The sequence below is a fragment of the Helianthus annuus genome, chromosome 11, assembly GCF_002127325.2.
Source record: "Helianthus annuus cultivar XRQ/B chromosome 11, HanXRQr2.0-SUNRISE, whole genome shotgun sequence".
Classification (NCBI taxonomy): Eukaryota; Viridiplantae; Streptophyta; class Magnoliopsida; order Asterales; family Asteraceae; genus Helianthus; species Helianthus annuus.
The window spans coordinates 34,520,521-34,581,523 of record NC_035443.2 but is presented as its reverse complement, the minus strand read 5'-3'; the positions used below and the strand labels follow the sequence as shown (position 1 = coordinate 34,581,523).

The 61,003-nt window shown below is 35.6% G+C and overlaps 11 protein-coding genes across 16 annotated transcripts; 4 read left to right on the top strand and 7 right to left on the bottom strand.

Annotated features, from left to right (window-relative positions):
• Positions 1-1,948: 1,948 nt before the first annotated feature.
• Positions 1,949-3,799, top strand: LOC110944166 (glutathione S-transferase T3-like). The gene is made up of 2 exons (XM_022185880.2): positions 1,949-2,645; positions 3,030-3,799. Exons 1-2 carry the CDS (start codon positions 2,159-2,161, stop codon positions 3,764-3,766), a joined length of 1,224 nt encoding a protein of 407 aa, XP_022041572.1. The 5' UTR covers positions 1,949-2,158; the 3' UTR covers positions 3,767-3,799.
• Positions 3,800-5,829: 2,030 nt separating this feature from the next.
• Positions 5,830-6,348, bottom strand: LOC110944165. The gene has a single exon (XM_022185879.1). It carries the CDS (start codon positions 6,346-6,348, stop codon positions 5,830-5,832), a length of 519 nt encoding a protein of 172 aa, XP_022041571.1.
• A 2,806-nt stretch (positions 6,349-9,154) lies between these two features.
• On the bottom strand, positions 9,155-14,557 carry LOC110942278 (meiotic recombination protein SPO11-1). 4 transcript variants are annotated; one of them, XR_002594715.2, is made up of 18 exons: positions 14,038-14,201; positions 13,713-13,818; positions 13,501-13,600; positions 13,315-13,388; positions 13,068-13,169; positions 12,909-12,982; positions 12,754-12,770; positions 12,183-12,252; positions 12,070-12,106; positions 11,942-11,989; positions 11,804-11,862; positions 11,710-11,741; positions 11,077-11,182; positions 10,851-10,971; positions 10,692-10,755; positions 10,453-10,581; positions 9,836-9,911; positions 9,155-9,740 (listed from the first exon to the last, which is right to left on the bottom strand). XR_002594715.2 is itself a non-coding variant. In XM_022184016.2 (18 exons), the coding sequence occupies exons 2-17, from the start codon at positions 13,765-13,767 to the stop codon at positions 9,856-9,858; spliced, it is 1,125 nt and encodes a 374-aa protein (XP_022039708.1). In that variant the 5' UTR covers positions 13,768-13,818; positions 14,466-14,557; the 3' UTR covers positions 9,155-9,740; positions 9,836-9,855. The 4 variants fall into 4 exon arrangements, 3 of the variants coding, with proteins under 3 accessions (XP_022039708.1, XP_035835599.1, XP_022039707.1); XM_022184016.2 differs by lacking the exon at positions 14,038-14,201 and adding an exon at positions 14,466-14,557 and having other exon boundaries at positions 10,472-10,581; XM_035979706.1 differs by having other exon boundaries at positions 10,472-10,581; positions 13,713-13,777; positions 14,038-14,199.
• LOC110944164 lies at positions 9,280-9,747 on the bottom strand. Its single transcript, XM_022185878.1, has one exon. The coding sequence runs from the start codon at positions 9,745-9,747 to the stop codon at positions 9,280-9,282; it is 468 nt and encodes a 155-aa protein (XP_022041570.1).
• A 2,688-nt stretch (positions 14,558-17,245) lies between the features above and the next one.
• Positions 17,246-19,179, top strand: LOC110944163 (glutathione S-transferase T3-like). The gene is made up of 2 exons (XM_022185877.2): positions 17,246-18,027; positions 18,410-19,179. Exons 1-2 carry the CDS (start codon positions 17,541-17,543, stop codon positions 19,144-19,146), a joined length of 1,224 nt encoding a protein of 407 aa, XP_022041569.1. The 5' UTR covers positions 17,246-17,540; the 3' UTR covers positions 19,147-19,179.
• A 2,029-nt stretch (positions 19,180-21,208) lies between these two features.
• Positions 21,209-21,727, bottom strand: LOC110944162. The gene has a single exon (XM_022185876.1). It carries the CDS (start codon positions 21,725-21,727, stop codon positions 21,209-21,211), a length of 519 nt encoding a protein of 172 aa, XP_022041568.1.
• A 2,806-nt stretch (positions 21,728-24,533) lies between these two features.
• LOC110942276 (meiotic recombination protein SPO11-1) lies at positions 24,534-29,828 on the bottom strand. 3 transcript variants are annotated; one of them, XR_002594714.2, is made up of 18 exons: positions 29,624-29,700; positions 29,126-29,231; positions 28,915-29,014; positions 28,760-28,833; positions 28,512-28,613; positions 28,353-28,426; positions 28,154-28,170; positions 27,593-27,662; positions 27,480-27,516; positions 27,347-27,394; positions 27,209-27,267; positions 27,115-27,146; positions 26,475-26,580; positions 26,249-26,369; positions 26,091-26,154; positions 25,861-25,989; positions 25,215-25,290; positions 24,534-25,119 (listed from the first exon to the last, which is right to left on the bottom strand). XR_002594714.2 is itself a non-coding variant. In XM_022184014.2 (18 exons), the coding sequence occupies exons 2-17, from the start codon at positions 29,178-29,180 to the stop codon at positions 25,235-25,237; spliced, it is 1,125 nt and encodes a 374-aa protein (XP_022039706.1). In that variant the 5' UTR covers positions 29,181-29,231; positions 29,692-29,828; the 3' UTR covers positions 24,534-25,119; positions 25,215-25,234. The 3 variants fall into 3 exon arrangements, 2 of the variants coding, with proteins under 2 accessions (XP_022039706.1, XP_022039705.1); XM_022184014.2 differs by having other exon boundaries at positions 25,880-25,989; positions 29,692-29,828; XM_022184013.2 differs by having other exon boundaries at positions 25,880-25,989.
• Positions 24,659-25,126, bottom strand: LOC110944161. Its single transcript, XM_022185875.1, has one exon. The coding sequence runs from the start codon at positions 25,124-25,126 to the stop codon at positions 24,659-24,661; it is 468 nt and encodes a 155-aa protein (XP_022041567.1).
• A 6,077-nt stretch (positions 29,829-35,905) lies between the features above and the next one.
• LOC110939486 (two-pore potassium channel 1) lies at positions 35,906-36,935 on the top strand. The gene has a single exon (XM_022181068.2). It carries the CDS (start codon positions 35,906-35,908, stop codon positions 36,812-36,814), a length of 909 nt encoding a protein of 302 aa, XP_022036760.1. The 3' UTR covers positions 36,815-36,935.
• Positions 36,936-39,484: 2,549 nt separating this feature from the next.
• Positions 39,485-41,269, top strand: LOC110942275 (two-pore potassium channel 1). The gene is made up of 3 exons (XM_022184012.2): positions 39,485-39,748; positions 39,961-40,895; positions 41,001-41,269. Exons 2-3 carry the CDS (start codon positions 39,982-39,984, stop codon positions 41,149-41,151), a joined length of 1,065 nt encoding a protein of 354 aa, XP_022039704.1. The 5' UTR covers positions 39,485-39,748; positions 39,961-39,981; the 3' UTR covers positions 41,152-41,269.
• A 7,646-nt stretch (positions 41,270-48,915) lies between these two features.
• LOC110942274 (nuclear transcription factor Y subunit B-3) lies at positions 48,916-49,664 on the bottom strand. Its single transcript, XM_022184011.2, has one exon. The coding sequence runs from the start codon at positions 49,628-49,630 to the stop codon at positions 49,136-49,138; it is 495 nt and encodes a 164-aa protein (XP_022039703.1). The 5' UTR covers positions 49,631-49,664; the 3' UTR covers positions 48,916-49,135.
• Between the last annotated feature and the right edge of the window lie 11,339 nt (positions 49,665-61,003).

The window sequence follows — 61,003 nt, the reverse complement described above, 5'->3', positions numbered from 1 at the left end:
CACTCTCCTTCTTTCCCCTTGGAGTCGACGGCAGCCCTCCCCCACGATTGGAGCTTTCTTCTCATCTCTAACACCCTTCTTATCGATCCATAATCAGGTTAGTACACATACTTATTTTTCCCGTTTGAAATGCCTGTCGTAGCACGTCTATTTTCCCCATTTGATAAGTCTGTCACAACGCGCGGGTCAGAGATCAACATAGTTATTCTTTTCTATGTTTTACACATTGGTTCGCGATAATGTAAGAAACATTTGACTTTCATCTAATATAATATATAACTAAAGAATCCCCGCCGTATTACGGCGGGTGATGATTCTAGTTAAAAAAATTAGTTAAATGTCATTTTAGTCTCTGCTTGGGTCATTTAACTAGTCTATGAAAACAAACATCATCAGAACCATATGCGTAAAAGTTTGAGATTTGGGACCAAATTTGCAATTTAATCCAAACAATAAGGACTATCAGTACAGTTTACTCTTATTAAAAAAAAAAACTAGTTAAATGTCATTTTAGTCCCTATGGTTTGGGTCATTTTTACAGTTTAGTCCAAAGGTTTTATTTTTCGTCTGTGGGTCCAAAAATGTTTCACCATTACCATTTTAGTCTACTGGGTTAACTTGATCCATTTTTTCTGTTAACTAGAAAGGAAATTCGGTCATTATATATGGCTGAATTGCCCTTCTAGTTAACAAAATTACATATAAAATGACCGAATTGTCCTTCACGTTAACAGAAAAAATGGTTGAAGTTAACCCAATGGACTAAATGGCAACAGTGAAACCTTTTTGGGCCCACATGCGAAAAATAAAACCTTTGGACTAAACTGGCAAAATGACCCAAACCACAGGGACTAAAATGACATTTAACTAAAAAAACAAATTCACAAAAAATATAGAACCCAACGCTAACCCCAACGAATTCACAGGGGCGTTGAGGTGGTCGTCGAGGCGAATGGTGGTAGAGATGTGTGGTGGCTTGGTTTCTTTTGTGAGCTAATTGTGTAACCTTAACTCTTGGGTGTGATAACTATTTTGAATTCAACTCAAAACCCCAACACTTATGTATTGTATCCTAATACATTTTTTTGAAACACAAATTTGGATCACTGATGGATTACTAGAGTATTATTGTACCATCAGCGGAACCATCCGACCATATCCACCTCCACTAGGCTATAATACCTATACACAAATTTAGGAGGAAACTCACTATGAGAAAAACCCTATCGTAAGAATCCACCAGGACCTCATGATCTCTAAGAGCATTCACATCCATTTCATCAAATTTTAACCCTATATTACACTAAAAAACACTACATTTTCTCTCTCCTTTTCAATTAAATAATATTTTTTATACCTATATCATTACCTTTTTCTCTCTCCTCCACTCACAACCACTTTTAAAATATATTAAAATATTATAGGGGGTGAACAGTGTCCCCCCAAATATACAGATAAACAGTAACATTTTCTCTCTCCTCTACTCACAACCAGTTTTTATATTTTTTATATTATAACAATCTCACTCACACAATATGATGGATTGAATGTGAATGCTCTAAGTCTTATCCCACAAATACCTCCTTATATTTATCTCATAAATATATTATATTATCTTTTTTATCTTACAAAAAATAGAATTATCTTCTCCACTATTGTTTATCTCATGAATAAAATATTAATATTATTTATCTAATAAATAATGTTCTTTAACCTTTTATTTATTAATTACTCATTTATAAAATAATTAATTTACTAAACGTTTGAACCAAACGCGCACTTGTGAACAAACTATAAGATTTATCTCATAAATATTATTCCTGATTCGTTGTCCAAGGTGTAACTCTCTGGATTGTACCTCCTTAGGTTAAACGTAGTGGGGCGCGAGCATGGGCCATAGCGCCGCTATGGCGCCGCCCACACCGCCCCCTGGGCGCCATGACCAAAAAAAAAATAAAGGCGTGAAAATTATCGCGGCGCGAGGAGGAGAACTTTTTAAATTATGACCGTTACAAACGGTCAAATTCAATAAAAAAAAATTTCAATTTCTTTTTCAACTTTCCTTTAAAATCATTCTCATCTCTTTATTTTTTTACCATACACATTCAAACATTCTCATCTCTCCCAAATTTTTTTACAATTCTTAATATTTTATATAATGAATCCATTCAACCGGGGCTTCATTCCTCCCCGATCTAGTGCGGACCCAAACCAAAGTGGCAATCCTACTCGTCCCGTGGCACCGGTTCCCACTAGACCCAACCCTTTCGGCTCCGGTTTTCTCGATTACAATCAACAAAGTCCCGGGTTCATGAATCTTTTGAACCAACCGCTATCATGGGACCCTAATCTCTACGGGTGGAACCCAAGTCAAAACACGGATGGGATGGGGTCGTCTCAAGCGTTTGGGTCGGCTCAAGCTTTCGGCTCCCCACTACACGAACCCGATGTTGTTCCGGAGACGCAACCCGAGGTACCGGATACGCAACCGGAGACGCAAAAAGGAAAAGGAAAAGCAAAACGGGCACATAAAAAGAAAGTGGAAACCAACACCCGAGCGAAAAAAAATGTGATAACGTGGGAGCCCGAAGAGGAGTATGCGTTAACCCGCGCTTTCATCGATGTTTCGGAGGACCCGGTCATAGGTATGTTTATTTTTTTCTGTTTTTAAATTTTTTTTCTGTTTTTTTTTTTATTTTCGGTTTTTTATTTTCGGTTTTTTATTTTCTGTTTTTTATTTATTTTGTGTTTTTTTTATTTTCAGTTTTTTGTTTTTTATTTTCTGTTTTATATTTTCTTTTCTGTTTTTTATTATTTTCTGTTTTTTTATTATTTTCAGTTTTTTGTTTTTTATTTTCAGGTTTTTGTTTTTAATTTTCTGTTTTTTAGTTTCTGTTATTTATTTTCTGTTTTTTTATTATTTTCTGTTTTTTAATTATTTTCTGTTTTTTATTTTTTTCTGTTTTTTATTATTTTCGGTTTTTATTTTTTAAATTTTGAACTAACATTTTATATTGTTTTGTTTGTAGCAAACAATCAAAGTAAAACCGTATTTTGGAACCGAATAAGAGAACTCTTTTTCGAGCTCATGGGTAGAGGAGAGGAATACCGCCTACCGGACTCTATATCGGGGAAGTGGACCGATATAAACAAGAAGTGCACAAACTTTCAAACCGTGTACCAACGCTTGTATTCCGGATGGAAAAGTGGAAGTAGCGATGAAGACATTACGCAAGAGGCATTGGTCGAGTATACGAACGCTAATGGCCATTTCCCGTACATGAAGTGTTGGCAAATCCTTCGCCATAGCCCCAAATGGGCCGTCGTATCTACTCCAAGTGGTCGTTCGGGAAATACACGACCATCAAAGAGGTCCAAAACAAACGAGTCGGGTGAACCCGAAACGCCAACCTCCGACGCTCGAAACATCGGCTTGAACGAGGAAATTCCGGATGACGAGCCGGTGGAGGAGCTACCACGACCGCCCGAAAGAAAAAGCCGGGCGAAAAAACCCGAGTCGTCGTCGATGTCTATGGGAACGGATATGAGTCACGCATTTTCGGAGATAAACAAGCGGCTTCAAGACATACACGAACTCGGTAACAAACGTTTGGAGGAGAACGAAAAAGTCACGGAGATTATGCGGGATCGACAATGGGCTCACGACTTTGACTTCTACTCCAAACCGCATGACCACTTAACGGGAAAAGCTTTGAAAATGGCGTTGGCACAAAAGGAGCGGATTGAAAAAAAATATAATCTTTGATTGTGTAATTTTTTTTTATGCTAGTTTAATGTTTTTTTTCTAGTTTAATGTTTTTTTTTTAATTTTATTGTACTTTTTTTATTTAATTAAATGAATTTTATTTTTAAAAAAGTTACAAATGAATTAAAAAAATAAAAATTAAAAAATGAGTAATGATTACACAGGGGCTTTATGACTACGGCCTCAAATTGCATAACGTCCCATAAAGCCCCGGGGTGACGTGGCATGCCACATGTCACATAACGCCCCTAAAAGGGCTTTATGACTACACATGCCCTTAGTAACATAAAAATAATTGTGAGTCGGACATCTAAGGCCTTTGGGTATACTTTAACCTAACTTAACTCCACCTAAGTGACACATCAACTTTTTTTCCTCATTTCACTTTGTCTCACTCTAAGGAAATGGTTTAACATGTTAACATATAACTCATTTAATGCACTTTAACATTGGGTTTTGTCTAAAAAAGAAAATAATAATCAATTTAATCTTTTAACATTAGGTTAACATGTTAACACATAACTCATTTAATGCACTTTATCACAAGGAGGGAGTGGTTTGCAATGTTAGTTAACATGCCATGTCATTGTTAAAACTCTAGATGTTAGAGTACATCACATGGCCTAATATCCAACATATTAATCATTGTATGTATTCAGAGGGTAGGAGTTGGCTACAAAGCCAATTTTTCCTACAAAGTGTAGGAAGCCACATCCTAATGACATGTGGCAATTACTTATTTTAATGAAAATGGCAAGACTGTAATTTGATATTTATTTTATTTTTGGGATTTATTATATTCTAAATTAACATATGAAAAATTTAAGTAAACCAAATATCTCATTGATTTCGAACTAATGGTTATATTACGACTGATACCATGTTTATCATTCCATTTGCAATTCATCATCTTCTGTTAAAGCACATTCAATTCGTATTCCATCAGGTTCGTCACATTGTGTTTTATCACTAAAACACACTACTATGAACACATCCAATATCCAACTTCAAGTGTCGTAAAACACAATACTATGATCAAACTAAAAAAAAAACACATTGTCTTCAACAAAGCATACGGAATACATGTATATGTAGGATCTAATAACAATGTAGCTTTAACACATCAATTCTTAAAACAATATCAATGTAAAAAACAACACATTTATCAAGATAGTCACTTTGTTCGTCACATTGTGTTTTATCACTAAAACACACTACTATGAACACATCTAGTATCCAACATCAAGTGTAGTAAAACACAGTACTATGATCAAACTTTAAAAAACAACACTGTCTTCAACAAAACATATTGGATACATGTATATGCATGATTTAATCACAATGTACCTTTAACACATCAATCCTTAAAACAATATCAATGTAAATAACACTGTCTTGACGCTGTGTTTTATCAGTTTCTTCACATTGTGTTTTATTATAGTATTGTGTTTTACTACACTTGAAGTTGGATACTGGATGTGTTTCATAGTAGCGTGTTTTAGCGATAAAACACAATGTGACAACCCAGATGAAATATGAATTGAATGTGCTTTAGAAGAAGATGACGAATTGCGAATGGAATGATAAACATGGCCTCAATCGTGCTTATATTTCAATCCGAATTTGTTATCTTGATCCATGATTCTAGCTATTTTTTTGTATGAAAGAGGGTTTTCTATAATTGGTTTTAGAGAGAGAGGGAAAATCGCGAGATTGTAGGGGTTTATGTTATTATGATAGTTATTTGATTGATACAAAACATGTAAAATGACCAGACTACCCTAACATATTATGACAATTAATTATTGACACAAAAATATTACAAAAATGTCACTTACTTAATCTCAACCATTAAACACACCCATCGGATGGCCTATATCGCTTCCTACACTTTGTAGGAAAAACACAATTTGCACAGGAACCCTACTCTGTATGCATATATGCATGTATTTATGCATACAAATGTATGTATGTGTGTATGTAATATGTTAGAGCAAGAGCAAGATGTAGAGTTAAAAATATGAAGAGGCACATACATATGAGATACATATGACAACTAGATATCAATTATAACTAAGCATTGGAAGTTGTTCACCATTGCTCCTAATTTCTTCCTTCCTCTTCCTTATAAACTCATCAAATTTCTTGTTTAATTCTTCTATGGTCTCTCCATCATTCTCTATTACAAATTTTACATCTTCTTCAATTCCATCCACCCTAATCACCAATTCTTCATCCTCCACCAGATCGTCCTCATATTGTGTTTCTAACGCGTCATGGATGTTCTTGATGTAGATGTGTTCCTTAAGGTCAAAGCTTGATTGAGAGATTAAGGAACCGGACGTTTTGACTAACACCACTAATATCCCGTTGCATATAAGAAACACGTACGTCTTGTCCACACGTTGTGTCAAAAGTAACTCAATAGGATACACCATATCAACATAACTTGACAAGACAGAACAATAGTAATCGTAATAGTAGTAGTAGGCAAACAAGCATGAAAACAAGGAAACCGATAACACCAAAGGTAATTGTGTGACACCCTTTCTTGTTATTCTTTTCTTCTGAATTTGCTCCATCGTTTCATTGGTATGATTCTTTGCTCCAAAAACACACACCTTTTATTAATTAGAAAATGAGTGATGAAATATGAAAGAAGGGATAGAATGTTATGTATAGAATGAAGGGATGTTGGTGTTTATTATATAGGGGTCTCAAAAGTTTTGAGCTTTGGGTGTGACATGATAAGACAATTACAAAAGAACCCTTTGTTGAGTTAAAATTAAAAGTTTGGCGTGATATTGTTTGATATATATTTATATTATTATTAAATGAATTAAGTTCAAAATAATGACAAGATATTTATCACCATAAAGGAATGGAAAAGGGTACAAATACCAAGTAAAGCTTTCGGAATCTATGAAGGTATCGGATGCAACCCACAAAAGGAGAATAAATAAAGATAGGGAATCTTGACCCAAATTCGATACTCATGTTTAGATAACGGCACAATTATCATATAAACCAATAAACATGAGGATCAAATTCAGGCTCGGGTTTAATTTGATGGGTATGTGTATAGTTGGTAAAATACATCATGGTGTGTTAAATAAGCTGCGTTTGACATAACCCCACATGTTTATGTGACTCTTAAACCCAAATACATGTTTATGACATGACATGTTTAACACAATCCAAACACTTGATAGAGACACTTGCTTTTTAAAGGGGATGTCCAGTGGCGGATCTAGAAAATCCGCATAGGGGTAACGTTTCAATAAAAAGGGGTAACGAAATCGAAAAAACGTCAGATTTTTCCAAAATTTACACTAGTGTCGGAGTGTCAAGGGGCAACGGAGGTTACCCCTTCTATCACTCTAGATCCGCCCCAGGGGATGTCACAGGTTCAAACCTAGCCAAATTTTTAAAGAATAACATATTTAAGAATTATTAGTATGTAATATTTACCGTTCAAAATTTTTTTAAAGAATAACATCCTTAAAAAAAGATTCTTATATAACAAATACATAATTCAAATTATAAAGCCACGTTGTTTTGAAAACCGATGTGTTGACATGCATTAAATGTGTGGTGATATGTACGAACTGAACGACCATGAACAAGGCCTTGTTCATGTTCGTTCGTTAAGAAAATAATGTGTTCACGAACTGGTCATGAACACTTAGCAAACAAGATTTTTGGTTCGTGTTCGTTCATTAAGGAAATGAGTGTGTTCATGAACGTTTCACGAACACAAATAAAATCGGTGAAGACGATAAAGGATAAAAAAGGATAGCCAAGGGAGCAATGCTAGAACTTGAACTCCTTATAGTGGAACGGATGTCGATATATTCATCGATGTAAATAGGGCTGCAAACGAACCAAACGAACACGAACAAGACCTTGTTTGTGTTCGTTTGTTAAGAAATATATGTGTTCGCGAACCGTTCACGAACACTTATCGAACGAGATTTTATGTTCGTGTTCGTTTGTTAAGGAAATGAACTTTTTCGTGTTCGTTTGTGTTTGTTTGTTAATTTTAGGTAACGAACATTGACGAACACAAATGAGAACAAACTAATCTTCATGAACACAAATGGAAACAAACAAACACAAACAATCGTTCATGAACAGAATATGTAATACACCGACACTTATTAGATATTTATTAGATATTTATTAGATATTTAATTTGTTGGAATTTTGAAGTATTTAATTAAATATAAAAACTAAAAACACTAGTGAAGTATCGAACACAAACGAACACGTTAACGAACGTTCACGAACATACACAAACGAACACGACCTCTGTTCATGTTTGTTCATTTAACTAAACGAACGAAATTTCTTGTTCGTGTTCGTTTGTTTAGTAAACGAACGAACACAAACGAACTTACCGCCGAACGGTTCACGAACGGTTCGCCGAACGTTTGGTTCGTTTGCAGCCCTAGATGTAAATAATGAGGAAGGAAAGAGGAACGGTACAGAACAGAGTGGGAATGAGGTTTCCTATTTAATTATTAGGGTAATAGATTAAAAAATATGAAATGTTTAGATATGATAAATAAATGTACAAAAATCTTTATGCACAATATAAACAAACGAATATGAACAAATGTTCATGAACACATTATCGAACGTTCACAAACACAATGGGCCTCTGTTCGTGTTCGTTCATTTAACCAATCGAACAAAATTTCTTGTTCATGTTTATTCATTTATTAAACAAACGAACGTAAATGAACTTCCCGCCGAACGGTTCACAAACTGTTCGCTGAACGTTCAGTTCGTTTACAACCCTAAACATCAATAAGCTTATTTAAAACACCTAACATAGTATAATCAAATTACAATATGTTTATGACCTAACTTGCTTAACTTCATTTAATTTGTGAACCGGAAACTAAACCTTGATTAACCCCATCACAATACATTTTTGTTACCACGAGATGTAGTGGTAGCCGTATAATTGTTTGATTTTAATATAATTTGAAATGGGTACACTTGACGATATTAATCATTTGCAAAATAAATGTATTCGTTATATAGCAGATCTTTTACAAGAGCAATCAGGATTTGTCATGACGCTCCGACGATAGTGTTAAAAAAAGATAAAATTTAACGTTTTTTTGATTTTGCTACCTCTATAGATATCTTTTTTGAAACGTTGCCTCTATAATTATTTTCTAGATCCGTTACTGCATGTCAGGTTAAGATTTAAAGCAACACATTTAATGGAAAAGAGTAATATGTGGCTCTAAATCTGATAGCCATCACTTACACTTCTCTAAAGCAGATTCTTCCCACCCATTATTGGGTTGTGGCATCTCATTCTCATTCTTTTTTTTTTCCTATAACCAATCAGACTTAATATTCCACCAAAAATCAACAAACGTCATCATCAATCCATTTACAATCAACTCAAGTTTTAGAAACCCCTAAAAACCAAACTACAAACAAAACAAGAAACCAACTCATGTTGAAGTTTCATTACACCGAAAACAAACATGTCACACGATAGTGCAAGGGCTGATGCTATCAAAATTATCATACTGGTCATATTCTTGCGGTGGGTATGACGGCACATAGGTGGCCCGTGGCGGTGGATATTGGTAGTCACTGGTGGTGGTGTAATAGTTATTGTAAGAAGACGGGTAGTCAATTAGGGGCGGGTCACGTGGCAGGCTATAAGGGTAGTAATTATGACCATTAGTTTCATAATAAGGATAGTTAGCCAGTGACCTATTGCTATAACCGGCATCTCTATAATAAGGCAGATGATAACCGTTTGTTGGACCGTATGAACCATAATTGTAGGTTCTTTGTCTTAGTTGTGGGTGCTTCATTTTAACCGTAACAAGCTCAGCATGCTCGCCTGTACTCAATACCGCCTTTAATAGTATGTTTGGATTAACTTCTCCGGATATTTTAAACAAGTTTTTCTCAGCGTCCAATTCGACCGAATAAACTCCTACCATTTGAATCAATTCATTAACCAATAATATATATGTATGTGTATGTATTATCATCAGAGATAAACAAATGCGATATAAAAGAAAAGCTTACCGCAGATCGAACGCAAGATGTCATACGTCTTCATCACACAGCACCCGCAATTGGAGTGGACTCTCAAGGAGCATTCCTTTAAATACAAAATTAAAAGAATTAGACTTCTTCATATGGTGTATAATATATATATATATATACACACACACACAAACATACACAGATAAATCAAAAGGTTTTACCATGTCTGCACAAGGATCCATGGAGAAAAAACTGATGGTCCAGACAGATGAAACAAAGAAAATAAAAGAGAAGCCGCAGGATAAATATGCAGACAATATCTTTTAATTTTGGAAATCTGTTATTGTAGTTTTCTGTTAATATTCGAAAATCTTGATGATCATGTTACTGAAGTAGCAGAAACTGTTCATTTCTTTTTGTTCTTAGGAAAGGATTTAAGTAAATCATTTTCGAAATTAAATAAGATCACATTTTTATAACCAACAAGGAAAGTGTTATCAACTCCCAGAATAGAAACTAAATAATATCATGAAATCCAACTTCAAAATTGTAAAAAAAAAACTCCTTCTAACTGTGTGTAACAATATTTTTCTAAAAAAATGATGTTTCCAATATTCTAAATTTTATTTGATATATTTAAACAGTTATACTAGTACCTATGGAGTTGTATTTCACCTTGAATCTTAGACGGTAGATATTGTTTAGACAAAAAGTCAAGCGAGTGCACCGACAATGCTTCAGTCTCAAACTTCACTCCACTTTGCAGCAGTAACTGTAGTTCCAACCTTATCGCAAAAAGATTAAATTTAAAAAGGAAAATTATCAGTAAATAAAGAGTAATAACAAAAATTTAAAACTGAAAAGAGAAGCATTATTAGATTTAAAAAATTTAAACCTCCACTGTGGTACTTCTCTCTGTAAATAGCATCGATTTAAAATCGCCTCCGTTTTGATCTTATCTAATAAAAAAACCAATGAAATTAAACAAATAACACAAAAAGAGAGCTCGGTTTATCAATTTAGACGGAAGTTTTTTGGGAATGCGTAATCTCACCTTCGGTTGTCATAGGAAGGAGACACTGTTGTGGAACGTTAAATGTTTCAGCATCTGAAGGTAATACTCCAAGCCATTTTATCTCCGGAAGCTTCATTATTTTTGCATCATATGCCATTTGCTTTAAAAGAGAAATATTTAATTATATATAATTGTTACCATGCTTGAAACTGCAATTAGCTTAATAACGTGTTAATTTTACGGGCATAACCAAAGAATGAATTACCATTGAGCCGAATCGGTATGTGGTCAAAATGTCAAAGCCATATGGATCACAGTCAACCAAACAGTAGGTTGGCAAGTGCAGTCGTTCGATTAGTAACCGTAAGAATCTGTTTAAAAAATTAACAAACGTACACACAACATCAAAGATTGAAGTTGCTTAATTTTTTTATTTTTTTTTTGAGTAAAATGCCATTTTTGTCCCTGAGGTTTGGCCAGTTTTGCGACTTTCGTCCAAAGGTTTGTTTTTCCGCATTTGGATCCAAAAGGTTTGAAATCTTGCCATTTTCATCCAGCTAGTTAACTCCATCCATTTTTCTCCGTTAAGTCAGGGGTATTTCCATCTTTTTTGTTAAAGGGCAATTTGGTCTCTTTCAATTTATGTACAAGCATTTAGCATAATGTACAAGTACTCAAGAGAATGAATTGCCCTCTAGGTTAACAAAAAAGACAAAAATACCCCTGACTTAATTGAGAAAAATGGATGGAGTTGACGAGCTGGATGAAAATGGCAAGATTCAAACCTTTTGGATCCAGATGCGGAAAAACAAACCTTTGGACGAAAGTCGCAAAACTGGCCAAAACTTAGGGAAGAAAATGGCCTTGTACTCTTTTTAAAGAAAGGGAAACTGAATACCGCCTTGTTGGAATATCTGGATAACCTCTGCCCTGTAATTAGATATAGTTAATAACCGATTTTTGCAAATATTTTTAACTGAATTCACGCTTACTGTGATGACAATGCAACGATTATTCTTGCAATAACAATCATTTGCTAGTCGTTGAAATACTGCATAACGTAACAGTTTTATCAGTTACAAATAGCAAGGAAGGCTGGGCCCACAAGTCTTGTTAAAAAAAGGCCTCACCTGATTCCTTCTCCACAACTAGTATGTAGTCTGCAACACTGATAATATCTGTTCACATAATCATCTCATAAGAGCATATAACATATATCCATGTTGATATATAGAAATATTGTTACGTATTTGAGCACCTTTCACTTCTTCTACAAATACTGGAATAGAGTGCGCCTGACAGAAAACCAGATATCAACTGTCGATTTCGGTTAGACTAATAACTCATAAAAGATGACATTTTCGTTCTTACGGTATCAGGGTGGTTTATGCAGTTGAATATCGTGTCAGCTTCTGAGAATCTCAACCATCCCATCACTAATCTGAAATAACAATACCAAAAATAATAAACTAAATGATTAATAAGTTAGAGTAAAATGCCATTTTCGTCCCTGAGGTTTGGTCAGTTTTGCGATTTTCGTCCAAAGGTTTGTTTTTGTGTATCTGGATCCAAAAGGTTTGAAATTTTGCCATTTTCATCCGGCTCGTTAACTCCATCCATTTTTCTTCGTTAAGTCAGGGGTATTTCCGTCTTTTTTGCTTACTTAAAGGGCAATTTGGTCTTTTTCACTTTATGTAAAAAGACCGAATACCCCTGAAAAAGACTGAATTGCCCTTTAAGTTAACAAAAAAGACGAAAATACCCCTTACTTAACGAAGAAAAATGGATGGAGTTAACGAGCCAGATGAAAATGGCAAGATTTCAAACCTTTTGGATCCAGATGTGGAAAAACAAGCCTTTGGACGAAAGTTGCAAGACTGGCCAAACCTCAGGTACGAAAATGGCATTTTACTCAATAAGTTATAATGTAAATTCAACCTACCCTTTTGAGACAGACACCTGCAAAGGACGGAACATATCATGAAATTAAAAGTATGAAGAAATAAAAAAGAAAAACGTCATTGATGGAGACTTTTACATATATATACTGTACAAATGATAGAAATACAGAAACAAAAAGATGATGGCGTTACATACAACATTTAGGTTGTGACGACTGCACTGAAGAAGTATGCAGATGTCATTGATGGCGCGGTCTACAACCGATTGTTCTGTTATAAGATACAAACAAAAAGAACTAGATTAAGAAATGGATAAACGGTGACATAATGTGAAGTAAAGTAGCTTTGTATTCACCTTGAAACACTGAAGGATGCATGTAATAAATGTCTCTCTTTGACCCGTGCCTATTCTCTTGTAAAAGTTGTTGAACTATAAGTAGTACTCGCAATAAAATGTCTGAAAATAAAAATAAATATAAACGATGTCAACGAATGAGATAAAAACGAAAGCTATTCCATAGGATCAACACTCCATAATCTTCTCTAGTCATTCTACTGCACAATTTGTTCAATTAATGGAGATTTAATGAAAGCATACTCACCCAACCTACGCGCATGGCATTCCCGTTGCAGTGTGAGAATCTCCACTCCCTTAACAGAATCACGGCTGCAATAGCTGTTTAAGCAACAGCAACGTGAAAATTTAGAATTTAAAGCATGCTGCTATCTTTAGATCTAATCTTCTGAACCATTTGAATCTTCTGTTATTTCATAAGATCATAACTAACCAGTTTTCAGAAATATCAGTGCAGTAATTGCGGAAACGATTGATGTAAATCACCAAAGCACGACCGTGGGAGAGATCTTCGACAATTGAACGCGTGAAACCTGCAAATGCATGTCATATTACATCTTGCGTGTACAGGTTACAAAAACAGGAATCAAAATCATCATAAAATTACAAAATGTAAAACGATTGATCAGTTTGGATGTATATTACCTCTTATCTTCTGTAGCAAGTGGTTGGACCGTGAATTTGAATGTTTTCTCTCCATTTTACTCTTGCTGAATATGGTGTAATCGGTATATGTAGCAGCGAAGTCAATCTAAAAACAATCAGAAACAACAATAATAATAATGCAACTGAAGTGAAGAGGAATTTGGCTTCATTGGCATTTCATCGAACACTTGGTGGACACACAAACACGATGTTCATTTACAGATTATATAAATAATAAATCATGAGCATAAGAAGACAGGTTTGAAGATAAAATTCTGGTAAATTCCAACAGACAGACAGCTATGAGAAGATAAAAATATATGACCTGATTTTGTGACCTAGAACGATGACAGTAGCAGCAACGACGGTGGCAAAGGAGGGAACCGATTATGGCTGTTCAATACTTATATTTAAAGTTACTCTAAAATTTAGAAAGAGGGTGTTTCGGTTAAGCTTATTTTAGAGTAGCTTAAAAGATAATAAGATGTTTTTTTAAAGTGTTTGGGTTAGCTTATTTCGAAAGGTTAGAAGATATTTTTGTGAAGTCAGAATTTCTAACTTTTCACTTATAACTTATATAAGTTAATAAGTTATTTTGAGAAGTAATCCCAAACACCCACAAAATTGGATAGCATCAAATATAATTTTTTTTACAATAATACAATCATAAAAAATTATTCTAACCAAATTTTGCACCATTCCTCTTGCATGCAAAGGAGTGGGAATAAAACAAGCTCAGGGGAAGAATCTTACCAATCACTTATACTCCTGGCTTATAAGCCACTTTTACGTAAATCACCTACTGAAGGTAAGGAGGGGGCGTCAAGCGGGTAGGCTGTGGAGGTTGGGATCATAAACTGGTAAATCGCCACTCCCTCAGGTAGCCTAGGCGGTAGAGGTGCACAAAATAACCGGTCTGTTAACTGTAACCGGTTATTAACTGAAACCGTAACCGATTAATAACCGTCTGAGGAATAACCGGTTAGTGGATATTTTTAACTGTAGGTTAGTAACCGATTATAAATATTTAGTATAGTAACTGGTTATTAACCGTTTTTTTAACCGGTTAACCGAAAAAAAACACGAAAATTTAATAAAAAGGGGAAAAACCCAGTTATAAACCGAAAATAACCGGTTAAAGTAATTAAACAAACCAGTTAAAAAATAACTGGTTAAAGCATTAATCGATTAAAGTCAAAAAGTCAAATTAATCAATATAACCGGTTAACTGAACCGATTATTGAAATTAACCGGTTTGTGCACCTCTACTAGGCGGGCTATGTTTGAGGGTTGAGGAAGTCGCGTGGTTTGAACCTTTTTTGACTGTTTATATGACAACCCGGACCTTCAAGATTTGCATTAGTCGGTTCCCTGACCTCTAGCTTGTATAACTACATCTCATGTTTCACTACATGTTATAATCATATAGGAATTTTATTTATTGGTTTAACGTAAGTTAGATTATGCTAAGTGATGGCTCCATAAATCCTGTCGCACACCTCATCGAGTCGCGCATGAGTTCTCTTCCGAGTTGGGTGGTCCACGGCCAGCTCCATTGAGCCCGAAACGGAGCCCAAGTAGGTCGCCCCCTACAACTCGCGCACAAACATGTATACAAAGTGGGGAACGATTTTTATTATTTTCAAAACATAATTTGGCAAAACCCTAGCACTCTCCTTCTTTCCCCTTGGAGTCGACGGCAGCCCTCCCCCACGATTGGAGCTTTCTTCTCATCTCTAACACCCTTCTTATCGATCCATAATCAGGTTAGTACACATACTTATTTTTCCCGTTTGAAATGCCTGTCGTAGCACGTCTATTTTCCCCATTTGATAAGTCTGTCACAACGCGCGGGTCAGAGATCAACATAGTTATTCTTTTCTATGTTTTACACATTGGTTCGCGATAATGTAAGAAACATTTGACTTTCATCTAATATAATATATAACTAAAGAATCCCCGCCGTATTACGGCGGGTGATGATTCTAGTTAAAAAAATTAGTTAAATGTCATTTTAGTCTCTGCTTGGGTCATTTAACTAGTCTATGAAAACAAACATCATCAGAACCATATGCGTAAAAGTTTGAGATTTGGGACCAAATTTGCAATTTAATCCAAACAATAAGGACTATCAGTACAGTTTACTCTTATTAAAAAAAAAAACTAGTTAAATGTCATTTTAGTCCCTATGGTTTGGGTCATTTTTACAGTTTAGTCCAAAGGTTTTATTTTTCGTCTGTGGGTCCAAAAATGTTTCACCATTACCATTTTAGTCTACTGGGTTAACTTGATCCATTTTTTCTGTTAACTAGAAAGGAAATTCGGTCATTATATATGGCTGAATTGCCCTTCTAGTTAACAAAATTACATATAAAATGACCGAATTGTCCTTCACGTTAACAGAAAAAATGGTTGAAGTTAACCCAATGGACTAAATGGCAACAGTGAAACCTTTTTGGGCCCACATGCGAAAAATAAAACCTTTGGACTAAACTGGCAAAATGACCCAAACCACAGGGACTAAAATGACATTTAACTAAAAAAACAAATTCACAAAAAATATAGAACCCAACGCTAACCCCAACGAATTCACAGGGGCGTTGAGGTGGTCGTCGAGGCGAATGGTGGTAGAGATGTGTGGTGGCTTGGTTTCTTTTGTGAGCTAATTGTGTAACCTTAACTCTTGGGTGTGATAACTATTTTGAATTCAACTCAAAACCCCAACACTTATGTATTGTATCCTAATACATTTTTTTGAAACACAAATTTGGATCACTGATGGATTACTAGAGTATTATTGTACCATCAGCGGAACCATCCGACCATATCCACCTCCACTAGGCTATAATACCTATACACAAATTTAGGAGGAAACTCACTATGAGAAAAACCCTATCGTAAGAATCCACCAGGACCTCATGATCTCTAAGAGCATTCACATCCATTTCATCAAATTTTAACCCTATATTACACTAAAAAACACTACATTTTCTCTCTCCTTTTCAATTAAATAATATTTTTTATACCTATATCATTACCTTTTTCTCTCTCCTCCACTCACAACCACTTTTAAAATATATTAAAATATTATAGGGGGTGAACAGTGTCCCCCCAAATATACAGATAAACAGTAACATTTTCTCTCTCCTCTACTCACAACCAGTTTTTATATTTTTTATATTATAACAATCTCACTCACACAATATGATGGATTGAATGTGAATGCTCTAAGTCTTATCCCACAAATACCTCCTTATATTTATCTCATAAATATATTATATTATCTTTTTTATCTTACAAAAAATAGAATTATCTTCTCCACTATTGTTTATCTCATGAATAAAATATTAATATTATTTATCTAATAAATAATGTTCTTTAACCTTTTATTTATTAATTACTCATTTATAAAATAATTAATTTACTAAACGTTTGAACCAAACGCGCACTTGTGAACAAACTATAAGATTTATCTCATAAATATTATTCCTGATTCGTTGTCCAAGGTGTAACTCTCTGGATTGTACCTCCTTAGGTTAAACGTAGTGGGGCGCGAGCATGGGCCATAGCGCCGCTATGGCGCCGCCCACACCGCCCCCCTGGGCGCCATGACCAAAAAAAAAATAAAGGCGTGAAAATTATCGCGGCGCGAGGAGGAGAACTTTTTAAATTATGACCGTTACAAACGGTCAAATTCAATAAAAAAAAATTTCAATTTCTTTTTCAACTTTCCTTTAAAATCATTCTCATCTCTTTATTTTTTTACCATACACATTCAAACATTCTCATCTCTCCCAAATTTTTTTACAATTCTTAATATTTTATATAATGAATCCATTCAACCGGGGCTTCATTCCTCCCCGATCTAGTGCGGACCCAAACCAAAGTGGCAATCCTACTCGTCCCGTGGCACCGGTTCCCACTAGACCCAACCCTTTCGGCTCCGGTTTTCTCGATTACAATCAACAAAGTCCCGGGTTCATGAATCTTTTGAACCAACCGCTATCATGGGACCCTAATCTCTACGGGTGGAACCCAAGTCAAAACACGGATGGGATGGGGTCGTCTCAAGCGTTTGGGTCGGCTCAAGCTTTCGGCTCCCCACTACACGAACCCGATGTTGTTCCGGAGACGCAACCCGAGGTACCGGATACGCAACCGGAGACGCAAAAAGGAAAAGGAAAAGCAAAACGGGCACATAAAAAGAAAGTGGAAACCAACACCCGAGCGAAAAAAAATGTGATAACGTGGGAGCCCGAAGAGGAGTATGCGTTAACCCGCGCTTTCATCGATGTTTCGGAGGACCCGGTCATAGGTATGTTTATTTTTTTCTGTTTTTAAATTTTTTTCTGTTTTTTTTTTTATTTTCGGTTTTTTATTTTCGGTTTTTTATTTTCTGTTTTTTATTTATTTTGTGTTTTTTTTATTTTCAGTTTTTTGTTTTTTATTTTCTGTTTTATATTTTCTTTTCTGTTTTTTATTATTTTCTGTTTTTTTATTATTTTCAGTTTTTTGTTTTTTATTTTCAGGTTTTTGTTTTTAATTTTCTGTTTTTAGTTTCTGTTATTTATTTTCTGTTTTTTTATTATTTTCTGTTTTTTAATTATTTTCTGTTTTTTATTTTTTTCTGTTTTTTATTATTTTCGGTTTTTATTTTTTAAATTTTGAACTAACATTTTATATTGTTTTGTTTGTAGCAAACAATCAAAGTAAAACCGTATTTTGGAACCGAATAAGAGAACTCTTTTTCGAGCTCATGGGTAGAGGAGAGGAATACCGCCTACCGGACTCTATATCGGGGAAGTGGACCGATATAAACAAGAAGTGCACAAACTTTCAAACCGTGTACCAACGCTTGTATTCCGGATGGAAAAGTGGAAGTAGCGATGAAGACATTACGCAAGAGGCATTGGTCGAGTATACGAACGCTAATGGCCATTTCCCGTACATGAAGTGTTGGCAAATCCTTCGCCATAGCCCCAAATGGGCCGTCGTATCTACTCCAAGTGGTCGTTCGGGAAATACACGACCATCAAAGAGGTCCAAAACAAACGAGTCGGGTGAACCCGAAACGCCAACCTCCGACGCTCGAAACATCGGCTTGAACGAGGAAATTCCGGATGACGAGCCGGTGGAGGAGCTACCACGACCGCCCGAAAGAAAAAGCCGGGCGAAAAAACCCGAGTCGTCGTCGATGTCTATGGGAACGGATATGAGTCACGCATTTTCGGAGATAAACAAGCGGCTTCAAGACATACACGAACTCGGTAACAAACGTTTGGAGGAGAACGAAAAAGTCACGGAGATTATGCGGGATCGACAATGGGCTCACGACTTTGACTTCTACTCCAAACCGCATGACCACTTAACGGGAAAAGCTTTGAAAATGGCGTTGGCACAAAAGGAGCGGATTGAAAAAAAATATAATCTTTGATTGTGTAATTTTTTTTTATGCTAGTTTAATGTTTTTTTTCTAGTTTAATGTTTTTTTTTAATTTTATTGTACTTTTTTTATTTAATTAAATGAATTTTATTTTTAAAAAAGTTACAAATGAATTAAAAAAATAAAAATTAAAAAATGAGTAATGATTACACAGGGGCTTTATGACTACGGCCTCAAATTGCATAACGTCCCATAAAGCCCCGGGGTGACGTGGCATGCCACATGTCACATAACGCCCCTAAAAGGGCTTTATGACTACACATGCCCTTAGTAACATAAAAATAATTGTGAGTCGGACATCTAAGGCCTTTGGGTATACTTTAACCTAACTTAACTCCACCTAAGTGACACATCAACTTTTTTTCCTCATTTCACTTTGTCTCACTCTAAGGAAATGGTTTAACATGTTAACATATAACTCATTTAATGCACTTTAACATTGGGTTTTGTCTAAAAAAGAAAATAATAATCAATTTAATCTTTTAACATTAGGTTAACATGTTAACACATAACTCATTTAATGCACTTTATCACAAGGAGGGAGTGGTTTGCAATGTTAGTTAACATGCCATGTCATTGTTAAAACTCTAGATGTTAGAGTACATCACATGGCCTAATATCCAACATATTAATCATTGTATGTATTCAGAGGGTAGGAGTTGGCTACAAAGCCAATTTTTCCTACAAAGTGTAGGAAGCCACATCCTAATGACATGTGGCAATTACTTATTTTAATGAAAATGGCAAGACTGTAATTTGATATTTATTTTATTTTTGGGATTTATTATATTCTAAATTAACATATGAAAAATTTAAGTAAACCAAATATCTCATTGATTTCGAACTAATGGTTATATTACGACTGATACCATGTTTATCATTCCATTTGCAATTCATCATCTTCTGTTAAAGCACATTCAATTCGTATTCCATCAGGTTCGTCACATTGTGTTTTATCACTAAAACACACTACTATGAACACATCCAATATCCAACTTCAAGTGTCGTAAAACACAATACTATGATCAAACTAAAAAAAAAACACATTGTCTTCAACAAAGCATACGGAATACATGTATATGTAGGATCTAATAACAATGTAGCTTTAACACATCAATTCTTAAAACAATATCAATGTAAAAAACAACACATTTATCAAGATAGTCACTTTGTTCGTCACATTGTGTTTTATCACTAAAACACACTACTATGAACACATCTAGTATCCAACATCAAGTGTAGTAAAACACAGTACTATGATCAAACTTTAAAAAACAACACTGTCTTCAACAAAACATATTGGATACATGTATATGCATGATTTAATCACAATGTACCTTTAACACATCAATCCTTAAAACAATATCAATGTAAATAACACTGTCTTGACGCTGTGTTTTATCAGTTTCTTCACATTGTGTTTTATTATAGTATTGTGTTTTACTACACTTGAAGTTGGATACTGGATGTGTTTCATAGTAGCGTGTTTTAGCGATAAAACACAATGTGACAACCCAGATGAAATATGAATTGAATGTGCTTTAGAAGAAGATGACGAATTGCGAATGGAATGATAAACATGGCCTCAATCGTGCTTATATTTCAATCCGAATTTGTTATCTTGATCCATGATTCTAGCTATTTTTTTGTATGAAAGAGGGTTTTCTATAATTGGTTTTAGAGAGAGAGGGAAAATCGCGAGATTGTAGGGGTTTATGTTATTATGATAGTTATTTGATTGATACAAAACATGTAAAATGACCAGACTACCCTAACATATTATGACAATTAATTATTGACACAAAAATATTACAAAAATGTCACTTACTTAATCTCAACCATTAAACACACCCATCGGATGGCCTATATCGCTTCCTACACTTTGTAGGAAAAACACAATTTGCACAGGAACCCTACTCTGTATGCATATATGCATGTATTTATGCATACAAATGTATGTATGTGTGTATGTAATATGTTAGAGCAAGAGCAAGATGTAGAGTTAAAAATATGAAGAGGCACATACATATGAGATACATATGACAACTAGATATCAATTATAACTAAGCATTGGAAGTTGTTCACCATTGCTCCTAATTTCTTCCTTCCTCTTCCTTATAAACTCATCAAATTTCTTGTTTAATTCTTCTATGGTCTCTCCATCATTCTCTATTACAAATTTTACATCTTCTTCAATTCCATCCACCCTAATCACCAATTCTTCATCCTCCACCAGATCGTCCTCATATTGTGTTTCTAACGCGTCATGGATGTTCTTGATGTAGATGTGTTCCTTAAGGTCAAAGCTTGATTGAGAGATTAAGGAACCGGACGTTTTGACTAACACCACTAATATCCCGTTGCATATAAGAAACACGTACGTCTTGTCCACACGTTGTGTCAAAAGTAACTCAATAGGATACACCATATCAACATAACTTGACAAGACAGAACAATAGTAATCGTAATAGTAGTAGTAGGCAAACAAGCATGAAAACAAGGAAACCGATAACACCAAAGGTAATTGTGTGACACCCTTTCTTGTTATTCTTTTCTTCTGAATTTGCTCCATCGTTTCATTGGTATGATTCTTTGCTCCAAAAACACACACCTTTTATTAATTAGAAAATGAGTGATGAAATATGAAAGAAGGGATAGAATGTTATGTATAGAATGAAGGGATGTTGGTGTTTATTATATAGGGGTCTCAAAAGTTTTGAGCTTTGGGTGTGACATGATAAGACAATTACAAAAGAACCCTTTGTTGAGTTAAAATTAAAAGTTTGGCGTGATATTGTTTGATATATATTTATATTATTATTAAATGAATTAAGTTCAAAATAATGACAAGATATTTATCACCATAAAGGAATGGAAAAGGGTACAAATACCAAGTAAAGCTTTCGGAATCTATGAAGGTATCGGATGCAACCCACAAAAGGAGAATAAATAAAGATAGGGAATCTTGACCCAAATTCGATACTCATGTTTAGATAACGGCACAATTATCATATAAACCAATAAACATGAGGATCAAATTCAGGCTCGGGTTTAATTTGATGGGTATGTGTATAGTTGGTAAAATACATCATGGTGTGTTAAATAAGCTGCGTTTGACATAACCCCACATGTTTATGTGACTCTTAAACCCAAATACATGTTTATGACATGACATGTTTAACACAATCCAAACACTTGATAGAGACACTTGCTTTTTAAAGGGGATGTCCAGTGGCGGATCTAGAAAATCCGCATAGGGGTAACGTTTCAATAAAAAGGGGTAACGAAATCGAAAAAACGTCAGATTTTTCCAAAATTTACACTAGTGTCGGAGTGTCAAGGGGCAACGGAGGTTACCCCTTCTATCACTCTAGATCCGCCCCAGGGGATGTCACAGGTTCAAACCTAGCCAAATTTTTAAAGAATAACATATTTAAGAATTATTAGTATGTAATATTTACCGTTCAAAATTTTTTTAAAGAATAACATCCTTAAAAAAAGATTCTTATATAACAAATACATAATTCAAATTATAAAGCCACGTTGTTTTGAAAACCGATGTGTTGACATGCATTAAATGTGTGGTGATATGTACGAACTGAACGACCATGAACAAGGCCTTGTTCATGTTCGTTCGTTAAGAAAATAATGTGTTCACGAACTGGTCATGAACACTTAGCAAACAAGATTTTTGGTTCGTGTTCGTTCATTAAGGAAATGAGTGTGTTCATGAACGTTTCACGAACACAAATAAAATCGGTGAAGACGATAAAGGATAAAAAAGGATAGCCAAGGGAGCAATGCTAGAACTTGAACTCCTTATAGTGGAACGGATGTCGATATATTCATCGATGTAAATAGGGCTGCAAACGAACCAAACGAACACGAACAAGACCTTGTTTGTGTTCGTTTGTTAAGAAATATATGTGTTCGCGAACCGTTCACGAACACTTATCGAACGAGATTTTATGTTCGTGTTCGTTTGTTAAGGAAATGAACTTTTTCGTGTTCGTTTGTGTTTGTTTGTTAATTTTAGGTAACGAACATTGACGAACACAAATGAGAACAAACTAATCTTCATGAACACAAATGGAAACAAACAAACACAAACAATCGTTCATGAACAGAATATGTAATACACCGACACTTATTAGATATTTATTAGATATTTATTAGATATTTAATTTGTTGGAATTTTGAAGTATTTAATTAAATATAAAAACTAAAAACACTAGTGAAGTATCGAACACAAACGAACACGTTAACGAACGTTCACGAACATACACAAACGAACACGACCTCTGTTCATGTTTGTTCATTTAACTAAACGAACGAAATTTCTTGTTCGTGTTCGTTTGTTTAGTAAACGAACGAACACAAACGAACTTACCGCCGAACGGTTCACGAACGGTTCGCCGAACGTTTGGTTCGTTTGCAGCCCTAGATGTAAATAATGAGGAAGGAAAGAGGAACGGTACAGAACAGAGTGGGAATGAGGTTTCCTATTTAATTATTAGGGTAATAGATTAAAAAATATGAAATGTTTAGATATGATAAATAAATGTACAAAAATCTTTATGCACAATATAAACAAACGAATATGAACAAATGTTCATGAACACATTATCGAACGTTCACAAACACAATGGGCCTCTGTTCGTGTTCGTTCATTTAACCAATCGAACAAAATTTCTTGTTCATGTTTATTCATTTATTAAACAAACGAACGTAAATGAACTTCCCGCCGAACGGTTCACAAACTGTTCGCTGAACGTTCAGTTCGTTTACAACCCTAAACATCAATAAGCTTATTTAAAACACCTAACATAGTATAATCAAATTACAATATGTTTATGACCTAACTTGCTTAACTTCATTTAATTTGTGAACCGGAAACTAAACCTTGATTAACCCCATCACAATACATTTTTGTTACCACGAGATGTAGTGGTAGCCGTATAATTGTTTGATTTTAATATAATTTGAAATGGGTACACTTGACGATATTAATCATTTGCAAAATAAATGTATTCGTTATATAGCAGATCTTTTACAAGAGCAATCAGGATTTGTCATGACGCTCCGACGATAGTGTTAAAAAAAGATAAAATTTAACGTTTTTTTGATTTTGCTACCTCTATAGATATCTTTTTTGAAACGTTGCCTCTATAATTATTTTCTAGATCCGTTACTGCATGTCAGGTTAAGATTTAAAGCAACACATTTAATGGAAAAGAGTAATATGTGGCTCTAAATCTGATAGCCATCACTTACACTTCTCTAAAGCAGATTCTTCCCACCCATTATTGGGTTGTGGCATCTCATTCTCATTCTTTTTTTTTTCCTATAACCAATCAGACTTAATATTCCACCAAAAATCAACAAACGTCATCATCAATCCATTTACAATCAACTCAAGTTTTAGAAACCCCTAAAAACCAAACTACAAACAAAACAAGAAACCAACTCATGTTGAAGTTTCATTACACCGAAAACAAACATGTCACACGATAGTGCAAGGGCTGATGCTATCAAAATTATCATACTGGTCATATTCTTGCGGTGGGTATGACGGCACATAGGTGGCCCGTGGCGGTGGATATTGGTAGTCACTGGTGGTGGTGTAATAGTTATTGTAAGAAGACGGGTAGTCAATTAGGGGCGGGTCACGTGGCAGGCTATAAGGGTAGTAATTATGACCATTAGTTTCATAATAAGGATAGTTAGCCAGTGACCTATTGCTATAACCGGCATCTCTATAATAAGGCAGATGATAACCGTTTGCGGGACCATATGAACCATAATTGTAGGTTCTTTGTCTTAGTTGTGGGTGCTTCATTTTAACCGTAACAAGCTCAGCATGCTCGCCTGTACTCAATACCGCCTTTAATAGTATGTTTGGATTAACTTCTCCGGATATTTTAAACAAGTTTTTCTCAGCGTCCAATTCGACCGAATAAACTCCTACCATTTGAATCAATTCATTAACCAATAATATATATGTATGTGTATGTATTATCATCAGAGATAAACAAATGCGATATAAAAGAAAAGCTTACCGCAGATCGAACGCAAGATGTCATACGTCTTCATCACACAGCACCCGCAATTGGAGTGGACTCTCAAGGAGCATTCCTTTAAATACAAAATTAAAAGAATTAGACTTCTTCATATGGTGTATAATATATATATATATATACACACACACACAAACATACACAGATAAATCAAAAGGTTTTACCATGTCTGCACAAGGATCCATGGAGAAAAAACTGATGGTCCAGACAGATGAAACAAAGAAAATAAAAGAGAAGCCGCAGGATAAATATGCAGACAATATCTTTTAATTTTGGAAATCTGTTATTGTAGTTTTCTGTTAATATTCGAAAATCTTGATGATCATGTTACTGAAGTAGCAGAAACTGTTCATTTCTTTTTGTTCTTAGGAAAGGATTTAAGTAAATCATTTTCGAAATTAAATAAGATCACATTTTTATAACCAACAAGGAAAGTGTTATCAACTCCCAGAATAGAAACTAAATAATATCATGAAATCCAACTTCAAAATGGAATAATACCGTGCATTTTGTAAAAAAAAAAAAAAAAAAAACTCCTTCTAACTGTGTGTAACAATATTTTTCTAAAAAAATGATGTTTCCAATATTCTAAATTTTATTTGATATATTTAAACAGTTATACTAGTACCTATGGAGTTGTATTTCACCTTGAATCTTAGACGGTAGATATTGTTTCGACAAAAAGTCAAGCGAGTGCACCGACAATGCTTCAGTCTCAAACTTCACTCCACTTTGCAGCAGTAGCTGTAGTTCCAACCTTATCGCAAAAAGATTAAATTTAAAAAGGAAAATTATCAGTAAATAAAGAGTAATAACAAAAATTTAAAACTAAAAAGAGGAGCATTATTAGATATAAACCTCCACTGTGGTACTTCTCTCTGTAAATAGCATCGATTTAAAATCGCCTCCGTTTTGATCTTATCTAATAAAAAACCGATGAAATTAAACAAATAACACAAAAAGAGAGCTCGGTTTATCAATTTAGACGGAAGTTTTTTGGGGATGCGTAATCACACCTTCGGTTGTCATAGGAAGGAGACACTGTTGTGGAACGTTAAATGTTTCAGCATCTGAAGGTAATACACCAAGCCATTTTATCTCCGGAAGCTTCATTATTTTTGCATCATATGCCATTTGCTTTAAAAGAGAAATATTTAATTATATATAATTGTTACCATGCTTGAAACTGCAATTAGCTTAATAACGTGTTAATTTTACGGGCATAACCAAAGAATGAATTACCATTGAGCCGAATCGGTATGTGGTCAAAATGTCAAAGCCATATGGATCACAGTCAACCAAACAGTATGTCGGCAAGTGCAGTCGTTCGATTAGTAACCGTAAGAATCTGTTTAAAAAATTAACAAACGTACACACAACATCAAGATTGAAGTTGCTTAATTTTTTTTTTTTTTTTTTTTTTTGAGTGAAATGCCATTTTTGTCCCTGAGGTTTGGCCAGTTTTGCAACTTTCATCCAAAGGTTTGTTTTTCCGCATTTGGATCCAAAAGGTTTGAAATCTTGCCATTTTCATCCAGCTCGTTAACTCCATCCATTTTTCTCCGTTAAGTCAGGGGTATTTCCGTCTTTTTTGTTAAAGGGCAATTTGGTCTCTTTCAATTTATGTACAAGCATTTAGCATAATGTACAAGTACTCAAGAGAATGAATTGCCCTCTAGGTTAACAAAAAAGACTAAAATACCCCTGACTTAATTTAGAAAAATGGATGGAGTTGACGAGCTGGATGAAAATGGCAAGATTTCAAACCTTTTGGATCCAGATGCGGAAAAACAAATCTTTGGACGAAAGTCGCGAAACTGGCCAAAACTTGAGACGAAAATGGCCTTGTACTCTTTTTAAAAAAGGGAAACTGAATGTTTACCGCCTTGTTGGAATATCTGGATAACCTCTGCCCTGTAATTAGATATAGTTAATAATCGATTTTTGCAAATATTTTTAACTGAATTCACGCTTACTGTGATGACAATGCAACGATTATTCTTGCAATAACAATCATTTGCTAGTCGTTGAAATACTGCATAACATAACAGTTTTATCAGTTACAAATAGCAAGGAAGGCTGGGCCCACAAGTCTTGTTAAAAAAAGGCCTCACCTGATTCCTTCTCCACAACTAGTATGTAGTCTGCAACACTGATAATATCTGTTCACATAATCAATATTATAATCATCTCATAAGAGCATATATCCATGTTGATATATAGAAATATTGTTACGTATATGAGCACCTTTCACTTCTTCTACAAATACTGGAATAGAGTGTGCCTGACAGAAAACCAGATATCAACTGCCGATTTCGGTTAAACTAATAACTCATAAAAGATGACGTTTTCGTTCTTACGGTGTCAGGGTGGTTTATGCAGTTGAATATCGTGTCAGCTTCTGAGAATCTCAACCATCCCATCACTAATCTGAAATAACAATACCAAAAATAATAAACTAAATGATGAATAAGTTAGAGTAAAATGCCATTTTCGTCCCTGAGGTTTGGTCAGTTTTGCGATTTTTCGTCCAAAGGTTTGTTTTTCTGCATCTGGATCCAAAAGGTTTGAAATTTTGCCATTTTCATCCGGCTCGTTAACTCCATCCATTTTTCTTCGTTAAGTCAGGGGTATTTCCGTCTTTTTTGCTAGCTTAAAGGGCAATTCGGTCTTTTTCACTTTATGTAAAAAGACCGAATACCCCTGAAAAAGACTGAATTGCCCTTCAAGTTAACAAAAAAGACGGAAATACCCCTGAAAAATGGATGGAGTTAACGAGCCGGATGAAAATGGCATGATTTCAAACCTTTTGGATCCAGATGTGGAAAAACAAGCCTTTGGACGAAAGTTGCAAGACTGGCCAAACCTCAGGTACAAAAATGGCATTTTACTCAATAAGTTATAATGTAAATTCAACCTACCCTTTTGAGACAGACACCTGCAAAGGACGGAACATATCATGAAATTAGAAGTATGAAGAAATAAAAAAGAAAAACGTCATTGATGGAGACTTTTACATATATATATATATATATATATATATATATATATATATATATATATATATATACTGTACAAGCGATAGAATTACAGAAATAAAAAGATGATGGCATTACATACAACATTTAGGTTGTGACGACTGCACTGAAGAAGTATGCAGATGTCATTGATGGCGCGGTCTACAACCGATTGTTCTGTTATAAGATATAAACAAAAAGAACTAGATTAAGAAATGGATAAATGGTGACATAATGTGAAGTGAAGTAGCTTTGTATTCACCTCGAAACACTGAAGGATGCATGTAATAAATGTCTCTCTTTGACCCGTGCCTATTCTCTTGTAGAAGTTGTTGAACTATAAGTAGTACTCGCAATAATACGTCTGAAAATAAAAAATAAATATTAATGATGTCAACGAACGAGATAAAAATGAAAGCTATTCCATAGGATCAACACTCCATAATCTTCTCTAGCCATTTGACTGCACAATTTGTTCAATTAATGGAGATTTAATGAAAACATACTCACCCAACCTACGCGCATGGCATTCCCGTTGCAGTGTGAGAATCTCCACTCCCTTAACAGAATCACGGCTGCAATAGCTGTTTAACCAACAGCAACGTGAAAATTTAGAAATTAAAGCATGCTGCTATCTTCTGTTATTTCATAAGATCATAACTAACCAGTTTTCAGAAATATCAGTGCAGTAATTGCGGAAACGATTGATGTAAATCACCGGAGCACGACCGTGGGAGAGATCTTCGACAATTGAACGCGTAAAACCTGCAATGCATGTCGGATTACATCTCGATTGTACAGGTTGCAAGAACTGGAATCAAAAGCATCATAAAATTACAAAATGTAAAACGATTGATCAGTTTGGATGTATATTACCTCTTATCTTCTGTAGCAAGTGGCTGGATCGTGAATTTGAATGTTTTCTCTCCATTTTATTCTTGCTGAATATGGTGTAATCGGTATATGTAGCAGCGAAGTCAATCTAAAAACAATCAGAAACAACAATAATAATAATGCAACGGAAGTGAAGAGGAATTTGGCCTCATTGGCATTTCATCGAACAGTTGGTGGACACACATACACGATTACACGATGCTCATTGCAAACAATACTACTTAGAAGAAATTCGAAACAACAATCAAAATCAGGCAACTAATAAGGATTGATAAATGATAAATCATGAGCATAAGAAGACAGGTTTGAAGATAAAATTCTGGTAAATTCCAACAGAGACAGCTATGACAGTAGCAGCAACGACGGTAGCAAAGGAGGGAACCGATTATGGGTGTTCAATACTTACTCTAAAAGTTAGAAAATCGGATAGCATCAAATATAAATTTTTTACAATAATACAATTCATAAAATCATTCTAACCAAATTTTGCACCATCCCTCTTGCATGCAAAGGAGTGGGAATAAAACAAGCTCAGGGAAGGATCTTACCAATCACTTATACTCCTGGCTTATAAACCACTTTTACGTAAATCACCTACTTAGGCCAGGGGTGTGCTTAACGCCACCCCGTCACCTCACCTTTTTTTAGCACCCGGGGCGCCATAGACCATCCCGCAAATTGGGGGGGGGGGGGGCTGTGGCTGTTGTGGACCTTCCACCAGCATGTTAACGAGCGTTAAAGGTGTGTGCATATGGTCATATGGGACCCATCTCTTTTCAACCAATATTTTTTTTTTTAATTTTGTTTAATAGGTGGCTTTAAACCATTGCATGCAAGTTAAAAGGAGGAGCTTTAAAGCCCCCATATGATGTGGCGCCTAGGTTGATCTGATGTGGCGTGATAAAGCCCCTAGGGGCTTTATACCACACTCTCCAGCCTTAGGCTGTGGAGGTTGGTATTTTGGTATTCTAAACGGGTAAATCGTCGTCACTCCCTCGGGTAGCCTAGGCGGTAGAGGTGCACAAAATAACCGGTTAGTTAACTGTAACAGGTTATTAACTGAAACTGTAACCGGTTATTAATTGAAACCGTAACCGGTTAATAACCGCCTAAGGAATAACCGGTTAGTGGTTATTTTTAACTGTAGGTTAGTAACTGATTATAAATATTTAATATAGTAACTGGTTATTAACCGTTTTTTAACCGGTAGATCGGTTAACTGGAACAAAAAACCCAAGGAACAAAAAACCCGAAAAATTCAAAAAAAGGGAAAAAACCCGGTTATAAACCAAAAATAACCGGTTAAATTAATTAACTAGACTAGTTAAAAAATAACCGGTTAAAGCATTAATCGATTAAAGTCAAATAGTCAAATTAATCGGTATAACCGGTTAACCGAACCCATTATTGAAATTAACCCGTTTTGTGCACCTCTACTAGGCGGGCTATGTTTGAGGGTTGAGGAAGTCGTGTGGTTTGAACCTTTTTTGACCGCTTAGCGGTCATTAGACTAATACATTTAAATAATTAAATAATCAACTATAAATACAAATCGTTTTCACACTATAAACCGTTTTTACATTTTACCACACTTTACTTTTACAATCAAATTTCACAAACACTACACAATCTCGTTTCTATGACATGACGGAAAGGACCGAACAAGAGGAAATAATATTGGCGAAGACTTAGTTGAGTCTCACCAATAACAGGACTCGTGACTCATGTGAGATGTGGCTTGAAGTCCTTGGACTATTTCATCAAAATAGGGGTGTCACAAAATGCAAGGTATACAAGATTTATTCGAGGTGGTGGATAGTTCAAAGGCAAGGTATCAACTTTGACCCACTCTTCAACGAGGCGATGAACAAGGAAGTGGTGCAAAACGAGGAGGAAGCGATTAAGTTGACCCTTTGTGAGTACAATACGGGCCCAAAGAATTTGATCACGTTGAGGCTTGAAAAATTATAAAAACCCATCCCTAATGGAAATACTTAGTTTAAGTAAATTTTTTAATTATGAATTTTTTAATTTTAATTTAAGTGTTTTCTAAAAGCTGGGTACTTTTATTTATTTGAATGAAAGTTTAGTTATTTTTAAATGTATTTTTATTATTTTTTAAAATAAAAAAGTTTTAAGGTAGTTAAAAGGAGTGTTGACACTGATTTTTGTGGTGTTAGGGTAGTTTAGAGTAAAAATAATATGACAATGGGGGATCGGAGGGAGCTAGGGTAGATGAAAGGAATGCCTCTTCACCCTCATATAAGAATGATAAATTAACCTAGACCTAAAGACAGTTGGGTATTCGGTTGTGAGACCAGTTGTTAGATTTAAAAAAAATCTATTACCAATATAAAAATTAAAATAGTAAAAAATGTTGCAGAGAAACCTAACGTGTAATCTTTAGGTCTTGCGTAGTGGGGCGCGGCCAAGGGCCATAGCGCCGCTATGGCGCCGCCCACACCGCCCCCCCCCCCCCCCCGGCGCTATGAACAAAAAAAAAGAAAAGGCGTTAAGTATTTCGCGGCGCCATGAATGAAGAAGGGAAGGGGGGGATGTGTGTGTACGCCCGGAGAAGAAAGAGGAGAAAGGGGGTGCGGGTGCTTGTCGGAGAGAAAGGTGGTGGCAGCCAGCCGGTCGGAGTTCCGATCTCCGTCACCGGACTTGAATCAGAGAAGAGAACGAGGGAGGCAAGGGGGTGTCTGGCTCTGTGTGTGTGTGTTGTAGGGTTTTCTTTTTGGAGTGCCTTTTTATGTTGGTAAATGATCAAAAAGGGTTTGGGGTTTGGTCGTGAGCTCAACAGAGGGGAGGATTTGTTTTTATTTAATGATCAAAAAGGGTTTGGGATTTGTTTTTTATTTAAAAAATTGAAAATTAAATTAATTGAGTAATGATTACACAGTGGCTTTATGACTACGGCCTCAAATTGCATAAAGCCCCATAAAGCCCCTTGCTGACGTGACATGCCACATGGCGCATAACGCCCCTTTGAGGGCTTTATGACTACACATGCCCTTAACAAAATAAAAGGTATACATGTTATTTGACAGAGAATGAGTAATCGGTATCTGACAAGTAATAAGTAATTGAATAGTAGGACTTGTATGAAGCATAATTCTATAATCGCGTATGAGATTGACATTATCAATATATTTGCTTATTATTCATTCCAAATATTTTGAGTTTCTGTTCATGTTTTTTTTGTCATCAATTGATGTATCTACTATCCACAATGTAGCTAAGATAAATTATAGATTAATAATTAGTGTGCTTGAAATGATATTTGAAAGTAGTAATATATTATATAATCATAAACAAAATATAGTGCACAGTATTTTAAAATTACTAGAAATCAAATCTATAAAAAATATCGAATTATTAGAAGTTTAGTCAAACATTTGACTTTTCAAGTTGGTTTTTAAGAAGAATTTAAGACGAGAATTAGGATAATAGAAATTACAATAGGTAATTTTTAAGTACATAAGTTCATAACTGGTACTCTTGATATCTAGGGCTGTAAATAAACCGAACGAACACGAACAAGGCTATGTTCGTGTTCGTTCGTTAAGGAAATTTGGATGTTCGTGAACTGTTCGCGAACACATGACGAACAGAAGTTTGTGTTCGTGTTCGTTCGTTAAAGAATTTTGGTTGTTCGCGAACAGTTCGTGAACACTAACCACGAACGCAAACGAACACAAATGAACTTTAATTTTGAAAATTAAAAAAGGCACCATTAATCTTAAACATCGTACACAACGAAAGTAGTTAAATATAATCATTTAAAGATTGAAAGGATGGATAATATTGGGTTCGATCGATTAGAGATAAGCTGAATGAAGCGTGATATCAAAAAAGGGAGAGGGCCAGAGAGAGAGAGAGAAATAATACATATGGGGAAAGTAAAAAATTAATAAAACATTAAAAAGTTTTAGAAAAATAAACATAAAAAACCGAACACGAACGGACATAAACGAACGAACACAAACGAACATAAACGAACATATTACCGAACGTTCACGAACGCAGTCGAACGAGAGACCTTTGTTCGTGTTCGTTCGTTAAGCTTATCGAACAAAATTTTTTGTTCGTGTTCGTTCGTTAAGCTTATCGAACGAACATAAACGAACTTCCCGCCGAACGGTTCACGAACTGTTCGATGAACGTTCGGTTCGTTTACAACCCTATTGATACCCTTGAGAAAGCTTGTTAACACGACAGGTAACAAGTAAGAGATATCCTATAGGTATATACGAGACATGATTTTGCAAACGTGCATGAAACTGTGATTACTAAACACGACCCATGGTCATTCGTAACATCTTAACTCTCTTTGAAGCTCTCAAAAAGCGAAACTCTCTTTGAAGCTCTCAAAAAGTGAAATGCAATCCTAATTTGTAAATTTTGAATCCTATATATAGAATTTTTATTTTATTTGAGATTTTTTTTAATCTAATTAATCTTTCCAATCATCAGGGCAAATTACATAAGGATAGCAGGTAGACGAGCAACAAACTGCGCCGCCATCCCTTTCTGAATAGAAAACCCTAATCTACTAAAAACAAAGCCTCACCCCTGAGAGGTCGAAAAGTTGTTGTGGACCACACGCTGAACTCTGGACAAGAAACGAACTGCCTCTGGCGCCAAAGAGCCAAAGGTGTCAAACGCTAGGGGGACAAAGGCATGCTGATTATCCTCACAAGCTTTCGCGTGCTTTTCCACCTTCTTTGACTCTGCTTTCAGTACCGCTTGCCCCGCCACAAACCCATTTTCCCGGAAACCGGCTAAGGGGGATACACCTGTGAGATCGAAACAAGCATGTTTCCCGCCCTCCCAACCAAAAACTAGCACGTCAGCCGGGCGTAGGGTGGATCTCCCCTCCGACGGGTCTGTAAAAAAATTAACCGGTGCCTCTTTCTTTGCCGAGATCCCTGCTCGTCTGTGAATATCCATTAACGCGTCTCGAACAAAGTCATGGCGATACTTAAACCCCGGCAACTCTCTACAGTGTAACGCATGCTCCCCGTATTTATCCAGGCATGCTTTACGGCAGACTGGGCAAGTTTCATCATTCGGGAACATGGGGATCATCAAACGGTACTTAAGGATTGACCGGTACTCCACCGTTGACATATATAGAATTAATTATTGGATTTTAAATTTTGCAAAAGATTTTTTTACAACAAAGCAACTTTGCCTGTGAATCAAACCATTCGAATTGTAATAATAGTTGAAAAAAAACATAAGAATCCAGATGGGTTGTATAAACCAATAGAGTATGTATAAAAAGGTAAAACTATTCATTAATTATATTAACTTTTAGGGTTACGATGTGTTAATATATGTTTGTGACCTTTATATATGTTATCAACTTTTATACAAGACCATGGGCATGAGTAACTTGCTTTGACATGAGCTTTCTATGGTCTTATCAAGTGGACGAAGAGCTTACACAAAGGGCGTTCAAAAGGGCATTGAGTGCATTTGTTACTTCATTTGACCATGAACTTTAGCTTAGGAGATCTTGTTGGGCCAACGGCATGAATAAGCGACGTACCAAGGCTATAACGGGTACTTGTTCAAGTTGAGGAAGACTCGTGCTAGTTGAAGAATGACCACAAATATGGGGCGAAGAGAATGTCACAGGTTTAGGTGAGGGATAATGTAATGTCTTGTCCAAAAAATGATCTTGTCCAGGGGCGGATATAGAGTCTAACAAGGGGTAATCCTCGTTGCCCCTTGACGCTCCGGCAGTAGTGTAAATTTTGGGGAAAAAAAATGACCTTTTTTCGATTTCGTTACCCCTTAAAACATTTTAAAATGTTGCCCCTATAAAGATTTTCTAGATCCGCCACTAAATGGTAAAGAATTCTCCTTGTAGTCGTAGATTCTAGAAACTATCTAGATAATCGATCTACACCGTCGATGCATATACAAAAATAATATATATGTTATTAAATGTTACGTTTGATTGTTCTTCTAAACATAACTTGTAACATATAAAAATACAAAAAGAAAAAAAAACATATATGTCGTCATCTTTTTGATGAATCATCCCTTTTTATATTAGATAATGTATAATGTTAGATTATAAAATCATAATATGAAGTTGAACACCGTATACCTCCTATATAAAATCACAAATTTGCTGCAGGCCTGCTACATTTTTGGTTGGAGCTCCGACCTGTATCCAGATTCGACAGGCGAAAATCATACCCGAAGAATCCTCCGATCAGCTCTTTGTTTAATCGAATAATCCACATCCGTTTAAAAGGTCAGTAACAGTTTTTAATTAATGTTACAGATTTTCAGTCCCATAGTTCGCATCTGAGATAAGGTTACAAACATAAAGTTGTGACTGGTTACAAACATAAAGTTGTGAATCACAATGTTACGAAAGAAAGGTCAATACCCTTCGGTACGGGTAGTGAAATATCTAAAAATATCGAGGACCTAATCATATCGAAACCAAAAGCATGAAAATGAATACCGGTACCGATAACCGTTTTTTAAGGCATTGGTTTGGTTCAGGTTGATAAAAAAACATGTGTTACAAAACATAAAAATATATTTACAGTGGTTAGTCTCATGTAACCCAAAAAGATAGCGGTACATCCAAAACAATAAAATTTTAGATAATTTGTATTTAATAAACTATTTCTCTTAAACTAAATAATTATAAAACTTGATTATTATTTTATCAGCTAAAATTTTAGATAATTTGTATTTAATAAACTATTTCTCATTTGTTGAAGCTTTGCAATGGCTTATAATGGTGGAAAGGAACCTTTGCTATCAGAACAACATGATATTCAGGAAGCCAAGCCTCAGAATGACCATATGGTTTCAACCAAACGCAGAAAACTAAGACGAAGCAAAAGCGCGCCAATGGTGGAATCTGTTCTTCATGAATCCAACTTCAACCGATTTCTCGAAGGTCCAAAACCAATCGTTGATCAACTCAATCCTCATTACAAAAGGGTAGCCGCCTACTTGTTCATTTACCTTGGCATAAGTACAGTCTTGTTTTTCCTAGTTGGAAACCGGATTTCAGGAGTGAAAACATATGGCATTCTTGATTCGATCTATTTTTGTATTGTAACCATGACAATGGTTGGGTATGGAGATCTTTTACCAAATAGCATTGCAACAAAACTACTCGCTTGCGCTTTCATGTTCTTTGGTATGGCCCTTGTTGGACTTTGTCTAAGTCGTGTTGTAGACGCTTTGGTGGTAAATCAGGAAATATTACTTATCAAAGCGATCCATTTGCGTCGAGAGGCTAATTCAATGGAGACGCTTACAGAAATGGAAACTAACCGAGTGAAATACAAGTGTATTAGATTTTCCATCTTGATGGTGATTCTCATGGCTTTCGGGACTATATTTTTAACCACGGTTGAGAAGATGGAGATTGTCGACGCCTTTTATTGTGTTTGTTCGACAATCACAACGCTAGGTTATGGAGACAAGAGCTTCTCTACTCCGGTTGGGCGTGTATTCGCCATATTTTGGATATTAATGAGCATTGTATGTTTAGCCCAGTTGTTGTTTGCTTTTGCTGAGCTATATATCGATAGCAGGCAAAGATCACTGGTTAAATGCGTACTTACGGACCTAGAAGCGGCCGATCTTGACTACCACTACCGAGAACGATGCGGATTGATATAAAACACGTTTAAATATCACATTTGACATATTCTCGCGTTTATCATTTGGCTACACGGACCTCTTGTTGTAAATACATCTTTATATTTTGTAGAGTAAAGATCCCGTCCAAACATCAATCGTATAAAATGTATGAAAGACATAGAAAAGTAAAAGCGCAGTAGTATTTTTGTAATTATTTTACTTGTAATTACCCTACAAATATCATAACTACCCTGCAACATTATTTGTAAAATAATTATGATACTTTACAAAATTACCCTACAAAATCAAAATTACCATACAAGAACAAAATTACCTTACAAGATCAAAATTACCCTACAAGATCGTTTGTAGAGTAATTATGATTCTCTAAAAAATTACCCTACAAGATCATTCTACAAAATTACCGTAGATCATTTGTAGAGTAATTTTGATTAGAGTAAATTACGATTTTAGTCCCTATGGTTATATCACTCTTACCCTTTTAGGCCAAAAACGAATCTTTTATCATTTACACCCCCAACGTTTTTTTTTTCTAACCCTTTTGACCCCCATCACTAACTTCATTCATTTACTTGGTTAAAACCTAGTCATATGCCCCTCACATGAGGGGCATTTTTCTCAGATCATAATAAAAGACATGTGGCCATGAAACTTTTGACCAGATGTGTTTAGGTGATTGAGAAATGAATGATGTAACATTCTTGAGTGCAATTCAAGCTTGTTCCGATTTAAGAGATCTTTAAAGGGAAAAATGGATTCATCACAAGCTCGTTACAAATGGTGTGATGAATGATGCATATGTATCTCAACTAGGGTTGTTCACGAGCCGAGCCGAGCCACAAATCAAGCAAGCATTTTCCAGCAGTAAATATTCCGAGCGAGCTTCAAGCGAAGTTCGAGCGATTTGGACAACAATGTCGTCTGATTAAAATTTGCTGAGAGAGATAGTGACAATGTTGGGTCTCAAGTTTTTATCTCTTTAAAAACAGGCACATTTCACGGCTTAATATTTTTCTTATGAATAACAATGTCGTGGCCGACGAGGCGGGGATCATACTGCACGAACAATGACGTTGAGATCAGGAGACGACCGACTTAGGGTAACGACATGAAACATTGAGGCGATGTGCAGACTGACGTTTATAGTTTAGGGTTTAACTTTTAGATTTGATATTAATTTTTTATTTGCGTGATCTGGCTAGCACGTATAGATATAGTTGTACATTTGTATATAGTTGACCAAAATCTAATAAAGTGGTATATATAAAACTATTGATTTAATCTATAATTAAGTATATATGTATGTATGTATATATGTATAATTTATATTTGTGTATATATATGTTTATATACGTATTTATATATGTATGTGTATATATATTAATTAAAAATAATAATTCGAGTCGAACCGAGCCGAGCGAACCTTTGCTCATGCTTGGCTCGTATAAAAACAAAAAAAAATAATATATAAAAACTTGATAAACTATTTTAAACAAAAATAAAACTTGATATCACTATAACTATCCAGACATTTTATTCTAACGTATAAAAACAAAAAAATAAAAATGTATATATGTCATCATCTTGTAATAAACTATTATCAACATATACATTTACAAGTTGCTGACATCATGCGGTAATAGTTTTGTTAAGTGGTTGGCCACTTTTGGCGGCCACTTGACTTTTGTTTGTTTTTTTTTTCTTTTTTTTCATATAATAGTTATTTATAGGAGATGCCAAATTATAATTTTATCCCGGGTGTAAAATTACGATATCGCCCTCGATTCAAAATAAAATTTTGCTTTTGTCCCGTGCTTAAATTTATGATTTTGCCCTTAGTTAAATAATACAATTTTGCCCACAGTTCAAAATAAAACTATGGTTTTGCACTCAGCTAGAGTCCTGTCAAATTACGATTTGGTTCTCAGTTTAAAATTACGATTTTGCCCCCAGCTAAAAATTACGATTTTGCCCGCAGCTCAAATATTACACTTTTACCCCCATTTCAAAATAAAAAAAAAAAAAATTTGGTTTTGCCATTAGTTCAAAATATTATTTTACCTCCATTTTAAAATTACGATTTTACCTCCGCTAAAAATTGCAATCTTGCCATCGTTTTTTTTTATTTGGCAAAATCATGGTAGTGTTTTATTTTACTTTGTTGACTTAATTTTGTTTTTATTCACGCCAAACAGCTGCCTAGCACTCGCTAATTGGTCCTAACAAATTATTGTTTTACCCCCAACTCTAAATTACACGCTTGTCATCGTTTTAGTTAATTTTTTTTTTATCATAACTATGGTACTGTTTTTCTTTAATTGGTTAACTTGATGTATCTTTTTTGATATCGTGTTATAGGTAGCATGTATAACTAACCGTTATAAAGGCGTACATGTTATTAACCTAAGAAATACTCGGTTTAGCGCCCCGCAACGCGGGCGGCACATAACTATAGCTGCCTAACACTGGCTCATTAGTCCTGAAAAATTACAGTTTTGCCCTGAGCCCAAAATTACGGTCTTATCATCTTTTTTTCCATAGCAAAATTATAGTAGTCTTTTTTTAATTGATTGAGAATTATTCGGTCATTGCCCCACAACACAGACGGGGCATCTACTAGTTTTAAACAAAAATAAAAGTACTCCTCCACCAAATATTTAAAAACCGGCCCAAGTGTAATAGTTGGACTTTTTTATTTTTTTATCAAGGACGTTCAAATTTTCAATGACCCATCCCTTTTTATATTTAGATAATAAATAAATATATAATTTTTAAATAATAAAATCACAATCTAAAGTATGAACACCATATACTTCCAATTTTACCAGATTAGTTGCAGGGTTGCTATAATTCCAACCAGTGGACATAATTCACCGGCAAAACTCATATTCACACGTTAATCTCGTTCGGCAGATCATCCGATCAATCATAGAATCCATATCTACTAAAAAGGTAAGTAAGAATCTTCAGTTGATGTTTCAGATTTCCAGTTTTATCTTTAGCATCTGAAATAGATCTGAACTTTTGTAATTTTGTTGATGTTTTGTTTACAATTTTTAATCTTTGTTTAGAATTATTATTATCGATCAACCGAAATGCTTCAGATCGGCTGAAAATGTCGAATTTTAACTAAAAATGGACTAAAAGTCTTAAACACTATGCAGTTTTTGTTTTGAAGCTGTGAAATGGCTTGTGAAGGCGGAAAAGAACCGTTACTGACCGAACAACATGAGGTTCAGGAGCCCAAACCTCAGGATGACTGTATGGTGTCAACCAAAAGCAAAAAACTAAGACGATGCAGAAGCGCGCCCATGGTGGAGGAACCCGTTCTTCAAGAATCCAACCTCAACCAGTTTCTTGAAGCCCCGAAATCGATCTTTGATCAAGTCAATCCACATTTTCAAAGGGTAGCCACCTATTTGTTAATCTACTTAAGCATAAGTACAGTTTGCTTTTACCTCGTTCGAAACGAGATTTCTGGAGAGAAAACGTATGGCATTCTGGACTCGATCTATTTCTGTATTGTAACGATGACGACGGTGGGGTATGGAGATCTTATACCGAATAGTGCTGCAACAAAACTACTCGCGTGTGCTTTCGTTTTCTCGGGTATGGTTCTCGTTGGATTCTTTCTGAGTCGGGCCGCAGACTGTCTGGTCGAAAATCAAGAAGTGTTACTAATCAAAGCGATCCATCTGCGTCGAGAGGCTAATTCGATGGAAACGCTTAAAGAAATGGAAACAAATAGAGTGAGATACCGGTGCATCATATTCTCAATCTTAATGGTGGTTCTCATAGCTTCCGGGACTATCTTTTTAACCACGGTTGAGCAAATGGCGCTCGTCGACGCATTCTATTGCGTTTGTTCGACTATCACAACTCTAGGTTACGGAGACAAAAGCTTCTCCACTCCAGCCGGGCGTATATTCGCTATATTTTGGATATTAACAAGCACTATATGTTTAGCCCAGTTGTTGTTTGCTTTTGCTGAGCTATATACAGAAAACAGACAAAGATCACTTGTCAAATGGGTTCTTACAAGAAGAACAACCGCGGCAGACCTCGAAGCAGCTGATCTTGATGACGATGGCGTTGTGGGGTACGTTAATTTGAATCAACTTCAAATCTTTTTTCGATTTTTTCAGCAAAACACGTGTTTTTTGATCAAACCCGTTTAGTTACTAATCAACATTAATGTACCCAGGGCTGCAGAATTTTGTATTTATAAGCTAAAAGAGATGGGCAAGATCAATCAAGAAGATATCTCCCTTATTATGGCCCAGTTCAAGAGTCTTGATTATGATGAGTCAGGAACTTTGTCCCCATCTGACATTTTTCTTGCTCAATCAAAATAGGTAGGCCAGGCTTATTGAAGGAGTGTAATAATGCATTTCAGATCTTCTTGTTGTTACATATACATATATATATATTTACCTTGTACTAATAAATCATTCAACTCTTTCATGTCTAACATTATGACTAGTACAAAAAAAATTAGGGGCTGTTTGTTTACTTTTTAATGAGGCCCTTAATGGTTCAAACCTGTTACTGATTCAGCACTTAATGGTTTAGACTGTTTGTGTCACGAGCAGATGTTTGAATGGTTAAGACCTCTAATCTGAATGGGTCAGACATTTGCCTCTCAACGGTTAAGCATTATACAGCCCCTTAGAGATATATAAAACATTAAAACCCTAACCCCAAAGATCTATTTAATTTTTAAAACCTCGATCTAAATTCATAACCCCAAATTAGATAACATAAACAATAACAATGCTATAAGAGTATAAAACCAATACTCATAAATCATGATTACTCATTCATTAGGCTAAAACTTGATATCATTATAATTATTATTATATCTAAACAACAATGACAATGCTATGAAAGTAGAAAGAGAAAGACCATTTAGTCGGAGTTACTACATCCTTCACCAACCTCTGGTAGAACAACAACCGGTTCGGGTTCACCGGCGACATAATCCAAGATACCTTCACCGGCTTTCTCGCCGGAAACTTGAGCGCCGGGGGGTGAAGTAAGACCGAACACAACAACAGTGACGAGGAACAGAGCTGTGGAAAGTAGAAGGGGCCAGAAGTATGCGAGGATGTTGAGGAAGCTGGGGGCGATGTAGAGGAGAGAGAGGATGATGAGGGAGAAAGTGGTGGCTAAGAGGATTTGAAATTTGAATTTGATGAGGTTTTCAGGGATCTTCATGGTGGTTGTTTTTGTTGCAGAGATGATGATGGGTTGAAAAGAGAGAGGGTGTGATGGTGGTGGAGGTGAATGTGATTGGAGTTTTATGTGAAGAGATTCTCTGTACGCACGGTTTTGAATTTTTTTTTTTTTTAATTATTTGTTTCCCAAATATGCCCTTTAACTGTCAGTAACGCTATTGACACGAAATAAAAACAAATGGTATAAAGACGCTAACTTAAAAAAATCACTAAAAGTATAGGTGATTCTAAATCTACATCACTTACTTATTTCCAATAAAGCTTGAACCGTACTTTGTCAATAAGTATCCATGAAACAAAATGTAACACCTTCGTAAAATCTCACAACGCTTGTCGGAACAGATGATGGGTTTATAAGGAATACCGGACCTTAATATCATCAACGTGTTCTGAGCAGAATTGTTGTGGATAGAGTTAAATGTCATTTTAGTTACTATGGTTTGGCTATTTTGTCAGTTTCATTCAAAGTTTTGAAACGTTGCCATTTTAATCCAAATAGTTTCAGACATTGTCATTTTAGTTACTATGGTTTGGCTATTTTGCCAGTTTAATTCAAAGGTTTGAAACGTTGTCATTTTAATCCAAATAGTTTCAAACATTGTCATTTTAGTCCATTGGGTTAACTTTATCCCTTTATTCTGTTAACTAGAAGAGCATTTCGCTCATTTTGTATGTAATTATGTCAACTAGAAGGACAATTCGACCATATAAAATGACCGAATTACCCTTCTAGCTAACATAAAAAATGGACGAAGTTAATCCAGTTGACTAAAATGGCAACACTTGAAACTATTTAGACTAAAATAACAACGTTTCAAACATTTGAACTAAACTGTCAAAATGGTCCAAACCACAAGGGCTAAAATGACCATTTAACTCTTGTGGATAAGAGCATTCTCATCCAAATCACCAAAATCTGTGTGGGGGGTTTTTAAAATATAAGAAGTATAAAAAGTGGTTGTGAGTGGAGGAGAGAGAAAATGTTACTGTTCATCTGTATATTTGGGGGGGACACTGTTCACCCCCTATATTTTTTTAATATATATTGAAAGTGGTTGTGAGTGGAGGAGAGAGAAAATGTAATATATATTGAAAAGGAGAGAGAAAAAGTGTTTGTTTTTAGTGGAAATATATTGATATAGGGGTTGTTTTTTAGTGGAATGTATGTATATTTTTAGTGGATTGGATGTGAATGCTCTAAGAAGAGAATTCCACATTTCAACACGAATAGTACTAAATCTCTATTTAGGCAGCCATAAACATTTTTTTGGGTCCCTCATGGGCGAAACGAATAACATTAGTGGCACAAATTGTTAACCAGATTAAAATCAGATTATGTTGGATCTAGGAAACAAGGGGAATGAGATGTGAAGAACGCGACCACTGTGGCAAGTTGATACTGATTTTCATCGGCTATTTCTGTCTTATAGTTGATACGAGAGCTAGACGGATCATCACCATAAAGTATTATTTTCGGTGGAATTGCTTGTTTGCAAAATAGTTGCAAAGTTCTAGACCGAACCGGAGAAGTTTGATGGTCACAAAAATTTAATAAAGGTGCACATCACCTTTAATTTTTGACTAGGATATGATTTTAGTTACATGGAACGATTTGGCAACTGACAGGCAGTTTAAAATTAAAATATATGTATAATGAATTTTCATTTTCATAAATTGTAGGGAAAAAAAAGAAAACCAATGCCCCTCTCATTTAGTGGGTAACACTAATACCGGACATCCTTTTGGAACCTCCCCTCACAGTCTTTGAGTGTATATTTGTAAACGCAGGATTTAGCTATGTGCTCGCGTGTCTAACAACCGTAATTATTATGTATAATAGTGTTGCTGATGGGCATGTCGTCTAGTGTAACCGAGGTGTATGGAAAGGCGTCAAGTTTTGTGGTGAACAAATGTGTAGATTTTAAACCGTTACAACCAAAAGTTGTTTTAAAACATTATTTACAACCCACCTTGAAACATAAAAACCAAAATATGGTCAAGAATCAGAATAAATCTACATATACAATAGTGAGCCTGTACAACCATTTTGATCCATCTGCGAGACTCTTCTAAATTGTCTTAATATATATTAGAGTGTTAAGTGTTTTACATAAATTTATGCAACACACACATATATGAGTATGTAATGTTTTAGATTACAATATCAAAGAGATACAAAACTTGTTCTTCTTCTCAAGTTCGTTGATTTATGTATTCTCTAAATATTCCGTCACTAATCTACAATTATATATAATCATCATAGAGGTGGGGTTCTAGAGTGAACACTAGTGTATTTGTAAACTGAGTGAACAAATCCTGGCTAAGAATTTACATAATCAAATAGTAAAATACACTAGTGTATTTTCATCATCAAAATCCTGATCAAATCTTGACAATTGATTTACACTTGTGTATTGATAATCAATGAGGATTGTTTACAAATGAACCTAACCCTCATCATCGATACTTATCTTTAAGTGTCAAACACATTTCTTAAGTATAATAACTGTGCTCACCTTCATTAACTTGAGAGACTAATAATTATAGTAAAGCAATTTTTATACAAACATGATATCCATTTTTAACGGCAAATTTAGATCACTGACGGACCACTGGACTATTATCGTGCCACCAGTAAAATCACCCGATCATATTCATCTCCAGTAGACTACAATGCCTATATACTAATTCAAGAGGAATCTTAATAAATATGAGAAAAGCCCTTTATGAGAATCGAACTCAGAACCTTATGAGTTTCTAACCCTTATCCCATCTTTAAGATGCCACTAGGCTACAATGCTATTTAATATAAATAGATATCCATTTCGTTTCCCGAATGACCAATTTTCAAAAGGTTGTTCATTAATGTAAGTTAAATTGGTATAATAGTGTATATCTCAACAAAAAGTCAAAAGTATATTATCTGATTTGAAAGAAAAAACAAGTATATTATCTAATTTAGTAAGTGATATATATAGCTTAATAACAATTATTAATAGTATTTAAAATATAACTAGGAATTAGTACCCGCCGCAATGCGGCGGGGTTCTTACATGCGAGCATCCGTCCTTGTCTTCTTCTCCAACCTTCCGACTCGTAGTTATCTCATCGCACCGGAAAAAAAGCCGGATCTAAACGACACCAAAACTGAGTTGTAAAGTAGTTTGGATGTGATTGTATGCATATGCTTTCCTTCAATTCTTTCTTGTTTTCCTTATCTTTGTCCTGAGCAAAAAAAAAGAGCATTTTTCATTTGGTGCTACTTGGCACGGTTTTAACCTATTAATTTTTTTACTAATATTGTGTTTCGGTTTACCCTTATACTTCCTTTACTTAAAAACTTTTTTTACATGCATATTTTTTCCCTTAACAACCGATATTGAACAATAATCAGTGATTATTAGTAAAGCAAGAACCATGTATGGGGGTTTTCATTTGCATTTAGGTAATAACTCACATGGACGGATTATCATTTCAATACATCCAAAAAACACCAATCACCACACCAGGCCCCTTCATTAAACTCGAATAATAAGAAGTAAAAAATGAAAAGAAAGAGGCTCAGACTCAAAAGTCATCATTGCCATCATCAACAACGCACGGCTCAGTGCCGCTACGGCTGCAACCGGAGTTGCCATGCCAAGTAGCGGCCACCATCATCACCGTCAAGAACACTCACATGTAACATTTTTAAAACGGGTTCACCACCAACATCCGACGGCTTGACGGATCGGCTTCATCAACACCCAAATCTAAGAAGAGTCGTGATAGAATGAAATAAGGAATCAAGTTTAACCACACAAACAAAACCACAGATCCAGCAAATGGTTTCCAAGGAGACTAACGTACAACTTGTAAAACAAAAAGTACAATCAGCATTGCACACTAATATTGCTAAATGATCCAACAACCAGTATCACATCGGTTCATCACCATCAGATGGAAGCCTAAAAGACCTCTGGAATTTTTGCCAAACACCCCTACCCACCCGAAAACATCCCTCCACCCGAAACAGTACCCACCCGAAATACCCACCCGAAACACCCTTCCTTTGTAGCAGATGAAGGGGTGGAAATACAGATCACCACACACGTGTATGAAGCACAACCATATAACCGGCGGTGGCTGTCACAATGGCGTTGAAGCTGATACAGCGGTGGTGGAGCAGTGGTGGCGGATGGTTCTCTCTCTGGATTGTATGATGTGGATTTGGGGTACCGATCTGGTCTTGAAACTCCCGAACCTCTATTTTTGTCGTGTTACCACCGGAATCCGGCTGGAGAGGGGGGTCGAGAGTCGTCGGTCTTGTTCCTAGAGAGAAGTTTATGGGGGCGGTGATGGGTGGTTGTGTTGGTTTTGATGGGAAAGAAAAAAACCAGGGTGACACATGTATTAGATGATGATGAAGCTTACTTGTACACCCAAGTACAAAATATATTTGCACAACAAAGAGTCAAATTTTTTTGTAAACCACCCAAAGCCAAATGTACAAGTGGTGATGCATCAAAAAGTTGCTTCTTTATAAGGGTATAATGTTCATTAATGTAAGTTAAATTGGTATAATAGTATGTGTGTGTATATCTCAACAAAAAGTCAAAAGTATATTATCTGATTTGAAAGAAAAAACAAGTATATTATCTAATTTAGTAAGTGATATATATAGCTTAATAACAATTATTAATAGTATTTAAAATATAAAATTCAAAAATTAAAAAATATTCCATACATGGCTTAATAATATCTTTTTCTGATTATTTTTAATTATCATCTAATAAGTTGTATACCAATGGACAATGGTATGGTAGTGTATTAGTAAATACAAAATGTTTAAACAACTTAGTTTCAAAGAGGAAAGTATTAAAAAAAATTCTCATTAAAAAAATCTAATAGGTTGTATAAGGGGGTAGGGGTGGTAATCACTTGTATAAATTTCATCATTCACAACATTCAATCAAGTTTTGTCATGTCATCAACCATTATTCCATCACTCACAACCTTTTTTTTAGTGGAAATGTCTATCACTCACCACCACACCCAGGGGCGGACCCAAGCCCACTTCAAGGTGGGCGGGCGCACCCCCGGGAAAAAAAAATTAGTGTTAAATTCCGTCGAAAATCCCGTCCGCACCCCTTGGAATTTTTCGTCCGCACCCCTTGGATTTTTCGACCGCACCCTTGAACGCACCCCTTAGGTAAAAAGTGTTATCAATTTATATTTTAATTTTTTGGTAAACTCTTATTTAAAAAAAATACTACCTAAATTATATAACTTTTAATACCTAACTAAACCCAAATACTCATACATTTACCCCCTTATAATTCCTAACTAGCTAGCCCACTAAGTCTTAGCCCATTAACCAAATCCAACAATATTTCAAACTATAATAAAATAATTAAAGCCCAAAACCTTGAGAAATTCTTTCCCGCTCTCTCCCTCTCTTGCGTCCATGCACTGCCAACGAACAACATCACCCAGCGACAACAGTCCAGCAGCCGGTGACCACCGTAATCAGCCACCATACCACCGTCGTTTGACACTAAATCTAACCGGAATCCGAACATGGGTAAGTTTCTTTGTATTTTGATGATTTTGGTTGATATTATAGGAAAAAAAAAAGGTAATAAAGTTGTTAAATAGGTTTCAAATTTTGTGTGTTTTGACGTTGTTTATGGTTTTTTAGATGATTTTTAGGGTGATTATGTTGTTTATATATTTTTAGGGTGATTACAACTATCGTTATGATTTCTAGGCTTGAATAGTTGAAAATTAAAATTGAAACATTATGTTATGGAGCGATGAACTTATGTTATATAGAGAAAGAATTGTTTAAAAATTTAGTTTTAAGTGATGTTTTGGATAGATTTCAAAAAATGAAAACGCGTAGGGCGTCGACGTTTTAATTATGTTTGTAACAAAGTTTACATGTTTTTTATTATTATATAAATTTAGTTTGATGTTCGTTTGTTTTACATGACCCGACCCGACCCGATACGAACCGATTTTTTTACTCATATAACTAGGGGCCTAAAATTTTTAAAAATGTTCCGCACCCCCATGAAAAAATTTCCTGAGTCCGCCACTGACCACACCCAACAATTTCCACACAACCAACAATTTCTCTCATTACCCAATACCCATCACACGTCAAAAATAGCACGCGCTATAAAAATTGGAGCATGAAAAATTGAGGTGACGGTGGTGTTTTGTAATTTTCCACGCGTGGTATAATTTCATCACGGGGATTTTCCCCACCCCGGGTCTCCTAAGCGTTTAGAAATTTATATGCATCACGATGACGTATTCTTAAAAATAAATGGAATAAATTGATTGGAATGTTGAAATTTGAATAAAAGATAACATATAATAATATAATGACTGACCTCTTTTGTAACTTTGTCGGTCACCTTTTTCAACTCCAAACAAAATATGACATGTTACTTCGACCGTACGTTAATTACTTTACACATAAAAAGAAAATGCATGCATATAATATCAGATTTGGATCTAAGATTATATCAAATATAGATGCATTTAGTTTTGATGTTAAAGATAAAATTCATTCTCATTTTTAGGAAATTTAAGAATTGTAAATTTGACAAAAGATTAGCATTTCATTATGTTTTTATAGACCTATTAAAAAGGTTACATGTTTCTCTGTATAAATCATATACGAATTGACCACATAAATTTCTTTTGGATGTCCCAAAAGCGATTTTTACAGCGTCATTATTATAAAAAAATTATTAAAAAAACGTGAATTTCGTAGACAGATAACGTAATTTTCGCAAAAAAAATAAAAATGAGTTCTTCGTTATATAGAAATATGTTAACTTATGATTGAATAATTTTTATAGAAACTAGAAAGCCAATTTGTTTAAACTTAAATTAACTCATACACTCGTTAAAACTACCCCTAAATTTACACAAATGCCTACCGTAAAAGTAAGACTGAACATCAATCCTTTGAGTAAGATAAACCTATACTATAGTCTTTGTTACCGTTGAGCTACAAGCACTTTGTTTCATTAAACTACTAAAAGATCATTATTTCAAAATTTGGTTACACTTATTTGGTCACGACAGCCATTTACCGGACCATATATCAATAGTGATAAACCAGTCTTGATTTATGAGGCACTTGCATCTGGTAGTACCCTGACGATCCGTTAAGGCGACCGCCACTATGATCATAAAAACTACCCTCGTTCTCGTTCTGGTTCTCATTCTCCTTCTCCTCCCCTATCCGCCCTACAACCGCAGTCTTGTCCCCTTCCATATCTCGAAACTTTTGCAAATAAACCTTCAACGACTCCACATAATCCTCAAACCCTAAAGTCGTCATTGCCCATAGCAAATCATCACCGTTGATCGTCTTCCTCTTCTCTCTTTGACACTTATCCGACGCTTCGCCCGTGATGAAGCTAACAAACTCGGACACACACTCCTGCACCGTCTCCTTGGCCTCTTTTGATATCTTCCCGTTGGCAGGAACCGCTTTCTTCATGATCCGGCTCACGTTCGCTATCGGGAGAAACCTATCTTGCTCCCGAAGCAGCACGGATTCGTTATCCGAATCCGCCATTAAAATGTTGTTCATAAATTGAACAAAAATAGTTGGAAAATGGTTGAGGTTTGAGTTGAGTTTGTGTGGGATGAAAGGGTTATATATTACTATAAGAATTAAGAAGAGGGCTTATTGGTATTGCCACGTGGATATGTTATGGCTGTTGTTAGTGGGAGAGTCAACTTCAGGTGATTTGGTGGTGGTGGAATGTGGACCGTAGATGAGGAGGCATCACATGAACATGTTTTGATTGTGGAAGACTAATAAAATCTTACCCATGATTACGTGGATCTATTGACCATACATATGGGGAGTTGGTGACTAGACATATATTCTCGATTGCTTAATTTAATTGGTGGGTTTGCTCTTTTATACCTTAATAAATAAATATAAATAAAATATAGGATTTAATCTTCCATAAAATAACGGGAGACTATGTATGGTTATATTAACGAATATAGGGAAAATGTCACAGAATATTAATCAAGTTTTAAAAGTGTTTTAATTAGGTTATACTAATCACTACATATTCTAAGTACGAGGGTTATTATGTAATTAGTTAATAGTTAGTTTAGGTTTACATTTAAGGAAGTTATGAAGTACGGGGACTAGATGCGGCAATTCAAAAGTAGATAACCAACTCCCTAAAGGGAATCGATATGTCTCCAAGAGACATACCTATCGATCGACGACATCAAGCAAAACAGCAAGGCATGCACCTCTTCAATTTCAATCTCATCCACAAGATCAAGAGACGCAGCCTTTCGCGAAGAGACACGTCTGTTCATTCGAACCTATTGGATTAGTATAAATAAGGCTTTAGATTTCAATTGTAAAATAATCACATGTATTCAAAATTCCCAGTTTAAATATTCAAGTTCGATTCATGTTCTAGAGATCAACGATCAATTGGGGCCAACAATTGGTATTAGAGCATCAGGCTCTAGGCGTAGGAATCGTAAGGCAAGGAATCAGTGGATCATTCGAGATCAGGTTTCATTATTCTAATTTCAATTAGAAAGTTTTCAATTTTTCGGTTCAGGAGTCGAACCAGGTTATGTTCGAAATCTAGGTTTTTTGATTTCGGGGTTATAATGCGAATTAGATAGTCAGGAATTTGGTATTACGCGATTTGTTATTCGTGGGTTAAAGATTTGAAAGTTTATTGAATTCAAGAGAATTGAATTTTACTGGTACAGTTGGTTCGTATTGGTGGTCAGGAAATTATAAGAAACAAGAAAGTAAGGTTGTTTGTTTGCAAATTTTGTGAAAGTCAAAATCGTTCGGAAACATGTTTGATACACCGAGCGGTTCGGGTCAACAAATTGTAATTCACAAGGATGTGGGATCTTTGACTCACTACCAATGTCCTATTTTAAAACCTACAAATTATACGGTATGGGCAATACGCATCAAAACCATACTAGAACCGAATGGACTCTGGGAGATGGTAAAATCCACAGAAGCAACACAACAAGATGTGAAAAAAGACAAAGCAGCGATTACATATTTGTTCCAGGCGATATTGGAAGATATGGTTTTGCAAGTGGCGAATTGCAAGACAAGACATGTTGGTGTAGACCAAGTGTAAAAGGCGCATTTGCACATACTCATGTCAGAGTTCGAGTTGTTGCAGATGAAAGAAGACGATACTATAGATTCGTTCTCTGAAAGGATAAATAGTATTGTTACAAAAGCAAGTGAATTTGGAACAACGCTGAATCAATCCACTCTGGTACGTAAACTTCTAAATGCCGTGCCAGATAGATTTATTCAAATAGTTACATCAATCGAGCAATACTCCCACACGATGACTCTAAACGAAGCTATTGGTAGATTATAAACTTACAAAGAAAGGATAAAGTTGAAGAAAAAAAAATCCTTGTGAAAAATCTAGAAGAACTTTTGTATGCGGGTCATGGATAATATGTTGAAAATCATGGACGGTGGAGATTCCGTCCGTCACGAGGCCGAGGGAGAGGCAATTATCAACATAGGGGTAAAGGACATACCTTTTATGAGTCGGAAGGAACCGACAAACCACAAAGGGATGATAGCAAGAAACACCGACTATGATAGATAAGTCAAAAATCACTTGTTACAGATGTGAGAATGTAATACCTTAGTCCATTTTATACGAATAGCATATAAACATTGACTATAAATGTCTATTATCGATTTCAAATACAGTTGAAAATACGAGTTTGTTAAAACATTTTATGGTTAAAAACATTTCAACATCATACATTAATATCGCCGTTTAAAATGTAGCGACGACATGTATCGCGGAAGCTTGAATATCGATCGTGTTCGGTTCTTCTCGTCAACTTGATCGTCATCCGTATTATCATGTAAGTTACCTATCGTCAAAAACAGTCAAAACCATTAGTTATGAAAGTTTAAGACTTGTTTATATGGTTTCATACAATAAAATTGAACAAACAACAACATTTTCAGCCATTTCAACCCGTCGCGTGCCGCGACGGAAGAGGAAAATGGTGTCGCGTGACGCGAGCCCCGTCGCGGGCCGCGACCACCAACGGCCATCATTGTTGCACAGCGCGACGACCATGTTTCGACAGAAAGACTTGTTTTCAAACTGAACAATCCCAGCCAGGTTAGTTTTTACGAAAAAGTACATAACTCTCTCGTTTTTTATCCGATTTACGTCACGTTTCTTCCTACGTGATCGTAATTCGATTCTCCATCACATGGAGTTAAATCCGACATCCAGATTAACAAAATTTAAGACTTTTAAGCTTTCGACTTATTACCTTTTTACAAAGTTTTGACCCGTTCATGATTTTATCAAACAAACCTATTTGTTTCTATCAGTTTTCTCATGAACTTTATGTTATAACTATTTCCTATTATACAAGATCATAACCATGGGTTTTTATTCATCTTTTAACCCGTTTATGCGTATATGCTTATTTTGACCCGTTAAGGGTATTGTAAGCATATTTTTGACATGAATCGCTTTCATTCATTTCTAGCATTATATTACCACATTTCTTATCAATTAATTTTCCTCCACAACTATATTCGTGGCGGATTTAATGTGGTAATGTATAAATTCCGAGTTTTACCCCTCGGATCATTTTACAGCAAAGACTCCTATAGAGTCAATTGACCAAAGATTTACATCTTTCGCTTTTCATACTTAGTCTAAGTATTTATTTAATCATAAAACTCGTTTCCAAACAACCTTTAAATGTCGTTTGCTCAATTTAGCTTACAAGGGCTTTTTGGTCCATTTTAGCCTTTCATTTACGATGAAGGACTTTTGAAAGCATGTTTGACCCAAAATCCCTCTTTGTAACTATGATTTGGTTTGAAAAGTCATTGTGTTTTCAAAACACAATGACCATCATTTAAATCCTTCGGTTTACCTATTAAAGTAACCAAATGTCTATTTTCGACTTCATTTAACTCTCATTGAACCTTACGTTCTAAATGAGTAGTTAACCTATTACACATACCTGACTCGGATCAATATATTGACCCATTTCAATACCTTGCCTTAATAGCCGCCAAGCAATAGCGATGTAAATATCCATTCGATATTTTTTTCCTATAATCAAACAACTCGACAAACCATTAGTCGATATTGTCAAAGGGTGATATTTTCACCTTTTGACCCGTTTGGTCTAAGTAACCGTGTATCTTTGCGAGATGGTATTTATTATCATCTCGTCTACATGACTCGCTCCGGTTTATATCGTACGGTCATTTTATTTATAAACCATTTCTTAACTCGTTTAACCCATTATGGCTTACGCCATAAAGTGTCTTTCAAAAACTAACGGTCATCGTCAACTTGTGATCGAATTACCGTTTTACCCTTATTATTTATGTTAGTTTACCCTATAAGGTAACCACTCGAAACTCATTATCTATTAGCCATTGTATGACCAATTTATCATATTAGTCCTTTTTAACCATTAAACATGGTTTATTATCATTGTCTTTTGTTTCGAACCGCACATGTCGTGTCGGAACATCACAATTCAAATAAGACTTTATATTATCCATAACCTATAAAACCAATAGGTATTAAATAAAAGGTGTAAGCTTTACTTACCTTGCATCCTGATTATGCTTTTTCTTCTTTCTTGATTCGTTTGACCCGCTTCATTCCCAAGCTTCCACCTAGCTTGTCAAGCGTCAAACTATCATCGAAATTTGTAAGATGGTTAGATTAGTCATAATCATTTACGACTATTCCATCCTACGATTCTTATGTCAAATTTATCATTCGATCATATCAATGGTCAATTATCCGGTAAGCATCATTCTTATGCTACCGTTTTTAACCACTTTATTAACCAAGTTCATGTAATCAAATTTCATCAATTTAACACAACTTTAATTATTTTTAACACATAATGATATCATACATCATTCAACATGAATATATCATCGATTTTCATCTTATCATACAAAACCATTTCATAGTAAGTATGATTATATACTCAAATACACAATTTGTTCAAGTAGTTCCTTATTGCTATCATGTATGATGATTCTAGACACAATTATATCATCACTTTCATTATATGATTAAAACCCACTTATCCTAGTGTGGTAAATCATATAAACATTCAATTTATAGCATCATATGTATAATTTTCTCTTAGGGTTTTGTTCCTAAGCAATTATACATCATAATTCAACCATAGCTTCTATAATTCATCCTTAATTCGCAGATTATGAGATTTATCAAATTTCACAACTTCACAAATCATCAAAATTTGACATACCTTATGATCCCATAGCTTGGGTGATCATTAATTCACGTTCAATTGTGAATTTAGACTTCGTTTAGACCTTCAATTTGATGATTTTTGATGAGATTAGGGTTTTGGCTCCTGGGGAACCTCCTGGGTTCGAACAGAACATTCTCAAAACACACTAAGTGTGTGTTTTGATTAAACTTATGTTTTTATAACCTAACTTTCCATTTATCCGAATTTGGCCCCTCTTGTTTGGTTAGTTATTAAGTAGGCTACAACCTACTTATTTCTAACAATATTTCTACTTATTAACTAGGTTAAACATTCCTAGTTAAATTAGTGGGTTTGGGGAATTTACGACTCAGTTTGTTTTAAGTCCCGTTAACTCGGGCTTCTATAAACTTTATTTTTCTCAAAAGCATTCTTTTTCCTTTTTATTAAATATTAGGTTTAGTTATATAAATCCTAATATTTTCCGGGTTAATTTTACCACTAACGATAATTTACCCGTCTTTTAGTATTAACGTGGTTTGATTACCAAACCCGTTTTCGGGGTGTTACAGAGAAACTTGGGCACTATGCCTATGAATGCCCAACCAAGAAAATCAAGGAAAATGAGACACTCTTAGTCGAAACAGAAGAAGATGATGAACCGACACTTCTGATGTGCCCACACTTTGAAGAGAAGTAGTAAGATGGAATTTGGTCGCGTGAAACGATCAAAGGGAAGAACCGTGTGATGCGGAGAGAGATAGCCTGTGAAAGGTACAACAAAACAATCTAGTGAGTGGATCAGGTAAAAATGAAGAATATGTATAAAATTCATGTTTACTCGTATGGTTTTTAAGCAAGAAATGGTAAGTAAGGTTATATGTTTCATATACCTATTTGTATGAAGGCAAACATTAATTAGAATAATATATACATATATTTATATACATTTACATATATATTAAAATAAATATATGTATATATATACACACACACATAGGATTCGGACCAAGGGAAAACTTATATGAGTTGTGAGAACTTAGATAATTCGGTCTTCCCGTGCGAGTTTTGTCCCCATTTTTTTCACACCCCTACATTAAAATGTTAAAAATACGGCAGTAAAAAAAGAAAAAAATTGAAGTAGTGTTTTCAACCCCTTACAGCTGTTGTAAAAAGCTAATGACATCAGCATGACATCGACTTTTTTACATCATATACGGTGCTGTAAATAAAAACTTACATCTTTTTGGAAAAGTTGATTTTTTAGGATTATTGGTAAAAAATTGAAAAATAAATATTTCGTAAGGTTGAGTTCTCTAAGTTCTAATAACTCGTATGATTTTTTCATTTTACGCTAACCCTATATACATACACACACACAAACTCGAGTCTATGATGGGAATATATATAAGGTATGCAGGTATGAAGATATACGTACGAGGATTTAAGCATATAGGTATATATATATATATATATATATATATATATAGAAACGAGATCAGGAGAAAACGCTCAAAAGTGTGAGAACGGTGAGAACGCATCCTGACCCAACACGTGTCACGCGGCATAGAGAAGGGCGGGGGGGCTTTTTTGTCCTTTCATCTTCTGCTTTTCCAGTTCCGCTTTTCCCAATATTGTTTTAATTTTTGGGGTTTAAGATTTTTGGTGTTAACCAAATTCAATAATTAATGGCGTTTAATGGTTTCATCGTATTAACATTTTGGCGTTTATGGCGTTTTTCAAATCGTATGTGTTATGGGTGAAATTCCGAGCCTCTATCCTGGTCAATATTTTAAGCTATATCTTGATTGTATGATATGTGTTCATACCCTGGTTACACATTTGGGATATTGGTAACATCCTGAATGGTATCCTGAGGATCACTAACGGATTATGTGCAGGAGCTCGTGCTCAAGCTTGCAACGTTCATGAGGACCTTTTCTCCGGAAGACTCGCTCTAAGTTGTTCGAATAGGGACGTTGAACCCGCTTTACTTGGTCCACAACGTACACTATGGAATATTCGGGAGCATCCCCCATTTATAGGAGTTTTTGTTTGTATTTCATAGCTATAAATAGATGGATAGATCGGATCGAATAGGACACAACGAGAACACTCACTACTCTCTCACACTTTTCTCTCTCGCAACTTTCACTTTCACAACAAACATTGTAACACTTAGCGATCTGATCAATATCCTGCACTGTATCTTGACGTTTAAAGCAATAAGAAGAACAAGGCAGCTGCGATTGTCAGCTCCCGAGGTTTTATGCCAGAGATCTAGATTGATCAAGGGCTTTCCTCGTACATCCCGTGTCACCCTTTACTTTTTTGCTCATTGTTTAATCGTAAATACAGCTCAATATCTTGAGCCGTATCCTGAAACTGTTTTTGCAAACAACTTGATTAACATATTTTTGAACACATTCTCTTAGCACACTACCTCACTTAACTAATTTGATCACTTAATTGCTTTGGTAATTTTTGACCAAAACAATTTGGCGCCCACCGTGGGGCAAGTGGTGCTATTTTTTCTAAAAACTTTTGCAAGATCACTACTTGGTTTTGTATTTTCCAAACTGTTCGCTACATTGTTTGCAATGGCCTCGAGATCAAGCATGAGCTCTTCTACTGTGTCTGCTACAACTTCTGCAACAATTGGTTCGGTGCTCCCTCCGCCTCCTCCAAGGATGCGAGCCTCCTCGCAGCCTCAGGATATCATACCTACTCGGAGTATTCAGGAATCGACCCCTGTTCTGGCTTCTAATGATGAAATTCTGACCTTGTTTGGTAGTATGCAGGAACAGATGAGGCAGCACCAGGAGACCAACCGAATGATTTTAAGAGAAATACAACTCTTAAACTCTAGCTCAGGCAGGCCCACTGAGGATACTGTCACTCCCTTGCAACCCAGGGCTTTGAACTTCAGTTCTGCGGTTTATACTGAAGATAACCGGGGAAATATTGTGCCTAGCCGTCCCCAGAATCACACTCCTGAGATACCCTCTTTAGTTAGAATGTCAACTGAGAGAAGCTCAGGATATGCTTCAGGATATGGACAGAATCCTCAGATCAGTAGTGTATCCAATAATAATAATACACTTGCTACTAATGGTATTGGATCTTTGCAGGATGCAGGTGTGATATCAGCATTGTCTAGGGAACTTCAGAAGCTAAAAGATATGATATCCAGTGTGCCTGGGGTGGTTCAGCCAATTCCTGAAGTGTCCCAGGATTGCCACAGGATATCCCGGTTTGCGCATCCTATTTGTGATGCTGAAATTCCAAAAAGATTTCAAACTCCCAACATGAAGCTTTATGATGGAACCACGGATCCTGAGGAGCATATTGCCCAGTATAGGGAAAGGATGGAAATCAATCCTACCCCTCCAAATCTTAAAGAAGCATGCTTGTGCAAGGGCTTTGGTTCTACCTTAACAGGATCAGCCTTGAAATGGCTCTTGAATGTTCCTCCGCACTCAATTACATCATTTGCTCATTTAGTGAACTTATTTAATAGTCAATTTTCTTGCAGTAGGAGTTTTGAAAAATTAACAAGTGATCTCTATAGGATAACTCAAGGACCTCAAGAATCCCTAAGGGATTATGTGAACAAATTCAGCAGGGAATCCTTGGATATCCCACACCTTGATGTTGCTACAGCAGTCCAAGCATTCAAGATGGGACTGCAAAAAGATTCCCAATTTTATCAAGATCTTGTGATGAATCCTTGCAGGAACTTAGATGAAGCTCGGAAGATGTAACACCTCGAATTTTTGTGTCCAATGATGTGTTAACACGTGTCATTTGTTTACACGTGGCATCTATAATAAATAAAGGACTAATTTTGACAAACCTTGAAAGTATATAAATTCGAGGGTTATAAATGTCAACAAGGGTAAATATACTGTATAGTAACCCTAAATAAATGCTTGTACCTTCAAACGAATAAATCATAAAACGTACGGAAGCGAAACGCGGAAGAAAGTGAGAGATTACGAACTACAGGGGTTAACTGTGTCAACATGTTTAATTATACCTCTGAGTGATCCTTTAACGTCCCCAAGACTTCGTAACAGTATTATACGCTCACTAGAATATACTGTATAAATTCCGCGAAGTTCCGTTTTAAAACGAAAGAGTTATACTCAAATTCGTATGAGAAGGGTTGAAAGCGTCAATAATGAAAGTTAAGGCTTTCTGAACAATTAATAAAATAAACGGGGACTTAATAGCGCGGGTGAATAACACGAGGCCCCTATCGGTAAATACCCGAGGGCCAAACCGCAAAGTTACCCCTTCAAACCCGAAAGGTCAGGTAAATCATTACGAAAGATTTCGTTATTAATTACCAGATTCTGTAATCATGACAAAAGATTTAAAATTTCTGAAATCTTAACCCCACGCGGCCCGCATTGCATATTGGGTTAAGTTGAGGCGGGCCGCGAGCCTCCTCAATTACGCGTCTGATCTTTTAATCCCAGGCGGCCCGCATTGTAAACGCATGGAACCTCCATGCGGGCCGCATTGGACGCCCAGATGCAGAAAATTGGTGTTTTCTTGACTTTTGAGCATTGTGAACGATCAACCTCCAATAAATGAGGCATGGGTGCCCCCTACTCGACCCATACACCTCTGGGACACCTACCCATCATCTCTGGACTATTGTGGTGGTTGTAATGATCATAGAGGCTTAGCATTTGCTATAAATAGCCACATTCTTGCACATAACATACACACAACTCAAACATACACCTCTGGTCATTCTAAGGAGCTTCCAAGCATCTTTCTCTGCTCCATAAGCAAGAACACAACTTCTGTAAGTGATCTAACCCTTTGTGGTTTCACATTTCCTTAGTAAATGGCTAAGAACCAAACCGTCGTAACTACGGTTTGACTTTACAATAAATCAGTAATGGTTCAGTCTTATGACGAATCAAAAGTGGTTATGAGTTGGTATTTATGTGGGTAATAAACCTCTAAAAAGGTTCCCCCTAATCACCACTCTAACTATGTCAAATGTCGAGTCAAACGTGCGGTTAAAAAGTCAACAGAAAGCTATTTTAGCGATTTATGCATAATCTGTAATATATATGTTATGGAACCTGTTTTGACAATCATAAAACATGATAATAAGTATATAAACCTGTTTGCGCTCGTTTGAATCGATCATTTACTATATTGAACCGGTTCGGAGCCGAAAGTCGCAAAAGTTTGACTTTTGCTTTGACTTCAGTTCTGACCCGTTTTAGTAAGGTATAAATATACCTTAGGACTCTCTTAGGACCAGGTCATATGTTGGTATAAACCTCTGTGGTCGGTTCATGAGTTATCCGAGTCTTTTACGTATTTCCGTCATTCGCCTAAAAGTTGACCGTAACGGCCTTTTAAAAATTAAAACGAGTATTTCGGACACGTGAACGGACCAAAACCTTGCTTATTAAATTATAAGCATGTCCTTAAAGTTTCACGTCAATCCGAGGTCTAGAATGAGAGTTATGCTAAAAAGCGCAACTAAAGTAAACTTTAGTAATTAAGGGCGCAATTAGCATAACACTTATCTAAACCAAGATTTCGTCACCAAAACTTTTACCCACTGTATTAAAATAATATTTTGGGAATTTTAAAGATTTTTAATAATTTTTACCTTGCTCATAACCTGCGGTTATGGCTACGGTTCGGTTAATACCGAATATGCCCTTTTTGGCCAAAACATGAGTTCTACAAGGTCTTTTGACCCGATTCCAGTTGCTACTGATTTTAAACAATAAATAAAGTATTTTAAGCTTTATAAGCTGTTCGGGAAACTCAGATTTCCTGTAGAACTCGAAAAGCCCTTTTAAAGTCTTTAAAATGACCGAAAAGCCCCTACGGGGCATAATATTAACTTAAACTCGTTACGGGCATTACGGAAGGTATCCTACTGATACCAAAATACTTTTAAGGCATATTGACTTAGGAAATAAGCGTAGGACACTTATGGTTAACCGTTTCGCCTATTTGCGCACACGGTACGGCCCATGGAACTAGTTTTCGTGCAATAGCCGGTATGGGTCAAATTATATTATTTGAACCCCAAAATCCAGAGTATGAACTATAAACCCATATAAAACAAGTCTTTGAACTTGTTGGGTCCAAATCATACTCCATTCTCGGTTTTCACCTTTTCGCGCGATTAAACCATATCTACATATATCGGAACCAACCGGTCTAGGCTACGGCCATTATAACGACCCGTTAGGATTCTAAGAGGTTAATTAAAACCTTTGTTCTAGATTAGGAGCCCCAGTAAAAGCTATCGGTGATTTAATCCAAAATAAGGAAATATACTTGCAAAGGTAAATACTTTAACTTATTTCCCCTATATGGGCTTGGGTTACGGTATATTAATACCGCTTGATTGAGCATTATATAATTCCATCGCTTAGGTGGTTAATTGCTTAAATATGATCGGCTCATTTAAACAGTTTTGTTGCTTATAAGCCTTTGGGGGGTTTAATGACCGTTGTCCCGGATATCCTTGGCATCATTTTACGAAATGGCCACGACCATCGACATCCCGGTGTAGGCGTACACCCGATATAAAGTGTCGACATTAAAAATTAAAAGACGTAGCCGTTGGTTTTTATACTACGGTTTTACGCAAACGTGGTGTGTCTATAAATCTTTAACCCGGCAC

Excerpts from the sequence above, each read along its gene's own strand:
- LOC110944166 (XM_022185880.2), top strand. The coding sequence starts at position 2,159 with ATGAATCCATTCAACCGGGGCTTCATTCCTCCCCGATCTAGTGCGGAC. Across the intron at positions 2,646-3,029 it reads TTCGGAGGACCCGGTCATAG|CAAACAATCAAAGTAAAACC; the intron begins GTATGTTTATTT and ends TTTTGTTTGTAG.
- LOC110944165 (XM_022185879.1), bottom strand. The coding sequence starts at position 6,348 with ATGGAGCAAATTCAGAAGAAAAGAATAACAAGAAAGGGTGTCACACAA.
- LOC110944164 (XM_022185878.1), bottom strand. The coding sequence starts at position 9,747 with ATGGTAGGAGTTTATTCGGTCGAATTGGACGCTGAGAAAAACTTGTTT.
- LOC110942278 (XM_022184016.2), bottom strand. The coding sequence starts at position 13,767 with ATGGAGAGAAAACATTCAAATTCACGGTCCAACCACTTGCTACAGAAG. Across the intron at positions 11,742-11,803 it reads ATCGTTGCATTGTCATCACA|GGCAGAGGTTATCCAGATAT; the intron begins GTAAGCGTGAAT and ends ATCTAATTACAG. Across the intron at positions 11,183-11,709 it reads CCAGATATTCCAACAAGGCG|ATTCTTACGGTTACTAATCG; the intron begins GTATTCAGTTTC and ends TTTTTTAAACAG.
- LOC110944163 (XM_022185877.2), top strand. The coding sequence starts at position 17,541 with ATGAATCCATTCAACCGGGGCTTCATTCCTCCCCGATCTAGTGCGGAC. Across the intron at positions 18,028-18,409 it reads TTCGGAGGACCCGGTCATAG|CAAACAATCAAAGTAAAACC; the intron begins GTATGTTTATTT and ends TTTTGTTTGTAG.
- LOC110944162 (XM_022185876.1), bottom strand. The coding sequence starts at position 21,727 with ATGGAGCAAATTCAGAAGAAAAGAATAACAAGAAAGGGTGTCACACAA.
- LOC110944161 (XM_022185875.1), bottom strand. The coding sequence starts at position 25,126 with ATGGTAGGAGTTTATTCGGTCGAATTGGACGCTGAGAAAAACTTGTTT.
- LOC110942276 (XM_022184013.2), bottom strand. Across the intron at positions 28,834-28,914 it reads ACTGATATTTCTGAAAACTG|CTATTGCAGCCGTGATTCTG; the intron begins GTTAGTTATGAT and ends TTGGTTAAACAG. Across the intron at positions 27,147-27,208 it reads ATCGTTGCATTGTCATCACA|GGCAGAGGTTATCCAGATAT; the intron begins GTAAGCGTGAAT and ends ATCTAATTACAG.
- LOC110939486 (XM_022181068.2), top strand. The coding sequence starts at position 35,906 with ATGGCTTATAATGGTGGAAAGGAACCTTTGCTATCAGAACAACATGAT.
- LOC110942275 (XM_022184012.2), top strand. The coding sequence starts at position 39,982 with ATGGCTTGTGAAGGCGGAAAAGAACCGTTACTGACCGAACAACATGAG. Across the intron at positions 40,896-41,000 it reads GATGACGATGGCGTTGTGGG|GGCTGCAGAATTTTGTATTT; the intron begins GTACGTTAATTT and ends TAATGTACCCAG.
- LOC110942274 (XM_022184011.2), bottom strand. The coding sequence starts at position 49,630 with ATGAACAACATTTTAATGGCGGATTCGGATAACGAATCCGTGCTGCTT.